This window comes from Salvelinus sp. IW2-2015, linkage group LG17 (assembly GCF_002910315.2).
Source record: "Salvelinus sp. IW2-2015 linkage group LG17, ASM291031v2, whole genome shotgun sequence".
Taxonomy (NCBI): domain Eukaryota; kingdom Metazoa; phylum Chordata; class Actinopteri; order Salmoniformes; family Salmonidae; genus Salvelinus; species Salvelinus sp. IW2-2015.
Genome location: NC_036857.1, coordinates 30,591,136 through 30,658,138, shown reverse-complemented (window position 1 = coordinate 30,658,138; position 67,003 = coordinate 30,591,136). Strand labels below are relative to the sequence as shown.

Genomic DNA, 67,003 nt, shown 5'->3' with positions numbered 1-67,003 from the left:
ATCTTGCTTGTTTGTAGGTGACCAAATACTTATTTTCCACCATAATTTGCAAATAAATTCATAAAAAATCCTATAATGTGATTTTCTGGAATTTCTTTTCTCATTTTGTCTGTCATAGTTGAAGTGTACCTATGATGAAAATTACAGGCCTCTCATCTTTTTAAGTGGGAGAACTTGCACAATTGGTGGCTGACTAAATACTTTTTTGCCCCACTGTATATGCAGATGACTCAACACTATATGGGTCAGCTACTACAGAGAGTGAAATCACTGCAACACTTAACAAAGAACTGCAGTTAGTTTCAGAATTGGTGGCAAGGAATAAGTTAGTCCTAAATATTTCAAAAACTAAAAGCATTGTGTTTGGGAAAAATCATTCGCTAAACCCTAAACATCAACTAAATCATGTAATAAATAATGTGGAAATTGAGCAAGTTGAGGTGACTAAACTGCTTGGAGTAACCCTGGATTGTCATGGTGAAAACATCTTGATACAACAGTAGCTAAGATGGGGAGATCTGTCCATAATAAAACGGTGCTCTGCCTTTTTAACAACACTATCAACAAGGCAAGTCCTCTAGTTTTGTCGCACCTTTACTGTTCAGTCTTGTGGTCAGGTGCCACAAAGAGGGACCTCGGAAAATTACAATTGGCTCAGAACAGGGCAGCTCGGCTGGCACTTAAATGTACACTGAGAGCTAATATTAATAATATGCATGTCAATCTCTCATGGCTCAAAGTGGAGGAGAGATTGACTTCATCACTACTTGTATTTGTAAGAAGTGTTGACTTTCTGAATGCACAAAGGTGTCTGTCTAAACTACTAGCACACAGCTCGGACACCCATGCCAAGACATGCCACCAAAGGTCTCTTCACAATTCCCAAGTCAAGAACTGACTATGGGAGATGCACAGTACTACATAGAGCCATGGCCACATCAGGTAACTGATGCAAGCAGTAGAATCAGATTTAAAAAAACAGAACAAAAATACACCTTATGGAAAAGCAGGGACTGTGAAGAGACACACACACAGACAGACACAGGCACAGACACACATACACATGATAAGACAAGCACTCTAAACACACGTACACATTGATGTTGTATTGAAATATGTGATAGTGGAATAGTGGCCTGAGGGAATACACTGAATGTATTGGGTAAAGTGTTATGAATTGTAATGTCATGTAATATTTTATTACAAAATAAATTGTTTATAACTGCCTTAATGTTGTTGGCAGCAGCTAACGTGGATCATTAATAAATACAAATACAAATGTTCTCAAATAGTTCAGAGAAGGTTAAGAAACAATGTTCTTCTGTGGCAATTTCAGTACTTCAGCATAACATTTCCTACAGGTTTCCTCATGTTCTCAGATTGTTCAGAGAACGGTAAAAAATACAGAAAAAACAGAAAACTTTACTAACGTTCAGAGAATGTTTTTTAAAAACATATACATTCCGTTCTCAACGCCAACAAAACTCTCTCTATCTTGTTAAGTGTGTTAAGGTGTGTCGGCTGCACCCACTAATTGGCCACACATCACTCCTTGTTACTTTTGCTGAGCCCATCAAGGCCCGATTTGGTGAACCACTGTTACGTTCACAGCTCTTTGTCTGTTGGCCAGGTTAGGGACACACAAAGTTGTTTTAACATAGTGTTTTCAATGTATATATTTGACACATTTTGACATACATGATTACATTGTGCATGCTCATATATACATTCATTATTATTCAACATGTCGTCCCCTGTGATTTGAACTCACAATCTCTTGATTCACAGCATTCCGATCTTTCTGCTACACCACCATGCCTGTGTCAGTTGCCAGTCTGAGTAATCACCCATCATTGATTTGATTTTCATTCACCAATTTTATGGCTTTCTGTATAGTGGTCTAACGTTGGTGGGGCATTTAACTTGCTCTCTGCTCTATCGTTCGCTACATACTTCAGTCTGAGACTGCCGTCGTTGAAGTCATTTATGGTGACGTCAAAATGAGGGGTGTTGTACAAAACAAAGTCATCAGCGATTGGATCATCTCTAACCAATCAGAGTATCAAAGCCAATGGCGATGTGCCGCTTTACCCAAGTGTGTTCTGGCTCTGACCCAACCCATCGGTTTCTGGGACAATCAGAATGGTTAGAATGTGTTTGCTTTCTAGAAATCATCTAGGAGGGACTCAAATCCAGACTCATCGTGGAGAAGAAACGTTTGTGGGCGTGGCATTTGGCAGGAGCCATACGTTTGGTTAGCCAGGGAACATTTCACCCTGTTTTAATGTTACCCCTGAATCACTATGATCAATAAAATAGTTATTCTTAAGTGTACTTTTATAAAGCTGGAGCACACCCAGAGAAAAATAATTTAGTGTAGAGATGCTGACTAACGGCGAATAAGCTGTAAGATAGAAAAATAAATAAAGAGAGTCGCACACTCTATATATAAACTCCCAGTAATTGAATGGGTAAAACACCAATGTTTCGGCATCACTGTGCCTTTTTCAGGGTGAAACATTTTACAGTTACTCCTGAATCACTGTGATCAATAAAATCGTTTTTCTTATGTGTACTTTTAACAGAGCTGAGAATTTCTTCAAAGTGCATTTCAAGAAGACGACGGAGAGGTTGTGAAATGTTGGATAATAATTACTGTATATATCCACAATGTAATAATTTTTACGTCAACGTGTGTCAAATATACAAGTTAAAAGCATTGTGTGTGTGTGTCACGTTGGTCGTATAAAATAATGAGCGGACCAAGGCGCAGCGTGTGTAGAGTTCCACATATTTATTAAAGTGAACCTTCAACAAACAAAGAATAAACTAAAGTGCAGTTCGTAGCGCACATAGCACTAAACCAAAACAAAACCCCACAAATGCAGGTGGGAAAAGGACCACACTAAGTATGATCCCCAATTAGAGGCAACGATCATCAGCTGCCTCCAATTGGGAACCATACTCACACCAACATAGAAATTCAGACTAGAACACCCCCTAGTCACGCTCTGACCTATTGCACCATAGAGAACCCCAAGGGCTCTCTATGGTCAGGGCGTGACAGTACCCCCTCCAAAGGTGTGGACTCCGACCGCAAAACCTGAACCTGGATGGGGAGGGTTAGGGTGGGCAACTAGCTTCGGTGGCGTCTCCGGTGCGGGACGTAGCCCCCGTTCAGACCGCAGATCTGACCTTGAAGCCGGGCTGAACGCCGTGCCTGGACTGAGCACCGGCACAGAGGAAGGCTACCTACAGAGGAAGGCTGCATGTCTACCTTCGACCGTCGCTGGAGGCTCCGGACCGTCGCCCATCACTGGAGGCTCCGGACCGTCGCTGGGTGCTCCGGACCGTCGACCGTCGCTGGGAGCTCCGGACCGTCGACCGTCGCTGGGAGCTCCGGACCGTCGACCGTCGCTGGAAGATCCGGACCGTCGACCGTCGCTGGAAGATCCGGACCGTCGCTGGGAGCTCCGGACCGTCGACCGTCGCTGGGAGCTCCGGACCGTCGACCGTCACTGGAGGCTCCGGACCGTCGCTGGGAGCTCCGGACCGTCGACCGTCGCTGGGAGCTCCGGACCGTCGACCGTCGCTGGAAGTTCCAGACTGGGGAGCTGGGAGCCGGCACAGGATGTACCGGGCTGGGGAGGCGCATTGGAGGCCTGGTGCGTGGAGCCGGCACAGGAGGCACCGGACTGATTACACGCTCTTCAGGGCGAGTGCCCTGCAGAATACACCTAACCAACATCTCTCTCTGATCTCCCTCATCCAACAGCTCCATCGACTCCCCGACGGTCTCTGGCTCTCTCCTCGGCTCGACTGACAGCCCCTTGTTCCCCCCCCCCCCCAAAAATAAAATATATATTGGTTTCTGTGGCCGCGGACCCCGACGTCGTCGCTGTCCTTCTATACTCCTTGGTGACTCCCGCCAAGGAAGGGTCTCGCATCCACCCATTATTTCCTCGCCTGTCCAGCTCTCCTTTACCTCCATGGTACGCTGCTTGGTCCTTTAGTGATGGGATATTCTGTCACGTTCTTGTATACATAATGAGCGGACCAAGGCGCCTCGTGAGTAGAGTTCCACATATTTATTAAAGTGAACCTTCAACAAAGCATAAACGAACGTGCAGTTCGTAGCGCACATAGCACTAAACCAAACCAAAACAAAACCACACAAATGCAGGTGGGAAAAGGACCACACTAAGTATGATCCCCAATTAGAGGCAACGATCATCAGCTGCCTCCAATTGGGAACCATACTCACACCAACATAAAATTTCAAGACTAGAACACCCCCTAGTCACGCTCTGACCTATTGCACCATAGAGAAACCCAAGGGCTCTCTATGGTCAGGGCGTGACAGTGTGTGTGTGTGTTGGTGTTCCTAACCTTGCCAAAAAACTAAGAGCTGTGAATGGATCAGTGGTTTGGGACCATCAGGTGACGTCCTGATGACTGATACACATTGATTGAATATTCTCTTAACCCTCAGAAAACTAAACACATGAATGTTCTTGCAACGTTCCCATGAAACGTGTCTAGAACATTAATGTTTTATATTCTGAGAAGATGGCAACCATGTTCTGTGTATGTTGGTGGAAAATGATCCTAACCCTTAGAAAACATTTAACTGAAGTACTGTAGAACTTCATTCATTCCTATGGAAGACTGCTCCTACTGGGGAGTGCCAATATGGCCGACCTGTGGCTTCAAACCTCTCAATGGCCAATGCATATCGTCAGCAATGCAGGGTTTATATACATCATTGGCCCCAAAATACAAGTGTACGAAGTTTCATGCTTTTATGATAAAGTAAACTAAATTTTCACATGTTGCCTGGACTAATATGAATATATGAACCTAGTGAAATTCACAGTCTTTTAACAACTGTTACATGTGTACATTTCAATGTGTGATTGTGAGTGTGTTTGTGTATAAGTACACACATAGGTTTGCATGTGTGATTGCAATTGGTGGAGGGTGGTATGTGCATTAAAATGAGTGAAATAATAAACAAAAACATTGATTTTGGTATGTTATTATATGATTAGTTGCAGTAATTAGGTTATTAATAACAAATGTTGTTACTCACCTGATAACATAATAACCACCAGATAACATAATAACGTTTTAAATTAAGTGGAAAAAGTTATTACATTATCCATTCAACATGTGTATTACGTTATCCGGCAAGTTATTACATTAACCGGTTTTATTACATAAACATTTTAAAAGTTATCACACTTAGAAAAGCTATTACATTAACCAGTGTTATTACATTGACTGTTGTTACAGGGCATTACAAGTGTTATCAGTTTTGTAGTAAGAGTTTTGAAATTACCACTTACATCTAAAAAAAATTGTCAAAATGTTTTACTAATTTTGTGATAAGCACCATATTAAGCAAGGTTATACAGTGAAGTGCCCCTGAGTTTATAGCTTCAACAGAAATGGAAACGAAAGAATAGAGAAGGTATGTAATGATTCAATCTGTCAGCAAATATTACGTTTGTGTCTAGATAGATAGATGTCATGGCTCACGCAATGTTAACATCTGACACATACACACACACATTGATGGGCATTGCCTGTGCTGCATTTCACTACAAGGTATTTAACATAGCACTGCCAAGCAGTCAACCTTTAAAGTGCTTCCCAGAGAGAGCAATGGAGCCATCTGATGCCCATTATTGGAGAGGAAGCATAGCTACTATGTGATAAATGCCAGCACTACATGAAGTCTGTTACTATTAAAATAACACATGTAAGATGCTGAATAACATTACAAAAACACAAAATTCTAAGTCAGAGAAGATTCCTGTGTATATTTTACAGTGGTGCAAAGTACTTCAAGTAAAAATACTTGAAAGAAAAGTACTACTTAAGTCGTTTTGGGGGGTATCTGTACTTTACTATTTATATTTTTGACAACTTTTACTTTTATTCACTACATTCCGAAAGACAATTATGTACTTTTTACTCCATACATTTTTCCTGAAAACCAAAAGTACTGGTTACATGTTGAATACTTAGCAGGACAGGAAAATGGTCCAATTCACGCAGGTACCAAGAGAACATCCCTGTCCATCCCCTGCCTCTGATCTAGCGGACTCACTAAACACACATGCTTCGTTTGAAAATAATGTCTGAGTGTTGCCCTGGCTATCCATAAATACATTTAAAAAAAAAAAGAAAATGGCGCCGTCTGCTTTGCTTAATATAAGGATTTTAAAATGATTTATACTTTTACTTAAGTATATTTTAGCAATTACATTTACTTTCGATACTTAAATATATTTCAAACCAAATACTTTTAGACTTTTACTCAAGTAGTATTTTACTGGGTGACTTTCACTTTTGCTTGAGTCATTTTCTGTTAAACTATCTTAACTTTTACTCTAGTCTAGTATGACAATTGGGTACTTTTTCCACCGCTGATATTTTGTGGGCGTAGCCCAGTCGCATGTTTTCGCAGCAAATTAAATGACGTTGCCGTTTCCTTGTTTTTGTCAAGCTTGGACAGCGCATTCCTTGAAACTGTGGACCATAAACGGTATGTAGGGCCCAAAATATCGACATACCAACGATGCAACTTGAATTTTAAATCAAACTATGGAAATATTTGATACATTCTTCACAATCAATAAAATGTATAATACTGGTCATCTTTGCTAGCGTGAACTGTCATTTGGAGTGGAAAACAGCGAGCCGATTAGCACGCTAGCTAGCTAACGTTACTGCTGCTGAGGTCGCGACATTTAGTTAAGTTAAATTGTGTTTTGGTTAGCAACTGCAATTATGGTTAAGAATTTTGCTAGATAGCTTAGTTTGATTGTGTATATAATGGTAACTTAGCTAATGCAAGTAAGTTAGCTAACTAGTAGTTGGCCACTAAGTAGCCAGCATTAGCTGCTAGTTGACGTGTTGCAACAGCTGGTTAACAGGCTAGCTAACGTTACCATTTAACCTAACAAGCTAAATTGCAAAGTTTCTACTTTTTGCCAAATGATGCACAGGTAAAACTAAAAACACTTTTGCTAGGTTGGGAAATTATAGCTGTCGTGTACAGAGTAGTAGCCATTCAGTTTGTGTGGCAGGTGTCAAAAGAGAGTTGTTATTATTTGATGCACATAATGTCAATGTCAGTCAACGTCACATTTACAAATTCACCAGAGGGGGATTGCCATACCCATGCACGTAATTGATTTCTTATAATATATTGTAGACCTAGATAAAAACAAGCATGTCTCTCCAAAGTGAACACCTCTAATTCTTTACCATAATACCAACATTGTGTTTTCTTTCAGATCTTTAACTCCAACTTGGCCAGCCAGGTGTTGTAGACCGTGTGGTGTGGCGTCAGTGCACCCCAGCCTGGGTGCAATGTTCCTCAGCTCCACATGAGCTCTACTATGTGGTACATCATGCAATCTATTCAAAGTAAATATTCCCTGTCCGAGCGGCTCATCCGCACCATTGCTGCCATTCGCTCTTTCCCACACGACAATGTGGAGGATCTTATTCGAAGGGTAGGTTGGCTGGTTGGCTTATCTTTGAACTGTAGAGATGAAATGTTAACACAAACACCACTGTACTTATCTAATTTGTTGTGTACCAGAGTTGACTTCTTTGTAGTAAAAGAACTCCCTCAACCTCACATTCTCTCTGCACGTTGTTAATTGTGTCGCTGTTTTGTAGTTTCATTGCTATCTTTTAACTATGCCACAAATTTGAGATGTTATTCAGTTGAATATGACTTGTTGTGTATGGTATCGGTATCTATTCATATTTTGCATACTGTTGAAAAMGACACAATTGCATGTCTACCTTCAGGGAGCTGACGTGAACCGTATGCACGGCACTCTGAAGCCCTTGCACTGTGCCTGTATGGTGGCGGATGCCGACTGTGTCGAGTTGTTGTTGGAGAAAGGAGCAGAGGTATGTATGGTGGCATGTTTTTAACTCTCACTCATCCAACTTGAACTTTGTTTGAAATGATTTAGCTACTTGCTTAGCTAGTGGTGATATGTTGTAATGTAAAAAAAAAAAAGAAGTTAAACATCCTGAGGTAATATTTTTTTATTATTTTTATACTGTACATGCTGCAGGCATCGATACATCTAACCTGCTCTTGATTACTCCCACTTGAATCCCCTTCACCTGAATCTCAGAAAATAATAGTGAATCTCTTATCTGTGAACTTAGGTCTATAATAGCTGCTATTTGTTACTATGTAATGCCTCCAATTGTAAAATAAACCATGCTCTCTCTCCCTTTCTCAAATGGACTAACAAAGTTTTATTGTATTCTGTGAATCCCCTACCTGTCTTCTCAGGTGAATGCCCTGGACGGCTACAACCGCACAGCGCTGCACTACGCAGCAGAGAAGGACGAGGGCTGTGTGGAACTCCTCCTTGAGTACGGGGCCCAGCCCAATGCATTGGACGGCAACAAGGACACCCCGCTACACTGGGCGGCCTTCAAGGACAACCCTGAGTGCGTCAGGGCTCTGCTGGAGAGCAGTGCCTGCCCCAACGCACGGGACTACAACAATGACACTCCATTAAGCTGGGCCGCCATGAAAGGCAACCTAGAGAGTGTGAGGGTTCTGTTAGAATATGGAGGCCAGGTCCATGTTACTAACCTAAAAGGCCAGACACCCATCTCTCGCCTGGTGGCCCTACTTGCCAGGGGCCTGGGGGCAGAGCAGGAGGAGGAGTGTCTGGAGCTGCTCTATAAGGCAGCGGGGAGGTTTGAGATCCGCCGGGCAGATGGTACCTTACCCAGGGAGCTCAGTAAGGATCCCCAGCTCCTGGCCAAGCTGACCAGTATGGTGGCTGAAGCACCGACGCTACGCGCGCTGTCACGGTGTGCTGTCAGACAGAGCCTGGGGGTGAGATTCCTCCCCACTGCGGTCAAAGAGCTGCCTTTACCAGAGTCGGTCAAAGAGTACTTACTGCTGAGAGACTGAACTTACAAGGGGTGGGACTAGAGGTGACAGGATGTGTAATCACTATCAATCGTATTCAGACTGGAAATCTGTGCTTAGCTCAAATTAGCTCAAGAGTTGCACGCACCTATCTCACCCATTTAATAGTTTATGATGCATATATTCTGACAAAGTTTCTCCTTAATGAGGAATGATGTTGATTCTAGATAGTATGAGGTGTTGTAGGCAGTCCAAAAGGTCACACTGAGATGAGGAAGTACTTAGTTCTTATGTGGTTGTTGTGTGTGTGTGTAAAATTTGAGTGATTCGCTTTTTCTCAGTGCTTCCCTCTTCGTCAGTGAGTCTGCAGAATCAGCCTTGCAATCCCAAAAAACATAGTGTAAAATATGGAATTGCATTTCATTCAATGTTGCATTTCATGATAACTGAGTATAATCACTCTTCGTGTTACAAAATAATAAACAATTGTAGATGACATATTTAAAATCACTAATATATTATAGAGATCAGTGTGCCAGGTAATGTTGTTACATAATGTTGATTAACAGATATGTGACTGTAAAACAAAATCATCTGTATCATATAGCACTTCCTGGCAGGATTGGGGTAAATTCTGAATTAAGTTGCGAATTGGTGTTTTAATTCCATTGTTGAATTTGAATTGGCCACACCCCACAGGAAGCAGAATTTGAATTAAATTAAGTATAATTTAATGAAAATAAATAAATTCAAATGGATAATTTATTGCATACGTCATTATGCACATGTTTATTTTGACATGTATGGTTACCAATACTATATTTAAAACTCATTATCCTTCAACGAGTTTATCATAATTATAGTGGTTTGGAATATTGTAAGATCATTGTGAAGGTTGTCTATAATAATTCAAATTCACTTACATGTTATTAGATAAAATAAACATGTTTTCCAGAATGCATTAGCTCAACCACTCAGAACATCTCATGACAAAAATACAAACATCTGTGAGTTATAATAAAGCAAATATTTGAAATGGTATCTGTATTCTTTAGTAAGAGGTGGCAGATGCTTCTGGCAAAATATTTGTCAAAGGACTGAGACTTGATGTTTCATATCTAAGTTTGAATTGTTTTTTAATTAAATTCTACTTTAATTCAAATTCATTGCAAATTCTGCTTCCTGTCGAGTGTGGCGAATTCGATTTTCAATTCGTGGGATGAATTGAATTAAATTCTGAAATTCTGAATTGACCCCAACCCTGCTTCCTGGGCTAAATATGTGGAAATGCCAGCCTGTCAAATATATAAGTGTGAAAATGTGATTTGCTATTTGTGTTTTCTATACAAGTTTTTGAATGGAAAAGGTACAGTGTACGTTGGCTTATTTTAGTTGAAGTATGCTGATGTACAGCCAACTATTGAAGAATACATAGATATTTTGTTTTCTATAGAGACTAGGTAAACCTTTATTTTATAATTTTTACATCAGGATTTTCCATGGTGCTTTTTTTGGTCCAAAACTTTGTGCACCACAGATTTAAATGTGACCATAAACAATGTAACCAGCAAACCATATAAAGGTCTTTTTCAAAATTGTTTATTTTAGGCAAAAGCTTTCAGTAATAGTAGAAATTGTCATAGTGGCATGAATTTGGATGTTTTTTTTAATTGTATTTAAAATATATAAACTATAGAAGCTTTGACCAATGTACTTTAGTTTGTAGTGAAACTCAAGTGACACATTTTTGACAGTTGTTTAATGTGTTTGTTTCTGTTTGCTTGTTTGCCAGGTGTGTACATGCATAATATTGATAGTTAATTTGGTTCTCTTAGACACCAATGTAAACCTACAAAGTGCATTTTTCTGTTAAATAATGAAAAAAAAAAAGTAAACGCCTTCCCTTATACTATGTACCGCATTTCTGTTGTTTTTATGTTATTTTAGTTTAGACACCAAAAACTCCAGTAGGGATATTGGCAACAACTTATCATGTGCATGTAGTTTCATCACATGCAATATTGAAATCGTCCAGCAGGAGTCTAGTCTGCAACAGTGCCTTCAGAAAGTATTCATACCCTTTGACTTATTCCACATTTTTGTTGTGTTACAGCCTGAAATCCAAATTTATTAAACGTTTAAAAAAATATATTCTCACCCATCTACACAATAACCCATAATGACAAAGTGAAAATATGTTTTTAGKAATGTTTGCTAATGTATTGATAATAAAAATACATGTCTCATATACATAAGTATTCACACCCCTGAGTCAATACATGTTAGAATCACATTTGGCAGTGATTACAGCTGTGAGTCTTTCTGGGTAATCCTCTAAGAGCTTTGCACACCTGGATTGTACAATATTTGCACATTATTCTTTTAATATATTTTTTTAGCTCTGTCAAGTTGCTAAACAACCATTTTKAAGTCTTCCCATAGATTTTCAAGCAAATTTAAGTAAAAATGGTAACTAGGCCACTCAGGAACATTCAATGTCATCTTGTTAAGCAACTCCAGTGTATATTTGGCCTTGTGTTYTAGGTTATTGTCATGCTGAAAGGTTAATTTGTCTCCCAGTGTCTGTTGGAAAGCAGAATGAACTAGGTTTTCCTCTAGGATTTTGCCTGTGCTTAACTCTATTTCGTTTATTTTTATCATAAAAAAACTTCCTAGTCTTTGCCAATGACAAGCACACACATAACATGATGCAGTCACCACTATGCTTGAGAATATAGAGAGTGGTACTTAGTGATGTGTTGTGTTGGATTTTCCCCAAACATAACGCTTTATATTCAGGACATAAAGTTAATTTCTTTGCCAATTTTTTTGCAATTTTACTTTAGTTCCTTATTGCAAACAGGATACATGTTTTGAAGTATTTGGATTCTGTACAAGCTTCCTTTTCTCTCTGTCATTTATGTTAGTATTGTGGAGTAACTACAATGTTGTTGATCCATCCTCAGTTTTCTCTAATCCCGGCCATTAAACTCTAACTGTTTTAAAGTCACCATTGGCCACATGGTAAAATCCCTAAGCGGTTTCCTTCCTCTCCGGCAACTGAGTTAAGGACGCCTGTATATTTGTGACTGGGTGTATTGATACACCATCCAAAGTGTAATTAATTACTTCACTGTGCTCAATGTCAGCTTTTAATTTTTTTTAATTTTGTATCTTTCAATAGGTGCCCTTCTTTGCGAGGCATTGGAAAACCTCCCTGGTCTTTGTGATTGAATCTGTGTTTGAAATTCACTGCTCGACTGAGGGACCTTACAGATAATTGTATGTGTGGGGTACAGAGATGAGGTAGTCATTCTAAAATCATGTTGAACACTATTATTGCACACAGAATGAGTCTATGCAATTTTTACTCCTGAACTTATTTAGGCTTGTCATAACAAAGGGGTTGAATACTTATTGACTCAAGACATTTCAGCTTTATATTTTGTATTCATTTGTGAATATGTCTAAAAACAATTCAATTTTGACATTATGGGGTATTGTGTGTAGGCCAGTGACACAACATCTCAATTTAATCTATTTAAAAATCAGGCTGTAACACAACAGAATGTGGAAAATGTCAAGGGGTGTGAATACTTTCTAAAGGCATTGAATAAATCTGTATTTGCTTCAATAGCAGGAGATCTAAGTATAGCATTGAAAAACGTGTTAATAATCTTCAGTAATGTTGTGTTATTGGGAAAATATGACAAGAAAGAAAGATTGGTTTAACAACATCTTGAGAAGTATATACTCTACTTGTATACATCTGTCAAAATAACATCCTATTTACAGGATAATACAGTAAACTCTTGTATGCCATTGTTGGTGTGGCACCACTGAAGACATGACAGTTGAATTGTTGTAAACAACATATTTCACTGTTTATCTGTATTTACAGTGGCTGCCACTCTAATTTTTAACTTTATTGTCACTGTGTAAAAACACAAAGCTATTGGACACATTTCAAATCCCGCCTTTGTTTTAATTGGCTGCTTCCCCTTTGATGACATTTGAGCAGGTTCAAAAGTACCACTCAATAATAATCCTTTGTTGCGTTACTAAGGTATTGTCTCGAGATATTTCCAATGCTATATTTTGGCCCCATATCCCGACACAGACAGGACGTTCGTTTCCCAGCGAGAGAAAAAAGGTTTGTTCATAAACCCTGCCCATTTCTACAATTGATCATCTTACATTATTGTTATTACTTTTACCTTAATCCTAACCTTAACCACACTGCTAACCTTATGCCTAACCATAAATTAAGACCAAAAAAATAATGTATCTTTCCAATTTTGGCTTTGTGGCTTTGGAATCTGACGTGGTGGCTATAGAAGCTAGTGGAGACCAGAAAAAAAGGGGGAGAATTTCTAGAAGGAAACTAAAGCAACACAGAGAGGAAGAAGGCCCCCTCTCAGCACTCTCTCACACTACCTTCCTTAAAAACTGTACAATACAGTAGTTATCATTCACTCACATCTGTTCAATGTCTGGATTTTCTTCACATTAGTGCTACTGTAAATTTTCAATACTACTGTACATTTCTACTACAGTAACAGTCAAAAGTTTGGACACCTACTCATTTCAGGGTTTTTCTTATTTTTAAAACTATTTTCTACATTGTAGAATAATAGTGAAGACATCAGAACTCTGAAATAACACATGGAATCATGTAGTAACCGAAAACGTGTTAAACAAATCAAATTATATGTTGTATTTGAGATTCTTCAAAGTAGCCACCCTTTGCCTTGATGACAACTTTGCACACTCTTGGCATTCTCTCAACCAGCTTCATTAGGTAGTCACCTGGAATGCATTTCAATTAACAGATGTGCCTTGTTAAAAGTTAACTTGTGGAATTTCTTTCCTTCTTAATGCGTTTGAGCCAATCAGTTGTGTTCTGACAAGGTAGGGTTGGTATACAGAAAATAAACATTTTCCTTTAAAGTAATGAAGAAGAACAGATCAAACGACAGTCCGTCATTACTTTAAGACATGAAGGTCAGTCAATTTTGAACATTTCTTCAAATGCAGTCACAAAAACCATCAAGCGCTATGATGAAACTGGCTCTCATGAGGACCGCCACAGGAAAGGAAGACCCAGTGTTACCTCTGCTGCAGAGGATAAGTTTATGAGAGTTACCAGCCTCAGAAATTTCAGCCCAAATAAATGCTTCACAGAGTTCAAGTAACAGACACATTTCAACATCAACTGTTCAGAGGAGACTGCGTGAATCAGGCCTTCATGGTCGAATTGCTGTAAAGAAACCACTACTAAAGACACCAATAATAAGAAGAGACTTGCTTGGGCCAAGAAACACGAGCAATGGACATTAGACTGGTGGAAATCTGTCCTTTGGTCTGATGAATCCAAATGTCTGATTTTTGGTTCCAAGCGCCATGTCTTTGTGAGACGCAGAGTAGGTGAACGGATGATCTCTGCATGTGTGGTTCCCACAGTGAAGCATGGAGGAGGAGGTGTGATGGTGTGGGGGTGCTTTGCTGGTGACACTGACAGTGATTTGTTTAGAATTCAAGGCACACTTAACCAGCATGGCTACCACAGCATTCTGCAGCGATACACCATCCCATCTGGTTTGTGCTTAGTGGGACAATCATTTGTTTTTCAACAGGACAATGACCCAACACACCTTCAGGCTGTGTAAGGGCTATTTGACCAAGAAGGAGAGTGATGGAGTGCTGCATCAGATGATCTGGCCTCCACAATCACCCGACCTCAACCCAATTGAGATGGTTTGGGATGAGTTGGACCGCAGAGTGAAGGAGAAGCAGCCAACAAGTGCTCAGCATATGTGGGAACTCCTTCAAGACTGTTGTAAAAACATTCCAGGTGAAGTTGGTTGAGAGAATGCCAAGAGTGTGTAAAGCTGTCATCAAGGCATAGGATGGCTACTTTGAAGAATCAAAAATAATACATTTACACAAAATATACTTTTTTGGTTACTACATGATTCAATATGTGTTATTTCATAGTTGTGATGTCTTCACTATGATTCTACAATGTAGAAAATAGTACAAATAAAGAAAACCCCTTAAATTATGTTTCCAAACTTTTTACTGGTACTGCACTGCACTCTGGTGTACATTTTTCAATCCTTCAAAATATCATGATTTTCACTCATATATCAGGCTTGGAAATGTAAAACAGAAAGAAAAAAATGTTAAGAGAAAATGAAATGAAAAACGTTAGGAGAAAATGTAATATTTTAAATGTGACAGAGCGTTGTTGTAACTGCCCTCATCAGAGATGGTCTATAATGTTGTAACAATCCCTCACAACAGTGCTCCTTCTACACATAGCAATATAATAAACTGGGGTCATTCTAGTTCTAGAATCATTGGCTCCACATGCCCAAGGTTGTAGGCAGGCCAGGCCAGTGGTTATGCAAGCTGTGATCTTAGGGACTGGATACATAATTCATTACATAGTCTGAGTTCGAAAAGGCACCCTTTCCCCCTTTTTCCCACTTTTGACCAGGGCCAATAGTGCTCTAGTTAAAAGTAGTGCCCTATATAGGAGATAGGGTGCCATTTGGGATGAAGACATAGTTTCCTTGTCCACAGACTCCTGGCTCAGTCAGGATACAGAATATTGGAACAACACAGTTGGCAAACAAAGCAAATGAGCTGAAAATGTGATGTTAGCAATAATTATGATTAACACTCATTGCTGGCTGGTGTACTTGGGGAGAGAGTACAGTGTACTGGTAGTGTACAGTGTACTGTTTAACCAGTTTCTTATGTTGCATCTTGAATTGAATACCTGCTTCATGTCAACGGTTCTAAACTAAGAATTTAGAACCGGCCAGCTTCTAAAGCGACCAGCTTCTATTATATTCCATTCTATTATAGCTTTAACAACTTTAGATTGATTACAAACAAAGCTTTACACTGTGCACTAAGCATTCCCTTTCCCAGAAACAGACAGTATCTATTATTCTATTTAGAAGGAGATAGATAGACAAACCTCATGTATTTCATCGCCACATTCCAGAAACAGGTTATTGAGGTAACCAAAATAGCTGCAAAAACAAAGGTGCCTGTTTGTTTGTTGTAAGTATGAGCAATGTGAGTATGAAATTCAGTGTGTTCACAGTCAGAAATATGGTAGACTTATGACACCCCATTTCAAACATCTGCTACACAGGGTGAATAGAATAGAATATGTTTCCCCTGGGAAAAATATTATACAATTTTGTATGCACCCCCCCAATACATCTTAAAATAATTAATGTAGGCGTATGTAAAATAAAAAATACATAAAAAGCTTTGAAATAGGCCTAGTCTGTATTTTCTTAAAGTAAATTCCGTACACTGTTGTTTATTATATGAGTAAAATGACTATGAAGACCTCGACGTAGAACCTCGCGATGATTCAAGGAGGAGGGGAGTGTCAAATTCCAAGACTAGAGAAGAGGAGAGAGGGAGAGAGAGAGGGGTGCAACGGTGAGTTTGTAAACAGTATATCATTGTCAAAATCTACAATCCACGCGTAATTCCGATGAAAATGTGACATAGAAGTATTGAAAGTCGTTACAGTTAGTGTGTACGTTTCTATCGTTGTCCTGTCGGCCATGAAATCTGAGTGGGCAATTAACGTTAGTTGACAGAACTGTTGTGGTCTGTCTTCTCGCTCGCACTCGAGTGCCTATTTTCGCTTTCTAGCTAACAAGTTGGTTAGTATTTAGCTAACTAAAGTGTCAACTAATTATTTATCAGCAAAACTACACGACTATATGACATGCTCATGTTGTCATGCATGAAGTTCGTTGTTGTTGATGAGGTTTTAGTACTGCACATTGCTTTTCCCTGGCTGTGGTAGCGGCCTGTTCGAAGTTAGCACTGGGGAAAGTTATAGCTAGCGAAAACTCCCATTTTTTGAGTGGAATCGTCATGAACCAATCACATTCTTCTGTCAGAATTGATTGACAGCCCAATGAGCGATAAGGGTACGAGATCATGGTGATTGACATGTTGGTAGCCAATCCTTGAAAAGAAAGGGCGGTCTCATGCGGGAAAAGGCAGGTCTTGTGTGTGTTAAGGGTATTCGGGTCTCAGCTAGCATGCTAACTTGACTGAACATCTAATTTAGCCAGACGTCTGATGGTTTCAACTTTTAGCAGAAGTTAAGTCATTACGATTCTGCCTCTTGAGAAGATGATTTCGATTCTGCTTACTGAGAAGAGAGAATTTCATAACTTTAGCAAACAATAAGTTTTCTCCATCATCGTAAGCGATCCACACCATGTGTAGCTGAAAGAATAACCTGCAATAAATTACAGCACAGTTGATTCTTTAAAAACTGGGAGATTCAAATTCCTCAACATATACAATCCTCCATTCTATTGCCAGTTGTGACTTTAACTTCAGCCATATATTTATAACACTGTTATAATAACTGTACCTCATCCTAGTCTAAGATTATGATAATATTGTTATCTGTATTGATATCTATACTGAACAAAAATAGAAACGCAACATGTTAAGTGTTGGTCCCATGTTTCATAAACTGAAATAAAAATCCCAGAAATGTTCCATAAGCACTAAATGCTTATTTATCTCAGATTTTGACCACAAATTTGTTTACACCACTGTTAGTGAGCATTTCTCCTTTGCCGAGATAGACCACACCTGTCAGGTGGATGGATTATCAAGAAGTTGATTAAACAGCATGATCATTARACAGGTGCACTTTGTGCTGGGCACAATAAAAGGCCACTCTAAAATGTGCAGTTTTGTCACAAAACACAATGCCACAGATGTCTCAGGTTTTGAGGGAGCATACAGTTGGCATGCTGACTGCAGGAAAGTCCACCAGAGCTGTTGCCAGAGAATTGAATATGAATTTCTCTACCATAAGCCGCCTCAACGTCGTTTTAGAGAATTTGGCAGTAGGTCCAACCGGCCTCACAACCACGTGTAACCATGCCTGCCCATGACCTCCACATCCGTCTTCTTCACTTGTGGGATCGTCTGAGATCAGCCACCCGGACAGCTGATCATTTTCAGAAACAGTCTCAGGAAAGCTCATCTGCATGCTCGTTGTCCTCACCAAGGTCTTGACCTGACTGCAGCTCGGTAGCGTAACCAACTTCAGCGGGCAAATGCTTACCTTTGATGGCCGCTGGCATGCTGGAAAAGTGATGTTCAAGGAAGAATCCCGGTTTCAGCTGTATCGGGCAGATGGCAGACAGCGTTTATGGCATTGTGGGCAAGTGGGTTGCTGACGTCAATGTTGTGAACAGAGTGCCCCAGGTGGCGGTGGGGTTCTGGTATGGCAGGTATACGGTCAACGAACACAATTGCATTTTATCGATGGCAATTTGAATGAGAGATACTGTGACAAGATCCTGAGGACCATTGTCATGCTATTCATCTGCCACCATCACCTCATGTTTCATCATGATAATGCACTGCCCCATGTCACAAGGATCTGTACACAATTCCTGGAAGCTGAAAATGTCCCAGTTCTTCCATGGCCTGCATACTCAACAGACATGTCACCCATTGAGCATGTTTGGGATGCTCTGGATCGACGTGTACGACAGTGTGTTCCAGTTCCCACCAATATCCAGCAACTTCGCATAGCCATTCAAGAGGAGTGGGACAACATTTCACAGGCCACAATCAACAGCCTGATCAACTTTATTTGAAGGATATGTGTTGCTCTGTGTGAGGCAAATGGTGGTCACACCAGACACTTACCGGTTTTCTGATCCACACCCTACTTTTCTTTATTATTAAAGTTATCTGTGACCAACAGATGCATGTCTGTATCCCCAGTCATGTGAAATCCTTAGATCAGGACCTAATGGATTTATTTGAAGAGGCTCCTGAGTGGCTCGGTGGTCTAAGACACTGCATTTCAGTACAAGAGGCATCGCTGCAGTACCTGGTTCGAATCCAGGCTGCATCATATCCGGCCGTGATTGGGAGTCCCATAGGGCGGTGCACAATTGGCCCAGCGTCGTCCGGGTTTGGCCGGGGTAGGCCGTCATTGTGTAAATAAGAATTTGTTCTTCACTGACTTGCCTATTTAAATAAAGGTAGCATAATTTAAAAAAATTAAATTGACTTATTTCCTTAAATGAACTGTAACAAGGTAAAATCTTTGAAATTGTTGGATGTTGCGTTTATATTTGTGTTCAGGGTATATACATTCCTATTCATATCTACACATACAGTACCAGTCAAAAGTTTGGACACATCTACTCATTCCAGGGTTTTTATTAATGTTTTACTAATTTCTACATTGTAGAATAATAGTGAAGACATCAAAACTATGAATAACACATGGAATCATACAATTTTTTGGTTATTACATCTGTGTGCATCTGTGTGCGTGTTTTACGAGTGTCAGTGTAGAGTGCAGTGAGTGTGCATTGGAGCCAGTACAAGAATGCAACAAAAGGGGGTCAATGCAAATAATCCAGGTAGCCATTTAATTAACTGTTCAGCAATCTTATGGCATGGGGGTAGAAGCTGTTCAGGAGCCTTTTGGTCTCAGACTTGCTGTGCAGAACAGCCTATGACTTGCGTGGCTGGAGTCTTTGACCATTTTTGGCTTTCCTCTGGCACTGCTTGGTAGAGAGGACCTGGATGGCACCGAGTTCGGCCCCAGTGATGTACTGGGCCGTACGCACTACCCTTTGTAGCGCCTTGGGGTCGGATGCCAAGCACTTGCCATACCAAGCTGTGATGCAGCCAGTCAGGATGCTCTCAATGGTGCGATGTATAACTTTTTGAGGATCTGAGGGTCCATGTCTGGGACTTTGTCTGGTTCTGTGATGTGTCCATATTCACAAGTATTTGTTTGGTTGTCTGCTAAGTTAATAAAGATATCAAATCGAAGTTTATTGATGTGGTGTTATATCTGTGGTGCTGTCTAAGGCAATGCATCTCAGTGCTTGAGACGTCACTACAGACACCCTGGTTTGAATCCAGGATGTATCACAACCGGCCGTGATTGGGAGTCCTATAGGACGGCGCACAATTGGCCCMGGTTTGGCCAGTGTAGGCCGCCGTTGTAAATAAGAATTTGTTCTTAACTGACTTGTCTAGTTAAATAAAAAATATGCCTCTCCAAGACTAGCTCATCACCAAGATTATGTTCATTGCGAATCATCTGGGAGATGTACGAAGTTAGCACTGGGAGTTTTCGCAACTATAACTTTCCCCATCTTTTTGAGTGGAATCGTCATGAACCAATCACATTCTTCTGTCAGAATTAATTGACAGCCCACTGAGCGATAAGGGAACGAGATCGTGGTGATTTACATGTCGGTAGCCAATCCTTGAAAAGAAAGGGCGGTCTCATGCGGGTAAAGGCAGGTCTTGTGTGTAAAGGGTATTCGGGTCTCAGCTAGCATGCTGACTTGACTAGTGCCGATTTTTGGAACAGTTCTGCCTTTTAGATCACAATCCAATAASATTACATCGACGGGGGGGGCTGATCCTAGATCAGCACTCCTACTCTGAGATGCTTGGTACATACAGCCTCTGTTTTTCTGGTTTGCAGTTTAATTCTAAAAAGCTATATCAAATGTTATACATTATGTATATTTTTCTGTATTGGATTTATACTTGTGTATTGATCCATGAAAGTGTCAAGAACACATGGCAGGTGATTAGCTCCGTTTCACCACTTGCTTCGTATTAGATCCCAGACTAAGAATTTGTGCTTTCTGTCTGATCTACTCAACAGAAACAAAACTAATGAATGTACATTAAATACAGGGTGTTTAAACCGCCTTAAAGTTCATAGCCCAGATGCAGCCTACCAGTTGTTCATAACACAGAGATCAAATGTCTCAGTTATTGGACAAGTCTGTCTTGTTTAAGCGTTGTAGTTTTGGCATCAAAACAACTTGGGCCATACAACCCATTCCCTTCCGTTCAAAAGCTGATGATCCATCTAATAAATAGACATTCAAGTGTTTCCAATTTCATTGCAGAAAAATGTCACTGGTGGATCGTTTGTCTTGCATTGTCTGTCTGCTCTGCCATGGATTTAGCTTAAAGACCTGGGCAGTTATGCAGACGCGCGAGCATATAGGGTTTCATGTGTTCCAGGCAGCAGCCTAGATTTCTCTTGTTAGTCAACCCTCACAGGGTTGCAACTGAGGGCGCTAGCACCTCGTCTGTCCTGTCCAATGATTTATATACAGTGCGTTCAGAAAATATTCAGACCCCTTGACTTTTTCAAATAAAATGTAGGTTACAGCCATATTCTAAAATMTATTTAATTGTTTTTTTTCCCCCCCTCCACACAATACCCCATAATGACAAAGCAAAAACAGGTTTTTATACATTTTTGCAAATGTATTAAATAAAAAGAACTGTTATCACATTTACGTAAGTATTCATACCCTTTACTCAGTACTTTGTTGAAGCACCTTCGGCAGCGATTACAGCCTCGAGTCTTCCTGGGTTTGACGCTACAAGCTTGGCAGGTTTCTCCCATTCTTCTCTTCAGATCCTCTCAAGCTCTGTCAGGTTGGATGGGGAGCGTCGCTGCACAGCCATTTTCAGGTCTCTCCAGGGATGTAAGATCGGGTTCAAGTCTGAGCTCTGGCTGGGCCACTCAACGACATTCAAAGACTTGTCCCGAAGCCAATACAATGCAGGAGTGGCTATGTACTTAGGGTCGTTGTTCTGTTAGAAGGTGAACCTTTGCCCCAGTCTGAGGTCCTGAGCGCTCTAGGGCAGGTTTTCATCAAGGATCTCTCTGTACTTTGCTCTGTTCATATTTCCCTCGATCCTGACTATTCTCCCAGTCCCTGACGCTGAAAAACATCCTCACAGCATGATGCTGCCACCACCATGCTTCATCGTAGGGATGGTATTGGCCAGGTGATAAGCAGTGCCTGGTTTCCTCCAGATGTGACACTTGGCATTCAGGCCAAAGAGCTACATCTTGGTTTCATCAGACCAGAGAATCTTGTTTCTCATGGTCTGAGAGTCCTTTAGGTGCCTTTTGGCAAACTCCAAGCGGGCTGTCATGTGGCTTTTACTGAGGAGTGGCTTACGTCTAGCCACTCTACCATAAAGGCCTGATTATTGGAGTGCTGCAGAGATGGGAGAACATTCCAGAAGGACAACCATCTCCACAGAGGAACCCTGGAGCTCTGTCAGAGTAACCATCGGTTTCTTGGTCACCTCCCTGACCAAGGCCCTTCTACCCCGATTGCTCAGTTTGGCCGGGCTCTAGAATGAGTCTTGGTGGTTCCAAACTTCTTCCGTTAAAGAATGATGGAGGCCACAGCCACCATGCCTCCATCTTGGCAGTCCCCCACGATTGTAGAAAATATATATTTTGGAAGCTATAGAAATTAATTTATGATGTATACATTTTTGTTTTTGCCATATTTATTATATTACAGACAACGTAAAGCTGCAATATGCAACTTTTTTAACAACCCCCGACCAAATTCACATAGAAATGTCAGTTATGGATCTGTCATTCTTATTGAAAGCAAGTCTATGATGTGTAGATTTTCTATGCTTCCCATTCTTAAGTTCAGTGTTTGCGTCTTCGTTTTTGTACACCAGCTTCTAACAGCTGAAAATACAATAATTTTGGTTATTGAAAATATATTTCACTCCGCTTTAGATGGTACAATGATTCTCTACACCAGTGGTTCCCAAAGTTTTTATAGTTCCGTACCCCTTCAAACATTCAACCTCCAGCTGCGTACCTCCTCTAGCACCAGGGTCAGCGCACTCTCAAATGTTATTTTTTGCCATCATTGTAAGTCTGCCACATACACACTATACTATACATTTATTAAACATAAGAATGAGTGAGTTTGTCACAACCCGGCTCATGTGACAAAGAGCTCTTATAGGACCAGGGTACAAATAATAATCTAATAATAGTAATAATAATCAATCATTTTGCTCTTTATTTAGCTATCTTGCATATAAAACTTTATTTGTTCATCGAAAATTGTGAATAACTCACCACAGGTTAATGAGAAGGGTGTGCTTGAAAGGATGCACATAACTCTGCAATTTTGGGTTGTATTGGAGAGAGGCTCAGTCTTAAATAATATTCCACACACAGTCTGTGCCTGTATTTAGATTTAATGCTAGTGAGGGCTGAGAATCCACTCTCACATAGGTACGTGGTTGCAATAGGCATCAGTGTCTTAACAGCCCGATTTGGCAAGGCAAGATGCTCCGAGCGCAGCCCAATCCAGAAATCAGGCAGTGGCTTCTGATTAAATAAAATTTTCACAGAACCGCTTGTTGAAATTTTGATGAGGCTCTCTTGTTCAGATATCGGTAAGTGGACTGGAGGCAGGGCATTAAAGGAATAACGAATCCAGTTGTTTGTGTCATCCGTTTCGGGAAAGTACCTGCGTAATTGCGCACCCAACTCACTCAGGTGCTTCGCTATATCACATTTGACATTGTCCGTAAGCGTGAGTTTATTTGCACACACAAAAATCATACAATGATGGAAAGACCTGTGTGTTGTKCTTGTTAAGGCAGACAGAAAAGAGCTCCAACTTCTTAATCATAGCCTCAATTGTGTCCTGCATATTGAATATAGTTGCGGAGAGTCCCTGTAATCCTAGATTCCGATCATTCAGGCGAGAAACTCGTTATCATGCAAGCGGTCAGACAAGTGAAAATTATGGTCAGTAAAGACAACTTTAAGCCTGTCTCTCGTGTCAATACTTTGCCCCTTAATAACCAGCGCACTTCTGTATGTTGTAAAAGCGTTACGTGGTCACTGCCCATATCATTGCATAGTGCAGAAAATACACGAGAGTTCAGTGGCCTTGATTTAACAAAGTTAACCATTTTCACTGTAGTGTCCAAAACATCTTTCAAGATGTCAGGCATTCCCTTGGCAGCAAGAGCCTCTCGGTGGATGCTGCAGTGTACCCAAGTGGTGTCGGGAGCAACTGCTTGTACGCGCGTTACCACTCCACTATGTCTCCCCGTCATCGCTTTTGCACCATCAGTACAGATACCAACACATCTAGACCACCAAAGTCCATTTGATGTCAGAAAGCTGCCCAGTACTTTAAAAATATCCTCTCCTGTTGTCCTGGTTTCCAGTAGTTTGCAGAAAAGGTTGTCTTCCTTAATTGACCCCCCCCCCCCATAAACGCAATGGACATGTGCCAGGCCCGCCACGTCTGTTGACTCATCCAGATGTAACTCATATAATTCACTGGCTTGTTTGCGAACCAGTAGTTGTTTCAAAACATCTCCTGCCTTGTCACTGATGCGTTGTGAAACAGTGTTGTTTGATGAAGGCATTGTCTGGATAGTTTTGTCCTTTTCCCCCGGCATTGTCCTAGCCATATCCTCTGCAGCAGGAATAATTAAGTCCTCCACAATAGTATGGGYCTTGCCTGTCCTAGCCACTCGGTAGCTCAACATATAAGACGCTTCTAGCACCTTCTTATTAATGGTATCTGTTGCAGTTTATACATGTCTTACTACTCGAAAGTCGACTTAATTCTCGCTCAAAAACTCCTGTAGCTTTATTTCAAATTTGCATGTTTTACATCTAAATGTCTGCACAAGAGTGAAGGTTTCATCGAGTTGTGAGATCGCCACAGTGTGTTATATGTGCAAAAGAACTGAGGAAAGGCACCCAATATAAGTGAACCCCAAATCAATGTAGTTCTCATCATATTTGCACCTCTTCGATTGTCCAGCGTCCCTGTCTGTTGTTCGGTGCTTTCCCTGGCTGTAGCTCTTTGGCTGCGTCAGATTCACAACTGTAAGTGTCCATGCTAGCTGGGCTAACAACAACATGTAGAATTACTGATGTTAGCATTGGATGTGCTTGTGGAAGCTGAACAACTTGTGTTGTCGACAGGTGCAGGTGTAGTATTGCTGGTCGTAGCAGTACTACCAGTAGAGCTGGTATGTATGTCTCCATGGACACGGGCCTAACTTAAAAAAAAAAAATCATTTATCAATTTTTTAGCAAATGGAATGAGCAGCAGCTACGTTTGACTACATACGGACCGTTAGTGGAATTCCCACGAGAGAGTAATGTGATTGGATGTTAATTATTTGACAAGGCTACCTGTATTTGACATTGTGTTATTTCATTGAACACTAGATGGTTTAATTAAWTTTTTTGCAGTGAAAGGAGGCTACTCAGGCGAGTCAAAAACCTCACCCAAATGCATAGCCCCGTTGGAAAATATAAATGGACTGTTTGAAAATGTGGGGGGGGGGAAATGTATTTCAAAATTATTTTTAAATGTGAATCACATTTTTATTTGGCTTACCTCCGACTGCATTGCGCGTACCCCTGGAGAATACCTACTCTACACAATTGCTTGTTTMGTCACATAAATTGAAATTAGGCGAACTATTAGTATTTTAGCAACCAGGCAATATTGCATATTGTTTTTTTAATTAATACTTTTTAAATTATATGCCTATTTTCTGAGGTAAATATATATATATATATATACTTTTTTAAATACACAGATGATTTTTTAAAACATACTGAGTTACAGTTCTTATAAGGAAATCAGTCAATTGAAATAAATTCGTTAGGCCCTAATCTATGGATTTCACATGACTAGGAATACAGAAATGAATCTGTTGGTCACCGATACTTTTGGTCATGTCGTGTATGTGGACTCCTGCTAATTGAACATTTAATTTCAAAATCATGGGCATTAATATGGAGTTGCTTCCCCCATTGCTGCTATAACAGCCTACAGTCGTGGCCAAAAGTTTTGAGAATGACACAAATATAAATTTTCACAAAGTTTGCTGCCTCAGTTTGTATGATGGCAATTCGCATATACTCCAGAATGTTATGAAGAGTGATCAGATTAATTGCAATTAATTGCAAAGTCCCTCTTTGCCATGCAAATGAACTGAATCCCCCAAAAACATTTCCACTGCATTTCAGCCCTGCCACAAAAGGACCAGCTGACATCATGTCAGTGATTCTCATCGTAACACAGGTGTGAGTGTTTGACGAGGACAAGGCTGGAGATCACTCTGTCATGCTGATTGAGTTCGAATAACAGACTGGAAGCTTCAAAAGGAGGGTGGTGCTTGGAATCATTGTTCTTCCTCTGACAACCATGGTTACCTGCAATGAAACACGTGCCGTCATCATTGCTTAGCACAAAAAGGCTTCACAGACAAGGATATTGCTGCCAGTTAGATTGCACCTAAATCAACAATTTATTGGATCATCAAGAACTTCAAGGAGAGCGTTTCAATTGTTGTGAAGAAGGCTTCAGGGCCCTCAAGAAAGTTCAGCAAGCGCCAGGACCGTCTCCTAAAGTTGATTCAGCTGCGGGATCGAGGCACCACCAGTACAGAGCTTGCTCAGGAATGGCAGCAGGCAGTGTGTGAGTGCATCGGCAGGCAAAGACTTTTGGAGGATGGCATGGTGTCAAGAAGGGCAGCAAAGAAGCCACTTCTCTCCAGGAAAAACATCAGGGACAGACTGATATTTCTGCAAAGGTACAGGGATTGGACTGCTGAGGACTGGGGAAAGTCATTTTCTCTGATGAATCCCCTTTCCGATGTTTGGGGCATCCGGAAAAAAGCTTGTCCGGAGAAGACAAGGTGAGCGCTACCATCAGTCCTGTGTCATGCCAACAGTAAAGCATCCTGAGACCATTCATGTGTGGGGTTGCTTCTCAGCCAAGGGTGTGGGCTCACTAACAATTTTGCCTAAGAACACAGCCATGAATAAAGAATGGTACCAACACGTCCTCCCAACCATCCAGGAACAGTTTGGTGACGAACAATGCGTTTTCCAGCATGATGGAGCACCTTGCCATAAGGCAAAAGTGATAACTAAGTGGCTCGGGGAACAAAAACATAGATATTTTGGGTCCATGGCCAGGAAACTCCCCAGACCTTAATCCCATTGAGAACTTGTGGTCAATCCTCAAGAGGCGGGTGGACAAACAAAAACCCACAAATTCTGACAAACTCCAAGCATTGATTATGCAAGAATGGACTGCCATCAGTCAGGATGTGGCCCAGAAGTTAATTGACAGCATGCCAGGGCGGATTGCAGAGGTCTTGAAAAAGAAAGGTCAACACTGCAAATATTGACTCTTTGCATCAACTTCATGTAATTGTCAATAAAATCCTTTGACACCTATGAAATGCTTGTAATTATACTTCAGTATTCCATAGTAACATCTGACAAAAATATCTAAAGACACTGAGGCAGCAGACTTTGTGAAAATTAATATTTGTGTCATTCTCAAAACTTTTGGCCACGACTGTACACTCTTCTGGGAAGGCTTTCCACTAGATGTTGGAACATTGCTGCGGGGGTCTTGCTTCCATTCAGCCACGAGCATTAGTGAGGTCGGGCACTAATGTTTGGCGATTAGGCCTGGCCGGCAGTCTGCGTTCCAATTCATCCCAAAGGTGTTAGATGTGGTTGAGGTCAGGGCTCTGTACAGGCAAGTTCTTCCACACGATCTCAACAAACAATTTCTGTATGGACCTCGCTTTGTACACAGGGGCATTGTCATGCTGAAACAGGAAMGGGCCTTTCCCAAACTGTTACCACAAAGTTGGAACACCGACTCGTCTAGAATGTCATTGTATGCTGTAGCATTAAGATTTCCCATCACTGGAACTAAGGGGGCTAGCCGGAACCATGAAAACAACCCCAGCCCATTATTCCTCCCCCACCAAACTTTACAGTTGGCATTATGCATTCAGGCAGGTAGCGTTCTCCTGGCATCTGCGAAACCCAGATTTGTCCGTCAGACTGCCAGATGGTGAAGCGTGATTCATAACTCCAGAGAATGCGTTTCCACTGCTCCAGAGTCCAATGGCGGCGAGCTTTACACCACTCCAGACGACACTTGATATTGCGCATGGTGATCTTAGGCTTGTGAGGTTCTGCCCCGCCATGGAAACCCATTTCATCAAGCTCCCGACAAACAGTTCTTGTGCTGATGTTGCTTCCAGAGGCAGTTTGGAATAATGGCACTTAAAGTTGACCAGGGCACCTCTAACAAGGGCAGACATTTTACGTACAAACTTGTTGGAAAGGTGGCACTGTCCTAATACCGTGCCACGTTGAAAGTCACTGAGCTTTTCAGTAAGGCCATTCCACTGCCAATGTTTGTCTATGGAGATRGCATGGCTGTGTGCTCGATTTGTATACACCTGTCAGCAATGGGTGTGGCTGAAATGGCAGAATCCACTCATTTGAATCGGTGTCCACACACTATATATAGTGTACTTTAAAAAAAGTTGGGGCGTGGTTTAGAAAACCAGTTAGTATCTGGTGTGACCACCATTTCCTCATGCAGCGCAACACATTTCCTTTGCATAGAATTCATCAGGCTGTTGATTGTAGTCTGCAATTGTGGTGTCGGTTGGACGTACTGACAAATTCTCTTAAACAACGTTGGTGGCGGCTTATGGTAGAGAAATTAACATTAAATTCTCTGGCAACAGCTATGGTGGACATTCCTGCAGTCAGTATGCCAATTGCACTCTCCCTCTAAATTTGAGACATTAGTGGCATTGTGCTGTGACAACACGGCACATATTAGAGTGGCCTTTTACTGTCCCCAGCTCAAGGACCACCTGTGTTAATGATCATGCTGTTTTAATCAGCTTCTTGATATGCCACACCTGTCAGGTGGATGGATTGTCTTGGCAAAGGAGAAATGCTCACTAGCAGGGATGTAAACAAATTTGTGCACAATTTTTGAGAAATAAGCTTTTTGTGAGGATGGAAAACTTCTGGGATCTTTCATTTCAGCTTATAAAACATGGGACACTTTGCATGTTGTTTATTATTTTGTTCAGTATATATTAAAACGTTTCCTTTTAAAGTATACTTTTTTAGATGACTAATGATACTGACACCGCTACAAATASTTTTTGTGCACGAAACATCTCACGTAAATACCGTAAAAATGACATTCATTCCTTTGGAGGACTGCTCCTACTGGGGAGTGCCAATATGGCCGACCTGTGGCTTCAAAGCCTCTCAATGGCCAATACAAAGGATCAGCAATCCAGGGTTTATATACATCATTGGTCATGTCCTGTTTGAGCTACCAAATACTCTTTGATCTCACAGTAAAGTCCGTGAGTCAACCAATACATGACCACCACACAGCAAACCACACTCTTTCTTTCTTTTCTTTCTTTCTTAATTTCTTTTCTTTCTTTTCTCTCTTTTCTCTCTTTTCTTTCTTTCTTTTCTTCTTTTCTTTCTTTCTTTTCTTCTTTCTTTTCTTTCTTTTCTTTCTTTTCTTTCTTTTCTCTCTTCTTTCTTTTCTTTCTTTTCTTCTTTCTTTCTTTCTTTCTTTCTTTCTTTCTTTCTTTCTTTCTTTCTTTCTTTCTTTCTTCTCTGTGTCTTACCCTCTCCCTCCCTCTAAGCCTTTTGTGGGGTCTCCCCTACCCTCTAACCCTGGCAACTCTAGCCCTGTAGATTCCTGAGTCCTTTGGCTCCCTGCCTGCAGGCAGAGAGAACTATTAATACAGTTTGTTTAGCTAGTTTCCTAGCAGGCTGCATCAAACACTGCGGGCCTGTAGCTGATTATAGACAGAGACCCGCTCGACCTGCTCGCTCCCCTGGCCATTTGGGAATTGGGACGCAGACCAAGTTAACAGCGACGGGGACATTGCCGGCAGGCTCCGAGAGAGCGATTGGAATAGGGCCCACTGGCTGAGCTGACTTCTTTTGATGTTTCCATGTCACCTTGGATGAATGGAAGCTTAAATAGATGGGTGGACTCACTGAGTCTGACTCATATGTAGGCTATCGCATGTCTGAAATGGATATAATGAAAAGGATTTATGTGGAGGCGTTTTACCTCAAAGCACAAGAAGGAAGATTTAGACACCCACATTCTTTGCTTGTTCTGAAATTGTTTCTGTTGTAGAAACACAGATACAATTAGTCTTTGCAACATTTATTTTGTTGAAATATAATTTGATCTCTGAATTTGTTTTCTTATTTATCGCAAACAAATTGYTCATTATAATTTATAGAATTCGTTTAATATTCAATAAATATAGTACCTAACATCTGATTTGGACCAAACCTTTTTTCTAGCTATGAGTTAGACATGAGGAATCCAAAGAAATAGTGAAAAGCTACCCACGGCGTCCCTGCCACACCCCACTACAATCACATCCTACATCCTGATATTACCAGGTTATGACCACTAGATGGTGCTGTTTCAGGGGATTTTTATAAAAATTTCCACGACAGGGAACGGTTGATTGTCAAGGGCAATGAATTCCATTATCTTGGCATTAATGGATTTCGCCTTTGAGTTYTCTCYCTGAAATGTTCTTACTCTTTCAAATGACTGCTGGACTTGAACTTGTTTAGTTGTTGGAAGTGTGCGCTTAGTATTTTTTCTGCTTCTCTGTGTAGCACTGTATTTTTCGTGGCGTCATTACGTCARCTACCTACGTTATATAGGTATGCACGTCAGCTTTGACATTGGTTTTGCAKATCGGCGTTAAACTAGATGTTGGCATTTTTAGCTAATATCGACCAATTCCGATATGCTCACRGATATATCGTGCATCCCTAATTTAAATAGGCCTACATTTTGTTCTCAACAATTTGTATGAYTTTTATTTTCATGTATACTGAAAAAATATATAAATGCAACATGCAACTATTCAAAGATTTTTACCGAGTTCATATAAGAAAATCAATCATTTGAAAAAAAAATTGTAGGCCCTAGTCTATGGATTTCACATGACTGGGAATGCATCTGTTGGTCACAGATACCTTAAAAAAGGTTGGGCGTGGATCAGTAAACCTGTCAGTATTTGGTGTGACCACCTTTTGCCTCATGCAGCGCGACACATATCCATCTCCTTCGCGTAGAGTTGATCAGGCTGTTCGTTGTGGAATGTTGTCCCACACTCCTTCAATGTCTGTGCAAAGTTGCTGAATATTGGCGGGAACTGGAACACACTGTCGTACACGTTGATCCACAGGATCCCAAACATGCTCAATGTTTGACATGTCTGGTGAGTATGCAGGCCATGGAAGAACTGGGACATTTTCAGCTTCCAGGAATTGTGTACAGATCSTTGCGACATGGAGCCGTGCATTTAAAGGTAAAAACATATTTTGTAATTAACTAGGCATGCTGGACAACGGGCCTCAGGATCTCGTCACGGTATCTATGTGCATTCAAATCGATAAAATGCAATTGTGTTGGTTGTCTCGAGCTTATGCCTMCCCATACCGTAACCCCACCACCACCATGGGGCACTCTGTTCACAAGGTTGACATCAGCAAACCGCTCACCCACACGACGCCATACACGCTGTCTGCTGTTGTGAGGCCGGTTGGACGTACTGRCAAATTCCCTAAAACGACGTTGGAGGCGGCTTATGGTAGATAAATTAAATTCTCTGMGAATTGTTCTGGTGGACATTCCTGCAGTCAGCATGCCAATTGCACACTRCCTCAACTTGAGACATCTGTGGCATTGTGTTGTGACAAAATTGCACATTTTTAGTGGCCTTTTATTGCCCCCAGAACAAGGTACATCTGTGTAATGATCATGCTGTTTAATCAGCTTCTTGATATGCCACACCTGTCATGTGGATGGATTATCTTGGCAAACGAGAAATGCTCACTAACAGGGATGTAAACTTGAGAAATACGCTTTTTGTGTGTGTTGCACATTTCTGGGATCTTTTATTTCAGCTCACGAAACATGGAATCAACACTTTACATGTTGGGTTTATATTTTTGTTCAGTGTAGATAAAGTTGACACAATAGCGGGAGTGTTTACTAATGATTATAAGCAATTGTTTTGCTGACTTAGTCTGTCAAWCTTTCTACATCTCCTTCTCTTTCCAACTGTGCTTTGATGCTCGAGCAGCAGCTAAAACGCTAGATACACAGGGGTGTAGAGCGCTATGGGATGTGTGAACTTTCATGCAATGCACATTTTCATTGCTTGCTAGTAAATAAATACATCGGTCTTCCTTGGACATGTCTGACTATTCATGACTCGTTAAACAGCAGTCGACAAGGTTGTTCTGGCTCTGAGGCCTATAATGCGCTAATGTTGTGTCAAATGGACAGTGCGCCAATCCTATCTAACCTGGTATGGTATAATTTGATACGGAATCTTTTCTTACTTTAAATATATAGACTAATCAACGATGATCAGGCCCGGTACGATATTCCACCCTAGGCGAACCCCCCCCCCCCCAAAAAAAAGAATGCCGGACCCACCAATCCCTGCAAAGTAYAATAGTAGTCTAGGCTAAAAGTGTCGGCTCGCAATGCACTTTAATGAATGCTCATGTGGAAGCCTACCGTTTCTAAAACAGGCAATTTACTGTTAATCCCTGTCATTTGGTTATATTAATTTCTGTTAATGCATGTATTAATTACAGTAATTTACTGTTCTCCTTCTCTGAGCGGAAACGTTGTTTGCAGAGTTCACATCCTGCTACACTTGTGAGAAACAAGTTTTGGTTTATTTCATACCATCATTTACGCGCTCCATGTGAGCAATGAGCATGTGACTGGTCTCTCTGTCCTGTTAATGTTGACAGAGCGAGCATAGAAGTACCTGGCCTGCTTCTAACAAATGTCAAATGTAGGAAYGAGCCCAGCTGGGCTTCTCAGTAATGTTTTCTTCACCTCACACAGTAAGTCAACAAAGTCCTTTTAAATATACAGTACCAGTCAAAAGTTTGGACACCTACTCATTCAAGGGTTTTTCTTTATATCTTTATATTGACTATTTTCTACATTGTAGAATAATAGTGAAGACATCAAAACTATGAAATAACACATGGAATCATGMAGTAACCAAAAAAGRGTGTTAAATCAATCAAAATATATTTTATATTTGAGATTCTTCAAAGTAGCCACCTTTTGCCTTGATGACAGCTTTGCACACTCTTGGCATTCTCTCAACAAGCTTCACCTGGAATGKTTTTCCAATAGTCTTGAAGGAGTTTGCACATATGCTGAGCACTTGTTGGCTGCTTTTCCTTCACTCTGCGGTCCAACTCATCCCAAACCATCTCAATTGGGTTGAGGCCAATTAATGAGGTGTTAATTCATAGTTGATGTTTTCACTATTATTCTACAATGTAGAAAAGAGTATCTCTACCGCTCCTGCTGTCTCTAGAGAGTTGAACAGGTAACACATCCGGTGAACAGGTCAGGGTTCCATAGCCGCAGGCAGAACAGTTGAAACTGGAGCAACAGCACGGCCAGGTGGACTGGGGACAGCAAGGAGTCATCAGACCAGGTAGTCCTGAGGCATTGTCTTAGGGCTCAGGTCCTCCGAGAGAAAGAAAGAAATAGAGAATTAGAGAGAGCATACTTAAATTCACACAGGACACCAGATAAGACAGGAGAAATACTCCAGATATAACAGACAGCCCCCCGACACATAAATTACTTCAGCARAAATACTGGAGGCTGAGACAGGAGGGGTRGGGAGACACTGTGGCCCCATCCGACGATACCCCCGGACAGGGCCAAACGGGCAGGATATAACRGCACCCACTTTGCCAAAGTACAGCCCCCACACCACTAGAACKTTCCAGAAGGACAACCATCTCAGCAGCACTCCACCAATCAGTCCAGCATCCTMGAGTCGGCTCTTCACTGTTGACGTTGAGAATGGTGTTTTGCGGGTACTATTTAATGAAACTGCCAGTTGAGGACTTGTGAGACYTCTGTRTCTCAAACTAGACACTCTAATGTACTTGTCCTCTTGTTCAGTTGTGCACCGGGGCTTCCCAGTCCTCTTTCTATTCTGGTTAGAGCCAGTTTGCGCTGTTCTTTGAAGGGAGTAGTACATAGCATTGTACGAGATCTTCAGTTTCTTAGCAATTTCTCGCATGGAATAGCCTTCATTTCTCAGAATAAGAATAGACTGACAAATTTCAGAATAAAGTTCTTTGTTTCTGGCCATTTTGAGCCTGTAATCGAACCCACAAATGCTGATGCTCCAAATACTCGACTAGTCTAAAGAAGGTCAGTTTTATTGCTGTTTTAATCAGGACCACAGTTTTCAGCTGTGCTAACATAATTGCAAAAGGGTTTTCTAATGATCAATTAGCCTTTTAATATTATATACTTGGATTAGCTAACACAACGTGCCATTGGAACACAGGAGTGATGGTTGCTGATAGTGGGCCTCTTTACGCCTATGTAGATATTCCATAAAATATCTGCCGTTTCCAGCTTCAATAGTCATTTACATCATTAACGATGTCTACATTGTATTTCTGATCAATTTGATGTTATTTTAATGTACAAAAAAATTGATTTTCTTTCAATAACAAGGACATTTCTAACTGACCCCGAACTTTTGAACGGTAGTGTATATCCTACCAACGGGACATTAATAACTGTAATATATTATGTTTCACCGAGTCGTGGCTGAACAACGACATGATTAACATACATCTGGCGGGTTTTAAGATTTTTCGGCAGGATTGAACAGCAGCCTCTGGTAAGACAAGGGGAGGCGGCCTATGCATATTTGTAAACAACASCTGGTACACGAAATCTAAGGAAGTCTCAAGGTTTTGCTCGCCTGAGGTAGAGTATCTCATGATAAGCTGTAGACCACACTATTTTCCAATAGAGTTTACATCTGTATTTTTCGTAACTGTCAATATACCACGCAAGACCGATGCTGGCACTAAGACCGCACTCAATGAGCTGTATACTGCCATAAGCAAACAGGAAAACGCTCATCCAGAGGCGGTGCTCATAGTGGCCGGGGACTTTAATGCAAGGAAACTCAAATCAGTTTTACATTTCTATCAGCATGTTAAATGTACATCCAGAGGGGGAAAAAAACTCTAGACCACCTTTACTCCACACACAGACACACATACAAGGCTCGCCCTCCATTTGGCAAGTCTGACTATAAAGCAGGAATCACCAGTGACTCGGTCAATAAGAAAGTGGTCAGATGAAGCAGATGCTAAGCTACAGGACTGTTTTGCTAGCACAGACTGGAATATGTTCCAGGATTCTTCTGATGGCATTGAGGAGTACACCACAACCGTCACTAGCTTCATCAATAAGTGCATGAATGACGTCGTCTCCACAGTGACCGTGCATACAAACCAGAAGCCATGGATTACAGGCACCATCTGCAATGAGCTAAAGGGTAGAGCTGCTGCTTTCAAGGAGCGGGACTCTAACCCGGAAGCCTATAAGATATCCAGCTATGCCCTCCAACGTACCATCAAACAGGCAAAGTGTCAATACAGGACTAAGATCGAATCGTACTACACCAACTCCGACGTTTGCCGGATGTGGCAGGGCATGCAAACTATTACAGACTACAAAGGGAAGCACAGCCACAAGCTGCCCAGTGACACAAACCTACCAGACGAGCTAAATTACTTACATGCTCGCTTTGAGGCAAGTAACACTGAAACATGCATGACAGCACCAGCCGTTCCGGACGACTGTGTGATCACGCTCCCCATAGCCGATGTGATTAAGACCTTTAAACAGGTCAACATTCACAAGGCCGCAGGTCCAGACGGATTACCAGGATGTGTACTCCGAGCATGGACTGACCAACTGGCAAGTGTCTTCACTGACATTTTCAACCTCTCCCTGTCTGAGTCTGTAATACCAACATGTTTTAAGCAGACCACCATAGTCCCTGTGCCCAAGAACACTAAGGTAACCTGCCTAAATGACTACCGACTCGTAGCACTCACATCTGTAGCCATGAAGTGCTTTGAAAGGCTGGTCATGGCTCACATCAACACCATTATCCCAGAAACTCCAGACCAACTCCAATTTGCATACCGCTCCAACAGATCCACAGATGCCCTTTCCCCCCCGGACAAAAGGAACACCTATGTGAGAATGCAATTAATTGACTACAGCTCAGTGTTCAACACCATCGTGACCTCAAAGCTCATCACTAAGCTAAGGACCCTGGTACTAAACACTCCCTCTGCAACTGGATCTTGGACTTCCTGATGGGCCACCCCCAGGTGGTAAGGGTAGGTAACAACACATCRGTCACGCTGATCCTCAACACGGGGGCAGTCCCTCCTGTACTCCATGTTCACTCATGACTGCACGGCCAGACACGACTCCAACACCATCAAGTTTGCCAATGACACGAGTGGTAGGACTGATCACTGACAACAATGACCCAGCCTATAGGGAGGAGGTCAGAGACCTGGTRGTGTGTGCCAGGACAACAACCTCTCCCTCAATGTGATCAAGACAAAGGAGATGATTGTGGACTACAGGAAAAGGAGGACCAAGCACGCCCCCATTCTCATTGACAGGACTGTAGTGGAGCAGGTTGAGAGCTTCAAGTTCCTTGGTGTCCACATCACCAACAAACTGTCATGGTCCAAACACACTAAGACAGTTGTGTGGAGGGCATTGCAAAGCCTATTCCACGTCAGGAGACTGAAAATATTTGGCATGGGTCCTCAGATCCTCAAAAGGTTCTACAGCTGCACAATCGAGAGCATCCTGACGGGTTGCATCTCAGCCTGGCATGGCAACTGCTCGGCCTCCGACCGTAAGGCGCTACAGAGGGTAGTGCGTACGTCCCAGTACATCACTGGGGCCAAACTTCCTGCCATTCAGGACCTCTATACCAGGTGGTGTCAGGAAGGCCCTAAAAATTATCAAAAACTCCAGCCACCCTGGTCATAGACTGTTCTCTCTGCTGCCACACGGCAAGCGGTACCGGAGCACCAAGTCGAGGTCCAAAAGGCTTCTTAACAGCTTCTACCCCCAAGCCATAAGACTCCTGAACATCTAATCAAAGGGCTACCAAGACCCTTCTTACGCTGCTGCTACTCTCTCTGTTTATAATCTATGCATTGTCACTTTAACTCTACCTACTAGTACATATTACCTCAATTACCCCRGCACATTGACTCTGTACCGGTACCCCTTGTATATAGCCTCGCTTGTTATTTCACTGCTGCTGTTTAATTATTTGTACTATTTTCTATTTAACACTTTTTTCTTTTTTTCTTAACTTCTTAAAACATTGTTGGTTAATGGCTTGTAAGTAAGCYTTTCACTGTAAGATCCTACACCTGTTGTATTCGGCGCATGTGACAAATACAATTTGATTTAATTTGAAGTCTCTGAATGTCCTTGAGTGGCCCAGCCAGAATCCGGACTTGAACTCGATCTAACATATTTCGAGAYACCTGAAAATAGCTGTGCAGTGACGCTCCCCATCCAYCCTGAGAGCACTTGAGYGGATCTGCAGAGAAGAATGGGAGAAACTCCCCAAATACAGGTGTGCCAAGCTTGTACTGAGTAAAGGGTCTGAATACTTATGTAAATGTGATATTTCAGTAAAAAAATATATATACATTTGCAAACATTTGATTAATCTGTTTTTGCTTCGCCATTATGGGGTGTTGTGTAGATTGAGGAGGGGGGGGGGGAAGTATTTCATCCATTTTAGAATAAGGCTGTAACGTAACAAAGTGGAAAAAGTCAAGGGGTCTGAATACTTTCCGAATGCACTGGACTTCCATTAAGAGTTTCCTAAAATATATATCTCTTTAATAAGACTCAAACGCTCCTTTTCTGATTTAATCTAGTAAAAGGCCTATCTTCAGTAGCTTAAGCTACATGATTTCTCTCGACGGCCATCTCTCTTTGAAGAACTTCGAATGACCGCAGCAGCAAGGTCTGTGACGTAATGTGAATATTTTGGGAAAAGTGGGAGAGAACCCATCCGACTTTGCTTGAATGGTTTTGTGCGTCGAGATTAGAATCTGTATTTAAAAAACTATTTTGTGCAGAAAAGCCAACAGACAAGGACAAGTTAGGCATATATCTTTATTTTGACTCTGTTAATGTTGTGTCAATACAAAAATGCGACAGATCCTGTCCAACCTGGCATTTCTTAATTTGTTGATTTAATATTTAAGTCATTACCTGAATAATAATGAAATGCCATTATAATTACGAAGTGTAATAGCTTGTTTCAAGAAGCATATCCATGTAATCAAGTGTACAAGTAAAAGTCTGTCCCCCACCCCTCCTGCTCCGTCCAGTTTTTGTCCTTGATATGGCACACAGCCTGTTTGTTCACACGATGAGTATAACGAGTTGCTGGTGTATTGTCGTGTGTAGATGGACTGAACTCACACATCTCTGCCCAAATGGACTCAGAGGAATGTGTTTTAGTGTGGGCAGCGGAAGAGGCCTAACACCAGCCTGCTGTATTGGCTTGCTGCTCTCCGCTCCACACACAAGCCTGCATCCCAAATGTCATCCTATTCCTGATATTGGGGACTACTTTTGACGAGAGCCCAATGGGTCAAAAGAAGTGCACTAAATATGGAATAGGGTGCCATCTGGGACGCTGACACAGCCTGTGAGGTCTGTTCGGAATCAAGCCCTCTTCCTCTGCCTTGTATGTGTTCCGTTTCCTCCTTTGATCTCACTGGGGAAGGATAGACCAGCCTGCTTTTTATAGGCAAATAACATGCGGCCTTTGTATTTTTCGAGAGAGTCGAGAGATTGAACAGTGGAAACATGATAAGTGCTACTAAAACCAGTGGTCTATAAAAGGTTGTAAGTCGAGTYCTAGGCTATGTAAATGTGCAGTTACACTGCGGTTACACAGTAGGCCTACCTGGCAATGTAATTACTATGTAAAAAGGCCTATAACAGGTTGTAATTACATGGTTTCTTACAGATATTTACATGGTTACAGATCTACATGGCATCTTCATTGGATGTTATTGGAGGAGAACGTGATGCTGTTGTATAATCTGTTGTGCATTAGTGTGTGTGTGTGTTGTGGGACTTGCGTTGTGTAATAGTTGTTGCCAGACGTCATCTAGAGGCTTGTGTTGGGACATTAGGACAGAGTGCTGCTGAAAAATGTATGCCATAACGCACCCCACCCCCAAGTATCATCTCTTCTCATCCTTCCCTCTCCTGTCTCTCCATCCCTGTCTTCTCCCATGCTCCACTTGAAGTCAGGTTGTGAAGTTTAGTAAAGATAACTTGGTCATTCAATGTTAATGACCTATCCCCAACATTACATCACATCCCATGATAAACATTTCATGACCAAGTTATCTTTACTAAACTTCCCAACCTGTCTTCACTGTGGGGGAGAGAGGGAAGAGAGGAAAAGCAAGAGGGTGGGATAGAAGAGAGGGGGAGCAGAAGAGGGAGGAGGAGGAGAAGAGGGAGGAAGAGGTGAGGAGGAGAAGAGCGAGCAAGGGAGGGGAGGAGTACTCCACAGAGACAGTTGACAGACAAAGTTGAACCCAGGCCTGTAACCGCCAAACAAGCTTTAGATCATGTCAGTTCAACTGTACTCACACACGGTCTGGGAGGAGAAACTTAACGGTGTTGTATGTGTGTTATGTCACATTTGTTAATAGTAGAGTATAGGCCTATGCTTGGAAATGTGAGTTGAGAGAGGTGGGTGAAATCAACTGAAACTACAGATTAGATAGAGAAAAGGTGGGTGAAATCAACTGAAACTGCAGATTAGATAGAGAGAAGGTGGGTGGGCCTAAATGGCCTAAGAGGAAATGTCCTGAAACAGGGAGGGAATTTGTCCAATACAATCTGATTTTGTCCAATGCTTGTTTTCTTTGTTCGTTGCATAATGTTTTGCTACGTTGTGCACTAATGAGTATGACCCAGAGCAGCATAGGCCTACATCTAATTTACAGTGTTGTACCTTATTGGCAACAATTTTTGATGAGCGAGTTTCAAACTCTTGACAATTCACACCTTCCAACACCAGCTGAGAGTAGTGTGTCTCCCATTCATCAACTGTAGTGACCTTCCCTTCTTAGCTATGCGCTAGMTCTCTTCTCGTTAGACTAGGAGTTCTTGGTATGGCATTCTGAACGTGCTTGATTTCTGTTTTGCTTGTGGCAGTAAAGTCACTGAGAAAGTGGGGTGACAGCAGCAGACAAGAACAGGCAAATGAGATCACACGATAAGGGCTATGACCAAAATGGCACTCTATTCCCTATGTAGTGCACTACTTTTGACCCGGGCCCATGGGGTTGAGGTCAAAAATAGTGCACTATGCAGTGAAATAGGGTGCCATTTGGGACGTATACGAGGTGAGATGAAAGATGGTTGTTGAGGGTCACTAGGGGATGTATGGCGCACAGATATTTGAGCTGTGGAATTAGAGATGACATCCTTCAAAAAGTAGACGAGGGGGGGGGCATTGACGTGTAGGCTACTGGACTATAGAGTGGTAGTTGAATCTGAAAGATTGAGGGAGCTGGCAAAAAGAGGGAGAGCGAGAGAGCCTACAGAAAAGAAGAGCGAGAGACGGAGTCAAGAATGGGTGCTTGGGGACTAGTGGTGGGTGTGATGGAGAAGTCTATGTATTAACCAAATGCTAGCTTCCTTCTCTCCTGTAAGCTTCTCCTCATTCATTGGCCAGCTGAAAGCCCCTGGTATGAAGGAAAKGCCACCAGGGAGACCTCATCTCGCTGCCTAGCTGTGTGTGTGTGTCTGTGTGTGTTTTCCTCCCTGCTTGGGTAGGTTATTTTTAAATCCATTCTGCTTCCTGGCTGCCCTGACTATAGCTAGCCTACCAGCAGGACAGGAGTATTCCTGCTTTGTTGTTTTCTGGAATAGTCTACTGGAGGACCAACTGAACCGCTTTGAGGAAATTAAGAAAAGAAAAGAAACGACAACAATGTTCTCTTCTCCTTTCCCACAGTTACATTGCAAACTCTTTGCAAAGATGGGGGACGACCGACCTTTTGTGTGCAACGCTCCGGGCTGTGGACAGGTAAGCCGTCAACTACCTCTGTCTTGTCTCGGGTTTCAGGTGTGTGTGTGTGTGTGTGTATGGTTGTACTTGGTATTTGTGTGTGTGTTTGTACAATAGTGTGTGTGTGTGTGCTTGTATGGTTGTACTTGGTATTTGTGTGTTTGTATAATAGTGTGTGCGCTTGTATGGTTGTACTTGGTATTTGTGTGTTTGTATAATAGTGTGTGCGCTTGTATGGCTGTACTTGGTATTTGTGTGTGTGTGTGGCTTTGTGTTAGTGTGTGTTGTCTATAGCAGTTGACTCTGGAATAACTCTAAGTGAGCATCCTCCTCAATCAGTTGATTGGGAAGTTGAAACTGACGATATTCATTCATACTCTACATGGTCTAGTTCTGTAGTGAAATGAATGGAATTTCCCACTGCTGTCAGTGGAATAGAACATGGGTAGAGAGTAGACATGTTTTAGTTAGCTGGCTGAGTGACCACATGGACAACACATTCCTATTGCCAGTCTGTTTCTGTTCTCTCGCCAACTCCTTATTGGCTTGACAATGACTAGCTAGGAAGCTAGAATTGCGAAACAATTCTAATGTAGGCTATTTAATGGATTAGCTCTGCTTATTCTGTTTCTCTGGAAGAGCCCTCATGGACGACACACACACACACACACACACACACACTGATCGCACTGTTAGTGATAGCTAGCTAGTGGAACATGGGTCTCTCGGCTACTTCTGTTTCTCAGTGAGAGCCCACATGGACAATACACTGATCACTGACAGAGACAGCTAGCCTAGCGGTGTTGCGATACATTGCTAACAAGGATGTGTCTCCTCCACTCAGCCAGCCAGTGAGTCACAGGCAGCAGGCAGTACAGATGAGTAATCTAGGCGCCGTTATTGTTTCAACCTGTCTCTGTCTCACTTCTACTGCCCTGCAGACACAGAGGTTGAAGACCCATATCGTGACTCGGCTGGGCACTAGATGTCTGTGGCTGACGGCATCCCAAATGGCACCTTAGTCCCATAGGGCTGTGATCAAAAGTAGCGCACTATATATGGAATAGGGTGCCATTTGGGACGCAGCTGTACTGGAGGTTAGCGACGCGCAACACTAGTGACTGCTTTGGCAGTTAAGTATGTCTACGACTACACACGCCACAATCATGTCTAATGTAATGTTGGTTTTGGCCAGCAGAACATGATGAATAGCAGTCATAACAAGACAGGTGTTGTTGTACTCTGTCCTAAGGTGCTAGATTTCACCTATAGGCTAGTTGTTTTAAAGCCTAGTACAACATTACAATACAAATCCCAGTGAAAATGTTAAGAAGACGTCTTTTCAACACCTCGCGCTCTCTGGTTCTCCCCTCCTTGACTATTGATGCCATGACTTAAGACTTATACGCCTTGTTATTAGGAAACATTATAAAGGCTCCCACATGCTTATAAAAGTGTTACCACATATTTTACTGTGGACAGCTTGCAGACAACAGATGACTGTATTGTTAAGAGAGTGGAGATGGAATTATTGATGTTATTACTTTGTCTCTTTTTTATTATAGAAGAAATCATTAGTGTTGTAGTCTGTGTTGTCCTCAGCATTTTAGTGTTTAGACACTGTACCGCGCACACACACACACACACACAGTAACTTGCGTCTGGAATGAATCATTGATTGCTTGTTGGCTCCTTTTCCCTCTCGGAACCTTCAGGACACCAAGGGACTCAATTGAAGTTACCACAACAAACACTTTAGCTTCCACTTGACTTGCTTCTGTAAGGAAATTCAAGTTACCACAACAAACACTTTAGCTTCCACTTGACTTGCTTCTGTAAGGACAACAATGTTGTAACATATTTAATTTATTGACATGATTCATTTATTAATCAGGTACAAAAAGGCTACAATGGATGCTAAAATAAAAAGTACAGGATGTCCTTTGAGATTTGGTTGAATCAACATTGATGTCTGTCTGTAGCTGACTTGCTAGTGTGTGTGTGTTAAGAGTTGGGCGATATGATAGTATCGTCTATCGACAATGATTGACAGCCATCGTTGATGGTGACGACATCGTGATGTGACGGACAATGCTTTAGCCTATTTGAACTTGACTGGCACCGCGCAGGAAAGAAGGGAGTCTCAAAGTGCACAGCACAGCAGCACAAATGACATTCTGGGTAATTCCTATTTGCTAAAGCCTATTTCAATAAGTATGTTGCATACAGAACGCAAGCGAGGAATATAGGCCAGACAGAGCCGGTAATTCCACCGACGCGGCGTAAAATGACACTACTTAACTATCTTGTGTCTAGCTGTTTAAAAAAATCTTTGGCTATAGCCTTCTCTCTCCATTCGATAGGCTATGAATATGACTTTGGGCTATAGCCTTCTCTCTCCATTCGATAGGCTATGAATATGACTTTGGGCTATAGGCTACACTTTGATCGTTTTATGCTTTCTCCCGATCAAACAATAAACGTAAAGGAGTTCCATCTTAACAAGTTGTTTGAATAGCCTAAAAACCTAAGGTAGCCAGAGGACCGCACAATCTTTTTTAAATGTACATTCATACACCCATACAAGTCACTCTGGATAAGAGCATCTGCTAAATGACTCAAATGTAAAAATGACTAATAATGAGAGGGAGAGAGAGYGCGAGAACAAACCATATCAATAGAAAAACGTAATGACAAGTTTTAAATCAAGTTTAAGCTTATTGAGAAAGAAATGATCCATGCGGGCCAGAAAAATCCCTTCATGCAACATAATTGTTTTTTTTTTTAAATGGCCGATAACCTGTCTTTAAAAAAATGTAAGACAAGTTAGTCACAGTCACTTAGTTGCCAAATATTCTAGCCTGGTGTTGTCCTAAAGTTGCTGCTTTCAAAAATCGCAAGAATGTAAGTCTAATAGCCTAGGCATAGGCTATTCTCAATCAAAGCTTTACGAGAGTTAGAAGAAACAATATTATTTATTTATTATTTTATGGGGCTAATTAAGCAATTTATTTTCCAGTTCTGAAGAACCTAGTGTGCTCCCTTACTCACTACGGTAAGACCGTTCCTCATCAGACAGTCACCGTTCCATCATGTGCGCCACACACACACACACACACACACACACACACACACACACACACACACACACACCTGTTCTATGCTGCAGCTCCTCCACCAGAAATAAATATTAGAAAAGATTTGCCTGCACTTAGTCTCTACCCGGGCTTTCAACATTATCTTTCCTCATGATTTGTCCTGTTGAAGCATTCGATTTCACGCTATAGCCCAACTGTAATTTTAGCTGAGTAAAAATAATATGGGGTTGGCCAATAGGGGGCAATACCCTCGTATATCACAATGTGGGGTTTTATGGCTACATAATCACGATAGGATGAAGATTGACATCGACCAACCCTAATGTCTGTCTGTGTCCCTCTCTCTCTGTGTGTGTGTGTGTGTGTGTGTGTGTGTGTGTGTGTGTGTGTGTGTGTGTGTGTGTGTGTGTGTGTGTGTGTGTGTGTGTCAACATGTTGTGAATCATCATAGCATAGTGTGTTGATGCTCCTTGGGTGTGTTTTGACAGCTTCACACTCAAACACTTGGCTGCCCTGTGTCTGTGTGTGTTATTCAGTCCGAACAGAACAGAAGTATGATTTTATTCAGGTCATGTCCAGACCTTGTCTTGCTATGGCACATAGCATATTAATACGGGGAAACCTTGTCCTGGTGTTAGTCTGGCCTTTCCAAGAATCCTTCTATACAATTTGAGTTTACAGCGACAGGGTCTCCATTTTGACCTGTTTGCTATTTATTGTTAGATATGATAATCCTTACTTCCAGTATCTCCTACGTACGTACAGGTCAGAGAGACTAATTTTAGATGGTTTCCCCCAGCCCAACCCAGTTGTCTTGGTCACAGGAAAGATACTGTCAGTCTGTGAGACGTATGAGTGTATTGGTGACGCTGCCGCTAGCTGGTACTGGCTAAAAATATGCTCCTGACACTTGACAGTGTTTCCACTTGGCTCTCTCTTTCTCTGTCTCTCTCTCTCTCTCTCCCCCCTCTCTCACAACTGAACTTGTTACTGTGACACTCACGCAGACAGAAATAGCCTTCATTTCAGAAGAAGACGGAGGAGAAACTAAAGCCTGCGTCACAAGTAGCACCCTATCCCCTATGTAGTGCACCACTTTCGACCAGAGCCTTTGGGCCATGGTCAAAGTCGTGCATTAAATAGGAAATAGGGTAACGTTTGGGCCTCAGCCTAAATGCTAAAGCCATGATGATTAAAATTCCACCTACTGCATCCCCTCCTGATTCACCTCCACGGTCGCATTCATCAGGGTAAAATGTATCAAAAAGTTTTGTAACAGCAAACTAAATTGTTTTTCTTATTGGACATAGTGACACGTAGTCCATCACGGTTTCAGCGTGTTTCCTTCCGTTTGGTGCCTAATGAACACAATCTAGTTCTGTAAACTAAAACTAAACCAAAGCAACTCCAAAAGGGAAGAGAACAAATACAGAAAGACTGACCGAGGAAGACTATTGTAGCACCTTGGTGTGCCTGCCTGACTGGCACATGTGTGTCCTGTCTTTTGCAGATGGGCTGGAACTAGAGAAGAACACATACCTTGAATAAACACATACTTGTGCTCTAGGCTACTTGTTTAGTGGACCATAAGTCTTACAAATGCAGTAGTAGAACAAGTGCACGCACAGCAGATGCTAGATCAATTTTTTTAACCTTTTTTATTTTACTAGGCAAGTCAGTAAAGAACAAATGATGTGCAGTAAGCCAACAAGCAGGCCTAGCATTCCACTTCCCTGCTGAGCAAGCTGTTGAGTCAATGTGTTTTCAGTGTCAGCAGCATTTTGTGGCATATAGCGATAGTCAGCCATGGCTTTTCCAAGACATGTTGTCTAGTTTGAAAGGGCTGCGGTACAAAAACCAGAGTGTATTGTACATAGAGGTCGACCGATTATGATTTTTCAATACCGATACCGATTATTGGAGGACCAAAAAAAGCCGATACGATTAATCGGCCGATTTTCTTTTTATTTATTTGTAATAATGACAATTACAACAATACTGAATGAACACTTATTTTAACTTAATATAATACATCAATAAAATCAATTTAGCCTCAAATAAATAATGAAACATGTTCAATTTGGTTTAAATAATGCAAAAACAAAGTGTTGGAGAAGAAAGTAAAAGTGCAATATGTGCCATGTAAAATAGCTAACGTTTAAGTTCCTTGCTCAGAACATGAGAACATATGAAAGCTGGTGGTTCCTTTTAACATGAGTCTTCAATATTCCCAGTAAGAAGTTTTAGGTTGTAGATATTATAGGAATTATAGGACTATTTCTCTCTATTATACCATTTGTATTTCATATATCTTTGACTATTGGATGTTCTTATAGGCACTTTAGTATTGCCAGTGTAACAGTATAGCTTCCGTCCCTCTCCTCGCKCCTACCTGGGCTCGAACCTGGAACACATCGACAACAGCCACCCTCGGAAGCAGCGTTACCCATGCAGAGCAAGGGGAACAACTACTCCAAGTCTCAGAGCGAGTGACGTTTGAAACGCTATTAGCGCGCACCCCGCTAACTAGCTAACCATTTAACATCGGTTACACCAGCCTAATCTCGGGAGTTGATAGGCTTGAAGTCATAAACAGCTCAATGCTTGAAGCACAGCGAAGAGCTGCTGTCAAACGCACGAAAGTGCTGTTTGAATGAATGCTTACGAGCCTGCTGGTGCCTACCATCGCTCAGTCAGTCTGCTCTATCAAATATCAAATCATAGACTTAATTATAACATAATAACACACAGAAATACGAGCCTTTGGTCATTAATATGGTCGAATCCGGAAACTTTCATTTCGAAAACAAAACGTTTATTCTTTCAGTGAAATACGGAACCGTTCCGTATTTTTTCTAACGGGTGGCATCCATAAGTCTAAATATTCCTGTTACATTGCACAACCTTCAATGTTATGTCATAATTACGTAAAATTCTGGCAAATTAGTTCGCAATGAGCCAGGCGGCCCAAACTGTTGCATATACCCTGACTCTGCGTGCAATTAACGCAAGAGAAGTGACACAATTTCACCTGGTTAATATTGCCTGCTAACCTGGATTTCTTTTAGCTAAATATGCAGGTTTAAAAATATATACTTCTGTGTATTGATTTTAAGAAAGGCATTGATGTTTATGGTTAGGTACAGTCGTGCAACGATTGTGCTTTTTTKGCAAATGCGCTTTTGTTAAATCATCCCCCGTGTGGCGAATTTGGCTGTCTTTGTTAGGAAGAAATAGTCTTCACACAGTTCGCAACGAGCCAGGCAGCCCAAACTGCCGCATATACCCTGACTCTGTTGCAAGAGAAGTGACACAATTCCCCTAGTTAAAATAAATTCATGTTAGCAGGCAATATTAACTAAATATGCAGGTTTAAAAATATATACTTGTCTATTGATTTTAAGAAAGGCATTGATGTTTATGGTTAGGTACACGTTGGAGCAACGACAGTCCTTTTTCGCGAATTCGCACCGCATCGATTATATGCAACGCAGGACACGCTAGATAAACTAGTAATATCATCAACTATGTGTAGTTAACTAGTGATTATGATTGATTGATTGTTTTTTATAAGATAAGTTTAATGCTAGCTAGCAACTTACCTTGGCTTCTTACTGCATTCGCGTAACAGGCAGGCTCCTCGTGGAGTGCAATGTAAGGCAGGTGGTTAGAGCGTTGGACTAGTTAACCGTAAGGTTGCAAGATTGAATCCCCGAGCTGACAAGGTAAAAATCTGTCGTTCTGCCCCTGAACAATGCAGTTAATCCACCGTTCCTAGGCCACCATTGAAAATAAGAATGTGTTCTTAACTGACTTGCCTAGTTAAATAAAGGTGTAAAAAAAAACATCTGCCAAATCGGTTTCCAAAAATACCGATTTCCGATTCTTATGAAAACTTGAAATCGGCCCTAATTAATCGGTCGACCTCTAATTGTACATCACAGATATTCTTTGTGGTGATACCGTATGAATGTGTTCCAAAAGATAGCAAGTCAAATGTATATGATTCTGTGACTTGACATCTGATATTGAGTTGCTGTCTGGCACCTAACTGACTGAGCATCAGGCCTAATAGATTATCACCTCTCTCTGTCTGTCTCCCTTTGTGTGTGTGTGTGTGTTCACGGATCTACCCCAACCCGATTACCCGGGATCCGACCAGGTCAGATTAAAACATTTTGTAGTTAACCCTCAGATTATGAAAACGAGCCAGTGCGCACTGCACGTGAGACATGGTAAAATAGTCTACTTGTAGGAGAGGAGGACGACGCAGCGGAAATCGGGGATAGCCTATAGGTTATCTGAAGTGAGTTTCTGAGACATGGAGTCGTTCTTTGCTGACATGAAGAAGAAACTGAATGAAAGAGAGTAGCCTACAGGGCAGGGATGAACAACCGACAGCCAAATCATCTGTATGGGCCTCATTTATGCACATTGTATATAAGGAGTGGAAAAAGGTTGCCCATATTTTAAAGACCTTAGCTTATTGCATTTGAGTTTTATTTAGTCAATTTACTAGTTTATTTAATTTATTTGTTTAGGCTTGGCCTATTTAGTAGGCTATTTTGCTATCTTAATAAAAAATATATAAGTAAGTAATGTTGAATGACTCGAGTGATAGGCTATTTGTAGGCATAAAGCTGGGACTCACTCGTACGCAAGTTTCGTGGCTTTCGTTCAAAATAAATAAGTTATATTTTAATGCAGAGTTACCGACACATTCTTTCTGATCGTCTTTAATAAACAACATCGTTGACCAAGTTAATCTGCTCATGTTGTGTTTGTACAGTAAACTGATATTGTAGGAAATATTGTTGCCTTATGTTGAAAGGCTCCCGATTTGATTCATTGTGTAAGGATAAGAAGTATCAGGACTTCTATCTTCAATGATTCCATTTTTATTAACTCTCCGGACGGTAGGCCTACATGTTCGCTTTAAATCCCAATTGTTGCAAATTAATGCAGGAGACTCCATCCTTCCGTAGACTATTTAACATTTATTTTTAATTTGAAGCTTGCTGGTCAAACAGGCTATAGCCTACCTTTTTAGTCTAAATCAATTATTATCAAAATAGTTAAATAGACTAGATTTTAATGTTGAACAGTATAAGAATACAGAATATTACAGTAGGTTACAGACTAAAGTGAATTATTTGCTGGTCTCCGTATGTAAAAGATCAATTAAAAATAATTTGGATTGAATGCAGACCCGATCCAATTTGGATTAGATTCTCTCTCAACTTTGACATGTTTCGAGTCACACCTGGTCCACCTCGGATCTGAATCGGATCGAATATTGATTTAAAAAAAAAAAATTACCGGATCCTGTCGGGGTTGGGGGGAATTTCTTTGATCCGGTTCGGATCTCATTTCGGGATGTGTGTGTGTGCGTGCGTTTAATCAGCTTCATAAACTCTCTCTCCCTCCCTCTCTTCAGAGGTTTACCAACGAGGACCACCTGGCTGTACACAAACACAAACATGAGATGAGTCTGAAGTTTGCCCCTGCCAGGACTGACTCTGTCATTATCCAAGGTACTGGTTCTCCTAGTGAGTCTGGTCTATTCAACTTTATTACTCTACTGTTTGCACTGTCGCCTCTTTACTTTGGTACTCTTGTCAGTTGTTGAGTACCCCAAAATGTCACTTGTTGTGCTCACCAAAACATTTTAGTCAGAAATAGCATCTCTGTCACCACCTGTCTAGTTTTATTTCCCTGAAGACCTTTTAGTTGAATATTGGATTATCTTGATTATCTTTAAAGCTACAATCCTTAGTTGAAGAATAACAAAGTGTCACCCTGCCTTTGTTTTGGGGGGAAAAAGCTGAGGGAAGGGCCTGGAGAAATGTAGCCTTTCTCAAATTCATAGAGCTAGGGATGCAATAAATGGCCTTCCATGATATCCAAATGATAGTTTAAACTATTGTTTACAAACATTGGAGTAAAACAAGGAGGGAGTTCTGTTATCCTGAGCCGTGGTGCACCGGTGTATGGTCCGCGATGTGAAAGGTCAAAGGTGGTGAGGGAGGAGCGCCCTTCTCAAATCTGCGCCGCACTGTCAGGCTGTCAACAAGGCAGCGTGGTGCAACGTCCAGAAACATACAACCTAAAAAGATATAGTCTCGAAAACCCAACCCTAGGCAACACTGATGGACTCTATTGGCATAGACGAACTACGTCACTGCCTACGGCGATAAAGGGGGAAAAAACACATTCTGGGGACTCTCCCAACGAATCACGAGGCAGACATGCCAGAACTCCGCAATTCAAAACCCAAGTTTGCAGGCATAACCTTTGTAGTGGTCGTTGATGCAAACTAGGTGTCAAGCCTGTGATCTCCATCTTGCTAGCTACAATTTTATTCAAGCGGATATTGTAATCAAGCAGATAAAGTAGTGATGTAGGCAGAGATGTCGTTCTTCTATGCCAAAAGAGTCCATAATTGAAACCAAAACCTAGACACTTGCCTAGGGTCGGGTTTTTGAGACTATAAAATATATGTTCAAATGTTCAAACTTGTTTTCATTGGGAAGGCAGATAGAGTTAAAAAGAAAACAATCACTTTTGCATGTGAAAACACAGAATCCTCATGCCCTGGAGGCAGCCCGGTTCCAAAACGAATGCAGTCACTTTTCACCCAGTGCAAACTCCTTCCACTGGGGTAACCCGGGCCAGATAATCGAATGCCCTCAAGTTTATATTTTGGGTTCTGATGGGTTGTGGCAGTTGATATAAACTCATGAGCCGTTTCTAAGTTATATTATTCAATAATCAATGGGTGTATATATATAATTAATTTATAAGTCCAAAAATGTATGTAGCAACTAAGGATTCTAGCTTTAAATCTCCACACCAAAGTGTTTCAGAATAAAACATCCATCCATTGGCTGTTTTTTTTTGCACGGTAAGTATGGGGGAAAAAAGGTGAGAGATTTTCTAAAATAGACGTTTCTCTGTGTTTCTCTTCTTGTTCCAGACCAGACCCCTACTCCCACTCGCTTCCTGAAGAACTGCGAGGAGGTGGGGCTGTTCAACGAGCTGGCTAGCTCCTTCGCTGAGGAGTTCAGGAAGGCCCAGGAGGATGACGACAAGCGGGCCAAGAACCCTGTGAGTAGAACCCAGGTGGTTCCATGGACCACGTTTGCCTAATGAGTTACTCTATCTGAGACCTGAAGACTTGCGTAAGCTCTAGGCTTTAGGTCAGTGGACTAATGGTATTGTTGCGCGCAGAAGACCTGGATCGGAACCCAGTCAGTCACATGAGCAATGGGGTGGAATGGGATTGGAGTCCTGGATCTTCTGAAGGGCTATCTCTCCTGTGCTTTGTAGTGTCTCACAGTCTCCCTCTCCCTCCCTCTCTCCCCCCCTCTCCTCCAGCTCCCTGCCCCGAACAGGGAGGTGGCCCTGGACATGAGCCTGCAGACGCCTTCAGCGGAAGCCGTGAAGGTGAAGGAGGAGACGCCTGTTGAGGTTGACTCCTCCCCACCAGGAAGTCCAGATTCCTTTTCCAGCATGTCAGACAGTAGCAGGGACACCATGGTGAGAAGAGGAAAGGTAGGGGTCAAAACTAAGGGGACATGACTGACCAGCAAACCCATGTTGAATGACCTAATTGGTTAGGATTAGAGTTCTGGGTTGGCATGCCAGTCACGTTCCTTCAGTCACACCCAAAGGTAGGGGACAGGGGAGGGCCAGAGGAACAGGTAGTAAGTAGGTATGAGAGACCAGGATGGGCACTGTGGTTTGTTAATGGGGATCGAATGGATGACAGGATAGAGGAACAACATGCCTGCTGTACTCCTCCTTTAATATGTCTATGTGCTATCAAGGAACAATCCAGAATGCATTGGAAACGAGTCATTATTGACCTCATGCGGACCTCATACTCATCACCCGGTGTTGAACTCAGCATCTTTCCTGTCTTCTCCTCAGGACACTCCCCCAAGGCCAGCGCTGAGTTCGGCCCCCACCCCCACAATCGTGAGGCCAGGCGCCCTCCCGGTGCGGCCCAGACCAGGCTCTCTGCCTCTCCACCTGGGCTTCGACGCCCTGCAGCCCACCATGCCTTCACCCACCTCTGTCATCACACCCACCCCACCATCCAACCGCACCGTATTGGGGTGAGTGACTGGTCCTCTCGCCACAAACCTGGTTCCAGATCTGAAGAGGGCATAAGCAGTTCTGGAACCAAGCTAGTCCTCCGTGGGGCCTGGAGATCCAGTTAAAGATGGCTGTTATATACCGAATCCCACTTCAACCCTTTTTTACAATCCCTACCCCCTAGGCCATTTCTGTAGAACTGAAAGGATTGGATAAGTGTATCCTATATGGTGTAAATTCCACCTAGCCTATCAGAGGGCAAGATGAAGATTTCCAAATAGATTTCCCCCCCACCAGTAACCCTCTACCTCTCTCTTCTAGCTCTCCCACAGGCCACTACCCCATGATGATGCACCTTCCCAACGGGCTCCTCCCTGGACCCATGCAGATACCCTCTGTCATATCTGTAAGTAACCTGCCTTCACCGCTCTGTTCTTCTCTGGCTTGGGACCGGCGGTTGTTGCCAATTCTGATTCAAGTGGAAGCTGACCATTACCTGGAAGCTGGTCCCCCGTAGCTCAGTTGGTAGAGCATGACGCTTGCAACGCCAGTATAGTGCGTTCGATTCTCGGAATGCCCGTATGTAAAATGTTTGCACAGATGACTGGCATTTATTAGAATTATTATTACATTACTAACAGAGTAATAACATATCAGTCAGGGTTTGATCATATAATAATTCAATTGTACGCTTGCACTAGTTGTCTATAATGAGTATTAATTCACATGGAAGAATACATGAAGCACTTTGAAACACTGACAATGAGTAGTGTCTCACTCTGCCAGCATGAGCCCCAACCTTGGTTGTTAAAATGTGTGTGTGTGTGCATCCTCCTGTCTCTAGCTGGCCCGGCCCATGCACATGGTGCCCAACATTCCCGGCATCCCTGGTCCTCCTCTGGGAGGTGGCAGCAGCGGCTCCAACTCCCCCTCGGGGTACACCACACACTCGGAGGCCAAGATGGTTAGGAACAGATGCATCTGTCTCTCTGTGTGTCTCTCTCTCTCTGTGTCTCTCTCTCTGTGTGTGTCTCTGTCTCTCTGTGTCTTTCTATCTTTCTCTATTAGGGATGCACATTCCTGTCAATTTTGCTGCCAACTAACTGACCCTCATTAACCGCTTAACAAACACTTACATTTGTTCCAAACAGTAAAAATGATGTGACCAACCGAAAATACTATGCGTTCATACAAACAGACATTTTTGAAACTATTGAAACAATAGCAAGCAGGGTTTTCCATTAGCGCCGGCTGCGGCTTCAGACACATTTTCCACTTTAAGTAGGCTACTTTCATTTTGCTAGTCCGTCAAGCCCTCTCTCGCCTAGAATGAACCATACGCATCTTCTAGTGATCTATTGATAGGATAGGCACCTGTCAGTCACAAAGTGAGCGATGACAGGGAAACGCAGTCTGTCTGTCCCGCCTCACCGGTACAATTTGTGTGCGCAATGGTTGTTTGCAGTCAAATTTCTTTGCACGGAGGAGGGAGAGAGCATGGTGCTCGTGAATTTGTACCTCCCATGTAATGTAAGTGGTAACGATGAGTCAAAATCCTAATTATTGTTTTCTGGTACATTCATATTTCTTAGGCTTCCTTTCCTAGGATTTTGGGGCTTGCCAGACAGTGACGGTAAAGTGAGTGACTCGTCTCGTCAGCCTACCGAATCGCATTCATTTGACTCCCTAATTTGCATAGGCTACTTTTTGGCGATTATCTGCAGATAAATTATGAAAAGATTAGATGAAGATGGTGAATCATCACTACAGGAACAACAGGTAGTATAGGTAGCCGCATTCTGGTCCAAATATCATAATTAGGTCCCTCACGTAATCCAGGTATTAAAACGGATTTCAACAATATTCTAAAATGTATTTACCTTTTAGTAGGGAATCAACTAAATGTATTGAACAATTATTAATTTGCCCAAGTTTATCATAAGACATGAACAGAATGCATCAGTGATTCGTATTTCCTGCAACTTTCTGAAGAGGCAATGGGAATGTCTGTGTGTAGATGGAAATGTTTCTCAAAAGCCATCTCAATGAAATGCTAACAAAAAAATTAGCCTATGCTTACCTGACAGAATCATATCATGATTATTTTCATCAATCCAGCAGATATTTGTTTTGCAAACCAAAAACACATAAGGGAGTTGCAAAGTGCCCTACAAAACACCGCTAAACAACATCCTCTTGCTAGGTGCACACTTGAATAAAAGGGTAACTACACCCAAAAATATACATTTCTCCTGATGGGGATTAAGCATTGTTGTTTGCCCTTACCTAAGGAAATATTTGTGGGGCTCTATGCAACTCTCTTAAACAATTCCCTTAGGTAAGGGAAAAGTATTCCTTAAGGGAAACACTTAAGATGTTTTATGCAATTCTGAGGTCTTTATAAAAATAATAAAGGGGTGTGTCACTCAAAATGACATATTCGTTTCCTTACCCTGTAATTTGAACATTTTCACTTAATTTAAGGGGGAAATTCGCCTTAAAATGTTTGCGACTGACTTCAAGTTAAGGAAACTGTAATGGAAAAGATGAGTCATATTTATTTAAGATGTTTTATCCAACCGGACCCTGCAGCTCTCCGTGTCTGACAGGTTCTGCTCAAACTAGGCTTTTTAATGCGCGCGGTGCCCGTGTGATAATTAAGATGCATGACAAACTAATGAAAATACACACGTGCCAATTTAATTCCACTCAGTTATGCAAATTAACCTATAGACCTGTAGGCTCTCTGTCCCCATTGGTCTCCCCCTTTGGGTGCACCACACACTCGGAAACCAAAATGGTGAGATCTATCTCTATTTCTGGCGCTCTCTTGCTCTTTCTCACTCACCTTCTCGCTCTCTGGTTCTCCCCCCCTTCCCCCTCGCTCTCCCCCTTTTCTCCGTTCTCTATGTATGTACAGTTGAAGTCATAAGTTTACATACACCTTAGCCAAATACATTTAAACTCAGTTTTTCACAATTACCGACATTTAATCCTAGTAAAAATTCACTGTCTTAGGTCAGTTGGGATCACCACTTTATTTTAAGAATGTGAAATGCCAGAATAATAGTAGAGAGAAGGATTTACTTCAGCTTTTATTTCTTTCATCACATTCCCAAAGCGTCAGAAGTTTACATACACTCAATGAGTATTTGGTAGCATTGCCTTTAAATTGTTTAACTTGGGTCAAACGTTTCGAGTAGCCTTCCACAAGTCTCCCACAATAAGTTGGGTGAATTTTGGCCCATTCCTCCTGACAGAGCTGGTGTAACTGAGTCAGGTTTGTAGGCCTCCTTGCTCGCACACGCTTTTTCAGTTCTGCCCACAAATTTTCTACAGGTTTGAGGTCAGGGTTTGTGATGGCCACTCCAATACCTTGACTTTGTAGTCCTTAAGCCATTTTGCCACAACTTTCAAAGTATGCTTGGGGTCATTGTCCATTTGGAAGACCCATTTGCGACCAAGCTTTAACTTCCTGACTGATGTCTTGAGATGTTGCTTCAATATATCCACATAATTTTCATGCCTCATGATGCCATCTATTTTGTGAAGTGCACCAGTCCCTCCTGCAGCATAGCACCCCCACAACATGATGCTGCCACCCCCGMGCTTCARGMTMGGYWMGMMMTRRTRSGSRTMSKAYGCCTCCCCCTTTTTCCTCCAAACTTAACGATGGTCATTTTGGCCAAACAGTTCTATTTTTGTTTCATCAGACCAGAGGATATTTCTCCAAAAAGTACGATCTTTGTCCCCATGTGCAGTTGCAAACTGTAGTCTGGCTTTTTTATGGCGGTTTTGGAGCAGTGGCTTCTTCCTTGCTGAGCGGCCTTTCAGGTTATGTCGATATAGGACTCGTTTTACTGTGGATATAGATACTTGGGAATTGCTCCCAAGGATGAACCAGACTTGTGGATGTCTACAATTGTTTTTCTGAGGTCTTGGCTGATTTCTTTTGATTTTCCCATGATGTCAAGCAAAGAGGCACTGAGTTTGAAGGTAGGCCTTGAAATACATCCACAGGTACACCTCCAATTGACTCAAATTATGTCAATTAGCCTATCAGAAGCTTCTAAAGCCATAACATCCTTTTCTGGAAATTTCCAAGCTGTTTAAAGGCACAGTCAACTTAGTGTATGTGAACTTCTAACCCACTGGAATTGGGATACAATGAATTATAAGTGAAATAATCTGTCTGTAAACAATTGTTGGAAAAACGACTTGCCGAAGTCGGTTAGTGGTTGAAAAATGAGTTTTAATGACTCCAACCTAAGTGTATGTAAACTTCCAACTTCAACTGTATCTATGTATCTATCTCCCTCCGTTGCCCTTTAGCCTTCCGTCCCTCCTTCTATCTCTGTTTGTTCGTCACGTGACTGAGATGGCATAGTCCAGAAGCAATTGTGATAACATAAAGGAACACGTGTTTGTGTTTTTTTTGTGTGTGTGTATGTGTATTTTGTGTGTTTTAATGTTAAAATGGTCCTGGTTGTCCTGTCTCCTGTAGAGGCTGAAGGCAGCGCTGGCCCAGCAGAGTTCAGGAGGTCATGGTATGGGAGGTATGGCCGGCAGCCCCATGCACCCCCAGAGGATGGAACAGAGCCAGTTACTGGTGCAGCACCCCGACGCACCCTCCCCAGCACAGCCACAGGTAGGACGACGTGGAGACATGGACACACTCTTACTCCCTCAAGCACTCACACACGCACATGCATGTTCATTGTAAAGAATACACATGGAGGCTTTACTCTCTGGCAATCAGGGTTGGGGTCAATCCATTCAGAAAGTAAATTGACATTTCAGTGTACTTCCTGAATTGACTGGAATTGAAATGGATTTGACCCCAACCCTGGTGGCAGTAGAATATTAACAAAATCCTCTTGACTTGAATCTTTATGACCTGTCGTTCGTTGACATCAGTAGAAGGGCAGGGGCATTATAATTTAGGCACTGAAAGACAATTTTGTATCAGTCTTGTTTTAGGTGTTGACAATCTGACTCAAACCCTCACTCTCTCCCACCTCACTCTCTCTCCATTTCCACCACGCCCTCTCCCCCTTTCCCTCCAGGTGTCTCCGGCTCAGCCTACTGGTGGTCGGCGGCGGCGTGCGGCGGAGGACGACCCGGACGACCGACGACAGCGTTTCCTGGAGAGGAACCGGGCGGCCGCCTCGCGCTGCCGACAGAAACGCAAAGTCTGGGTCAACTCCCTGGAGAAGAAGGCAGAGGAGCTCGTCTCCATGAACGTCTCGCTGGCGGTGTGTGTGATGGTTTTCAAAGCCGCACTGTACTTCGGTCTCATCTCTCCTTTTCTCCGAACCACTTACTCATTGAAACATTTCAACCAGTTTGAAAATAGAAGATATTCGGTCCTCTTCTGGCTGTACTGGGTAGAGACAGAGTATTGACTCATTGTGTTACACAACAGCATTGACTCATTGTGTTACTGTGTTTCTTCAGAATGAAGTGTCTCTCCTGAGGAATGAGGTGGCTCATCTCAAACAGCTACTGCTGGCTCACAAGGACTGCCCTGTCACCAATCTACAGAAGAAGATTGCCTACATGGGTGAGCCTGCTAGCTAGCAGCATCTAGAAAACTAATGGAAAACTCTAATATGTACTTTTGTAATATTATCTTATGTTGTTCTTGTCTATAACTATTCTGTTGGATGGGGAGCGTCGTTGCACAGCTATTTTTAGGTCTCTCGAGAGATGTTCGATCCGGTTCAAACCTGGACTCTGGCTGGGCCACTCAAGGACATTCAGAGACTTGTCCCGAAGACCCTCTTGCGTTGTTTTGGCTGTGTGCTTAGGGTCGTTGTCCTGTTGGAAGGTTATCCTTCTCCCCAGTCTGAGGTCCTGAGCGCTCTGGAGCAGGTTTTCATCAAGGATCTCTCTATACTTTGCTCCGTTCATCTTTCCCTTGATCCTGACTAGTCGCCCAGTCCCTGCCACTGAAAAACATCCCCACAGCATGATGCTGCCACCACCATGCTTCATCCAGACGTGACGCTTGGTATTCATGCCAAAGAGTTAAATCTTGGTTTCATCAGACCAGAGAATATTGTTTCTCATGGTCTGAAAGTCCTTTAGGTGCCTTTTGGCAAACTCCAAGCGGGCTGTCATGTGTATTTTACTGAGGAGTGGCTTTCGTCTGGCCACTCTACCATAAAAGCCTGTTTGGTGGAGTGCTGCAGAGATGGTTGTCCTTCTGGAATGTTCTCCCATCTCTGCAGAGGAACTCTGGAGCTCTGTCAGAGTGAATATCGGGTTCTTGGTCACCTCCCTGACCAAGGCCCTTCTTCCCCGATTGCTCAGTTTGGCCAGTGGCCAGCTCTAGGAAGAGTCTTGGTGGTTCCAGACTTCTTCCATTTAAGAATAATGGAGGCCACTGAGTTCTTGGGGACCTTCAATGTTGCAGCAATTTTTTAGTACCCTTCCCCAGATCTGTGCCTCGACACAATCCTGTCTTGGAGCTCTACAGACAATTCAACTGTGGGAATTGTCAACTGTGGGACCTTATATAGACAGGTGTGTGCCTTTCCAAATCATGTCAAATCAATTGAATTTACCACAGGTGGACTCCAATCAAGTTGTAGAAACATCTCAGGGATGATCAATGGAAGCAGGATACACCTGAGCTCAATTTCGAGTCTCATGGCAAAGGGTCGTGAATACTTATGTAAATAAAAAATAATCTAAAAACCTGTTTTTGCTTTGTCATTATGGGGAATTGTGTGTAGATTAATGAGGAAACAAATGTATTTGATCCATTTTAGAGGCTGTAACAACAAAATGTGGGAAAACGGAAGGAGTCTGAATGCACTGTATACTAAATCTCTTAATTTATAGGGGATAGTGGTTGAAATAGCTGATTGTGGTTTCTGGTAGCTCGGTTCCTTCTACCCTGTAGAGCAGGGATGGGCAACTGGTGGCCCGCGGATCAATTCTCTCTTTTTCGGGGGGGAACTCATTTGGGGTCTCAATTTACTCTAGAATAGTAGAATACACAAGGTGGAGTTTCAAAATTTGGTAGTGCATCAGCAGTTTTTCTCTTATTTTGTCAGTCACTCAAGTAGCCCATAAAATGTGTTAGCTGGCCACTAGACTTACCAATCTATCTAAACTTTTAGTAATCATGGTCGAATTACCGACCGTGGGGCCCCCATTGATTTTGTTATTCACTCACTCCGATATCATATTAAAAACGGCAAACATTTCAATCCACCCTGTGTCAAAATCTATAGTATTGCAAGAAATTAGCTCTTAAACTGCACATTTTTCTCTCCGCCCCATTACAATTGCATAAAATGTGTTAGAAAATTGCTAGGTTTTCTCTGCCGAATGGCAAAATGTGTAGAATTGCAGCAAACCCAAAATTATTTCGCTTAGGGCCCCCAAAAGGCTAGGGGCTACATCCTATGGGTATGGATGTGGGTACGCAAATTATTTATTTGTATTTTTTTGTGGCCTCCACCAAAGTTGCCCATCTCTGAAGAGTCACTCTGGTAAGCCCATCCCTGTAACACGTTGTTCTTGTGTCTTTGTTTTACAGGAGAGGATAGTCCTATGAGAGACATGTCGGAGCCCACCGGCTCCCCAGCCCCTGTCATCCAACACAGCTCCCTGCCCAGCCCCTCTCCTTCCTCGGGCCCCAACGGCATGGGTGCCCGGGCGGCTGCCGAGGCCATGGCCATGTCCGTACTGGCTGGGATGGGTCAACACCAGCAGAGGAGAGGAGAAAGGGATGGAGGGAGAGACGGGAGGGATGGTCCCTCCTCCCACGTCATCATGGCCACACAGTCGCACCACTCTGCCAGATGATGAGTGTATCACACATCACGGCCCGGGACTCTACGGCACTCACCACCAGACACCACCCCACACGGGCAGGAGGAGAGTGGAGGAGATAGTAAAAATATATATATATACATATAAAAAATATAAAAAATAACTCCTCTCTTCTCAGGTGACCAGAAGAGTAGGAAGAAAACATTGTCTTACATCAGATGGCGTGACAGTTCCGCCTCCGAGCAATGCGTAGGAGTGACGCGACCTGACGTAAGACAATGGGAGGAGGAGGGACACCCGAAAAAATAATCTCTTCCTACTAAAATGAAACAAACTCCTCCTCCTCTTTCCCCCTGCTGTGGTTGCCATTTTGTGTCAGCCATTTTGTCTCAGGCCTGGAGCCTTGCAGGAGCTCAGCAACAACAGCCTTCTGGGAATGGACTGGGACAATAAGAGAGAAAGAGCTTCCTGTTCTGTTCACTATGCCATAGACAACATACAGGGGCTGGCCTCGACCCCCCCCCCCCCCCCCCCCAATCAGCCTACAACCCTCCCCCCTCGCCCTCAAGCACTTATGAACTTCACTGAACTGTAGGACTGCATAGCATCTTCCTGAGGGTGGTAATGGTCGTTGTGATAAGCTCATCACTCAGACTTTAATTAACAAATACAGGTAACACACGGTCAAACACACACAATGCACGCGCACATACTAGACATACATATACACTCAACGTAAACATTGCATTGATTCACATTTGTTGTTGATCACGTGAGATACCAAAACACTGAGCACTGCAGGGGTCCATATTATTGTAACAAGGGATTGTGGCCTTGCTCTCCTGCACATGTTGACATGTTTTATTCACACACATGAAGATGATTGACGCTCCGAATCCAAAGATGCATTGTTGTTTTTATACTTTCGTTGTCAAGATGGTCGGATCCAATATTTTACATTTTGTCTGTTTTCCTGAATCCCTAGTAGCTTTGTAAGTGGTTTCATTGTGAGCATCTGTGTCAGTCATCCACAAAAAGTGGACCTCATTTATAGCCCTTTATGATACGTTTTATAAACCGTGTGTGTTTTTATGTATAGCAGAAAATATACATTTGTTGTTTCAGTATCTGATACACTAAGATCCGGTTTGGTAGCATGTGACTTTTTTTATTTTATTAGCATTTTAGTTGTGTTCCTGTGCAGCTTTCTTTACGTTAACGGCACATTATTTGCAGCTTGGGCCATAGCGAACCAAATTGTGTCTTTGGTTGTCACTGAAGCCGTGCGACAGAAACAGAAAGCTAAAAGTCATTTTTAACTGACTTATACACTTATTATACACAGACATTTTTTCCGGACTACTTCCCCTCTCCTCTGTAACCATTTCCTCTTTCCCATGCAATTTTTGTATGTATTAGTTTCTCAACGTATGCCATTACCATCTTTTATGAAATCTTAGCTGGCAGAAAGCTTTTCTTCTAATGGTTGTATGGCTGTCTATCTGGCCTTTCTCTTGTCTTTTTTTCTCACTTTCTCTGAGTGGTACTGTAGTAGTTCATCTTTGCTGCTTTCTGGAGTGGAATGTGCTGCGCTTTAGTCTCTCTAGGTCGTGTTCATTAGGCACCAAACGGAACAAAATGGACTGAAACGATGAGGAACTACCTGGACCTGTCCAATAAGAAATGCTTATTTTTGTTTGCCGTTACAAAACGTTCTGGAATGTTTTCTGTTGGGCGCCCTAATGAACAGGACCGTTGCTGCTCTTATGAATGACTATCCAAAACAAAGCTGTGTTCCCCTGTAACGCTTGTGTGTCTACAAACGGCACTGACACGTGAACGAACATGTAACAGAACTGTTATACTATGGATCAGCACTCACTCAGTGACAGCTCCATCTCTGCTCAACACACACACACACACACACACACACACACACAATGTGTTCGAAAACAATTTTGCCTTAAAGAATCACTTTCGTGCCTCCGAAATCCCCCTCAAAGATTATTGGGTTGCATGATAAAACATATAATGGTTCTGCCTTAGGAAAAAATATATATAATTGTCTCAGAAGTTGAAAGCCATTCACAAGGAGTAACAATAGATTCATTTATTTTATATGCTGATTGTATAGAAGATGCCTTCAAAAATCAGGAGTAAAATGGCACCACACTTCACCACTGCAGTCACCACACTTCACTGTTGTGTGATACTAATGCTGCCATCTAGTGGAGTATGAGGAACTTCACCTTCTCACAAGGATGAGAATTGGACATGGACCTTGAGGGAAATTCTTTCAGAACTCCTGTGGCAGTCTGGGAACAGTTTCAATTCTTCAGGGATCCCCCTTTTATGAACAAAGTTTTAGACATTTTGTTTTAGAAAAACAACTCCTAAACAAGGGATAATCTTGTTTTGCATTTGTATGTAACTTCCCCCACAATCCATCTGAAAATGTATGTAACAATTTGCAGGTTATATTACCGCAGAAGTAACTAGAGTTTCAGTCAAAAAAACATAAGGACATGTCTAAAGGCACTTAAATATGCAGGTTTATCATTCATGATTTGTGTTTTCTTTTGTTTGTGTTTGTATATACTTTGGTTTAATTTGAATACTTTCAGTGACAAAAGTTGGCTATTTCTTTTGTCTTGATAATGTATATTATACATAATGGGCTTGTTTCTCGGATCCAGATTTAGCCTGGTTCTAAACTTAAAGGCATGTTCAACGGACATTCGCAATTGAAAGTATTTAGTCCAATAAGGATTGCTACTCAGTAACTATTTGACACATCTCACAAATGACTGAACTACTTTGTTCTACAATAGTAACCAGGGCTCTGGTCAAAAGTAGTGCACTATATAGGGAATAGGGTGTGATTTGGGATGCTGCCCAACAATGACAATCCCAATGGTGACCCTGTATGGCATTGTGTAGTACTCTGAGCTGGCGCTATAGTTGGCTAGCTGTCTCTTATTAATAGACGATTGTTGATATGAAATGGTAAAACAAACAAAAAAAACTTTATTTAGCTTTCATGTTAGTTGATATTGTCATTGGCACTTTGTTTCTTCTCATTTTTGTTTTTGATATTTTCTTTATTGCGTGCTATTGTCATCAGGACTATATACAAATACGCTGGCATAATAAACACTTCTATTATATATTTTTGTGTTGTAATGAGATATAGAAATTAATTTGTTTTAGAACATCGATTTCTTTACCTATCTAAAAGACTTTTAATGTAACCCAACTGTTTGTATCAGCCGGACTGCGCCGGAACCATAGAGTTAAAATCATGATTCTAATTCGATGGCTGGAACTCTGCTCTGTCTGGACTGCCCATAACTCACAAACCAACTAAGTTATTGTTGCATTGGTTTCATGGAAATCAATGTTTTTTTATTATAAATATTAACCGTTGTTGTGAACAAGTAACATAATTATATAAGAAAAAATAACAATTTTACGTATGAGAAGACATTGTGAAAGTTGCTATTAGTTATTTGAATTGTTAATTCGCACAGAATTGAACTGATAATTTCTGAAATTGTTCTTTATTGTACTGTACTATATGAATATATTTACTTTTCCATGCATGTCCAAGTGGAACAACTATGAACACTTACAGTGCTGCGGATTTAATTAAACAAAAGAACCTAATGGATATCAACTGTTTCTAAATAATTTGATTCAGACAATTTCACACAATAGATCTCATTCTGTCTGTTTTACATGGTCACTTCATAGGTCACTGCAGAATTCAGCAATCAATCTCTGTACTAAAGATCTTTGTCCAACTAATAATGTGCAATCTGTGCAATCTTATTTTGTGATCACCATCCATACATACATACATGCATGCCAGTGTTGCAACATGTAACAGCATCAGATATTTACTGAGGAAAATAATGATAGAGCCAATAGTCAACATCGGGGATAAGTGAAAAATGGGGACACACAGTACCAGTCGAAAGTTTGGACACACTTACTCATTCAAGGGTTTTTCTTTATTTTTTACTATTTTCTACATTGTAGAATAATAGTGAAGACATCAACTATGAATGAACACATATGGAATCATGTAGTAACCAAAAATTGTTAAACAAATCAAAATATATTTTAGATTCTTCAAAGTAGCCACCCCACGCATTCTCTCAATTAGCTTCATGAGGAATGCTTTTCCAACAGTCTTGAAATAGTTCTTACTTATACTGAGCACTTGTTGGCTGCTTTTCCTTCACTCTGCGGTCCAACTCATCCCAAACCATCTCATTTGGGTTGGGGTCAGGTGATTGTGGAGGCCAGGTCATCTGATACAGCACTCCATCACTCTCTTTATTGGTCAAATAGCCCTTACACAGCCTGGAGGTGTGTTTTGGGTCATTGTCCTGTTGGAAAAACAAATTATAATCCCACTAAGCACAAACCAGATGGGATGGCATATCGCTGCAAAATGGTGTGGTAGCCATGCTGGTTAAGTGTGCCTTGAATTCTAAATAAAGCAGACAGTGTCACCAGCAAAGCACCATCACACCCCCATGCTTCAGTGTGGGAACCACACATGCAGAGATTATAACAGAACATGGCCAAGATGTTCAAATGTTCATAGATGACCAGCAGGGTCAAATAATGATAATCACAGTGGATGTCGAGGGTGCAACAGGTCAGCACCTCAGGAGTAAATGTCAGTTGGCTTTTCATAGCCGATCATTCAGAGTATCTCTAACGCTCCTGCTGTCTCTAGAGAGTTGGAAACAGGTCTGGGACAGGTAGCATGTCCGGTGAACAGGTCAGGGTTCCATAACCGCAGGCAGAACAGTTGAAACTGGAGCAGCAGCACGGCAAGGTGGACTGGGGACAGCAAGGAGTCATCAGGCCAGGTAGTCCTGAGAGGCATGGTCCTAGGGCTCAGGTCCTCCGAGAGAGAAAGAAAGAGAGAGCATACTTAAATTCACACAGGACATTGGATAAGACAGGAGAAATACTCCAGATATAACAGACTGACCCTAGCGCCCCGACACAAAGTACTGCAGCATAAATACTGGAGGCTGAGACAGGAGGGGTCAGAAGACACTGTGGCCCCATCCAACGATACCCCCAGGACAGGGCCAAACAGGAAGGATATAACCCCACCCACTTTGCCAAAGCACAGCCCCCACAACACTAGAGGGATATCTTCAACCACCAACTTACCATCCTGAGACAAGGCCGAGTATAGCCCACAAAGATCTTTGCCACGGCACAACCCAAGGAGGGGCGCCAACCCAGACAGGAAGATCACGTCAGTGACTCAACCCACTCAAGTGACGCACCCCTCCTAGAGACAGCATGGAAGAGCACCAGTAAGCCAGTGACTCAGCCCCTGTAATAGGGTTAGAGGCAGAGAATCCCAGTGGAGAGGGGGGAACCGGCCAGGCAGAGGCAGCAAGGGCGGTTCGTTGCTCCAGTGCCTTTCCGTTCACCTTCACACTCCTGGGCCAGACTACACTCAATCATAGGAGATGAGTCTTCAATAAAGACTTAAAGGTTGAGACCGAGTCTGCGTCTCTCACATGGGTAGGCAGACCATTCCATAAAAATGGAGCGCTATAGGAGAAAGCCCTGCCTCCAGCTGTTTGCTTAGATATTCTAGGGACAGTTAGGCCTGCGTCTTGTGACTGTAGCGTATGTGTAGGTATGTACGGCAGGACCAAATCGGAAAGATGGGTAGTAGCAAGCTCATGTAATGCTTTGTAGGTTAGAGGTAAAACCTTGAAAGCAGCCCTTGCCTTAACAGGAAGCCAGTGTAGAGGCTAGCACTGGAGTAATATGATACATTTATTTGATTCAAGTCAAGATTCTAGCAGCCGTGTTTAGCACTAACTGAAGTTTATTTAGTGCTTTATCCGGGTAGCCGGAAAGTAGAGCATTGCAGTAGTCTAACCTAGAAGTGACAAAAGCATGGATACATTTTTCTGCATCATTTTTTGACAGAAAGTTTGATTTTTGCAATGTTACGTAGATGGAAAAAAAGCTGTCCTCGAAACAGTCTTGATATATTCGTCAGAAGAGAGATCAGGGTCCAGAGTAACACAGAGGTCCTTCACAGTTTTATTTGAGAGGACTGTACAACCATCAAGATGAATTGTCAGATTCAACAGAAGATCTCTTTGTTTCTTGGGACCTAGAACAATTTTGGGGCTTCACCATGTTTCATCGAAATGTACAGCTGTGTGTCATCCGCATAGCAGTGAAAATTATTATGTTTCTGAATGACATCACCAAGAGGTAAAATACACAGTGAAAACAATAGTGGTCCTAAAACGTAACCCTGAGGAACACAAATGTCCAGTTAATTTGTCAGAGGACAAACCATCCACAGAGACAAACTGATATCTTTCCAGGGCCTCCCGGGTGGCGCAGTGGTCTAYGGCACTGCATCGCAGTGCTAGCTGTGCTTCCCGGGCGCAGCCGGCCTCGACCGGGAGGCCCATGGGGCGGCGCACAATTGGCCCAACGTCGTCCGGGTTAGGGAGGGTTTGGCCGGCAGGGATATCCCTGTCTCATCGTAAGTTGGGAAAAAATGGGATGATCGAGCAGGAGTGAGGGCTCTTTGATACTGCACGGTACTGTCTTTCCAAGCTAGTCGGAAGACTTCCAGTTTGGTGTGGCACCATTTCCGTTCCAATTTTCTGGAAGCTTGCTTCAGAGCTTGGGTATGTTCTGTATACCAGGGAGCTAGTTTCTTATGACAATTTATTTTTGTTTTTAGGGGTATGACTGCATCTAGGGTATTGCGCAAGGTTAAATTGAGTTCCTCAGTTAGGTGGTTAACTGATTTTTTGTACTCTGACGTCCTTGGGTAGGTGGAGGGAGTCTGGAAGGGCCTCTAGGAATCTTTGGGTTTGTCTGAGAATTTATAGCACAACTTTTGATGATCCTCGGTTGGGGTCTGAGCAGATTATTTGTTGCGATTGCAAACAAAATAAAATGGTGGTCCGATAGTCCAGGATTATGAGGGAAAAAACATTAAGATCCACAACATTTATTCCATGGGACAAAACTAGGTCCAGAGTATGACTGTGGCAGTGAGTAGGTCCGGAGACATGTTGGACAAAACCCACTGAGTCAATGACGGCTCCGAAAGCCTTTTGGAGTGGGTCTGTGGACTTTTCCATGTGAATATTAAGGGGGGGGTAAAGTCAAATTTGCTATCATAAATATTAGCAACACCTTTGCGGGATGCACGGGGATATGGTCACTGAAAGAGGTGAGGCCTCATTTAACACAGTAAATTCATCAGGCTGTCACGATCGTCGTATGGTGA

The 67,003-nt window shown here is 42.1% G+C and overlaps 2 protein-coding genes across 7 annotated transcripts; both read left to right on the top strand.

The window, feature by feature from the left end:
- Positions 1–6,464: 6,464 nt before the first annotated feature.
- asb8 (ankyrin repeat and SOCS box containing 8) lies at positions 6,465–9,059 on the top strand. Its single transcript, XM_024005846.2, has 4 exons — positions 6,465–6,553; positions 7,308–7,529; positions 7,834–7,938; positions 8,336–9,059. The coding sequence occupies exons 2-4, from the start codon at positions 7,401–7,403 to the stop codon at positions 8,969–8,971; spliced, it is 870 nt and encodes a 289-aa protein (XP_023861614.1). The 5' UTR covers positions 6,465–6,553; positions 7,308–7,400; the 3' UTR covers positions 8,972–9,059.
- Positions 9,060–16,317: 7,258 nt separating this feature from the next.
- Positions 16,318–63,361, top strand: LOC111976692 (cyclic AMP-dependent transcription factor ATF-7). 6 transcript variants are annotated; one of them, XM_070448080.1, is made up of 12 exons: positions 16,318–16,399; positions 40,652–40,723; positions 49,241–49,337; positions 50,780–50,910; positions 51,181–51,357; positions 51,736–51,923; positions 52,225–52,309; positions 52,748–52,867; positions 56,408–56,551; positions 56,970–57,158; positions 57,361–57,466; positions 59,456–63,361. In XM_070448080.1, the coding sequence occupies exons 2-12, from the start codon at positions 40,676–40,678 to the stop codon at positions 59,722–59,724; spliced, it is 1,554 nt and encodes a 517-aa protein (XP_070304181.1). In that variant the 5' UTR covers positions 16,318–16,399; positions 40,652–40,675; the 3' UTR covers positions 59,725–63,361. The 6 variants fall into 6 exon arrangements, with proteins under 6 accessions (XP_070304181.1, XP_023861489.1, XP_023861486.1 ...); XM_024005721.1 differs by having other exon boundaries at positions 49,241–49,352; XM_024005718.2 differs by lacking the exon at positions 16,318–16,399 and adding an exon at positions 40,192–40,287 and having other exon boundaries at positions 49,241–49,352.
- Positions 63,362–67,003: the final 3,642 nt, after the last annotated feature.

Excerpts from the sequence above, each read along its gene's own strand:
- asb8 (XM_024005846.2), top strand. The coding sequence starts at position 7,401 with ATGAGCTCTACTATGTGGTACATCATGCAATCTATTCAAAGTAAATAT. Across the intron at positions 7,530-7,833 it reads TGGAGGATCTTATTCGAAGG|GGAGCTGACGTGAACCGTAT; the intron begins GTAGGTTGGCTG and ends GTCTACCTTCAG. Across the intron at positions 7,939-8,335 it reads TGTTGGAGAAAGGAGCAGAG|GTGAATGCCCTGGACGGCTA; the intron begins GTATGTATGGTG and ends CTGTCTTCTCAG.
- LOC111976692 (XM_024005718.2), top strand. The coding sequence starts at position 40,267 with ATGGGTGCTTGGGGACTAGTG. Across the intron at positions 52,310-52,747 it reads AGATACCCTCTGTCATATCT|CTGGCCCGGCCCATGCACAT; the intron begins GTAAGTAACCTG and ends TCCTGTCTCTAG. Across the intron at positions 57,159-57,360 it reads CCATGAACGTCTCGCTGGCG|AATGAAGTGTCTCTCCTGAG; the intron begins GTGTGTGTGATG and ends GTGTTTCTTCAG.